The 72089-nt window shown below is 40.7% G+C and overlaps 2 protein-coding genes across 2 annotated transcripts; both read left to right on the forward strand.

Moving 5' to 3' along the window:
• The first annotated feature begins 29971 nt into the window (after window positions 1-29971).
• LOC141629032 (zinc finger BED domain-containing protein RICESLEEPER 2-like) lies at window positions 29972-31206 on the forward strand. The gene is made up of 3 exons (XM_074442107.1): window positions 29972-30166; window positions 30283-30528; window positions 30631-31206. Exons 1-3 carry the CDS (start codon window positions 29972-29974, stop codon window positions 31204-31206), a joined length of 1017 nt encoding a protein of 338 aa, XP_074298208.1.
• A 20237-nt stretch (window positions 31207-51443) lies between these two features.
• Window positions 51444-56919, forward strand: LOC141634047 (uncharacterized). The gene is made up of 7 exons (XM_074446362.1): window positions 51444-51698; window positions 51787-51906; window positions 53165-53279; window positions 53495-53610; window positions 54274-54462; window positions 54930-55072; window positions 56485-56919. The coding sequence occupies exons 1-7, from the start codon at window positions 51577-51579 to the stop codon at window positions 56661-56663; spliced, it is 984 nt and encodes a 327-aa protein (XP_074302463.1). The 5' UTR covers window positions 51444-51576; the 3' UTR covers window positions 56664-56919.
• Window positions 56920-72089: the final 15170 nt, after the last annotated feature.

Here is a 72089-nt window from a genome sequence, read left to right on the forward strand (position 1 = left end):
TTAGGAATAGTAAGAGAGTATGAGTTGGTATGTATAAATTATGACACAATAAATTATCATAATTTAGTTTATTAGTGAAATTATGATACAATGAACTTGCATAATTAAGTGTATTAGTGATGACTTTTCAGTTGCTCACTGAGTTTGTATAAATACCTTCTCATAGAGAAATAAGAAAACCAAGCAAATACAAAATCAATATTGTAACTCTCTAAAGTCAACACACATTTTATATCACTCATCCTTAATTCTCCATGTGTCATGTGAAATGTACATTGAAGACAAACATTCCATCTGCCTCCGCTTTTTTGTGCTTTGAAAATCAATGGTTCAATTTCATATAAATTTTGGATCTCAAAGGCACTACATTGCTACTAAAGTTTAAACTTTTTAGTTTGTTTGCATGTTGATTTCTCCTGATTGTTCATAGTTTTCATAGGATAAAGCTACAAATTTAAAAAATTAATATTTAAGTTCTGCGTAAAATAAAAAAAGTTCAACTTCATAGTTATGAAGTCAAATAACCAACTCTGGTTCCTTCCTTGCGAATCTCTAAATCACGTGATTAGTATTTGTAATCTGCTTATAAGGTGATTAATTTGCTTACACGTATTTTTTGTTGACATGCATGTAGTACGTATAGATTATATAATTGAACAAGCCAATATGGAAGATGTGGTGCATTCATTAAGTAGTTTGATTTATATTGTTAAGACAAATTCGTCCTATTTAAAGATTCTGACAGATTTGCAGTATGTGATTAGTCACAATATTGTTTGGTTTAAAACGTGATGTAGAATATTCGGTTGTTACCCTATAAAGTAATTAAATACAATGAAAAATGATTATGCATATGACTTGAGGCAACAAGTTACATCATCATGTTTAGAATGTTATGTAGATTATAACTCTAATACAACTCAAATTCAGAAGATAGTCCAACAAACTGAATTTAAGTTTGTATACTGTCATTAACATAAGAATTTCCACGTAAATAAAATTATGTGTTCCTTCTTTGTTTATGATATCATCACATTAAGTACATGTCGACTTACTAACAAAAAAGTACATTTTGACTTCGCAACCCACTTTGAACAAACATAGGCATGAATAAGTTTTAAGAAAGATTATACTTTGTATTAACTACACACTTCTCAAACTAAATTCTTCCCTATTTTAAATCTTACCACAACACGGATTATTTCACAACATGTGTCAACCATTTTATATTTTATCTTAAAATATTTTATTTATAATTGAAAAAAAATTGGTCTCCATTTTCCTACCCTTCATTAAATTTTCGTATTAGAACAAAGTTTTAAGAAGCGTCTTGATAAAACCCGTGCATTACACGGGTCAAAAAATTAGTTTAAAGATAAAAAATACAAGTACCAATATCCAATGAATACAATAACCTTTCATTTTTTTTCTGTCTTCATTCATTACCTTCTGACTTCAACTTTCAATACACTACTCCTTATTCCTTTGGGATTCCAGAATTCTCCTTCTTCGTCTTTAATTTTGCTTCTTTGTTTTCCTTTCAAAGTCTATATAAATTATGTGTCCCTTACTTCCTCTTTCACGTTTTCTATTCATTAATCAATTTAAAAAGATCACAAACTATATACCCTCAATACATTAGTCGTATTTGAGTAATTGTACACAAGCAGATCCTTATACACAAGCAATCTAGTCAATTTAAGGCTTCAATTTAAGGTATGATTTATAGTTCATAAAGCTTTTTCAGTGGCCTTTACAATCTTGCATGTTTAGATTAGTTTTATTTGAATTCTTAGCTGACAGAACTGTCGTGTACCTATCAAAAATAAACTAACTAAACTAACTATATAGCTAGGGAAGTCAGGTCGATCTCCTCAGGGAGGCAAGATATCTGTAAAAGTCCGTCTATTTGGTCACAAATGGGGGGTTGTTTAAATTGGTTTTCTAAACTAAAAGGTTTAAAGGAAAGAGAAGCAGACAAAAGAGCAGTAAAGGCAGAGAAATAAAATTAAACTATCAAATAAAGAAGGGACATGTCAGGATTTCGGTTCACTACGGTAGTCCAGTGACTCAACTGTAGACAACTTAGACAAATTAATGCGAGACGGATATGAAAAGGTCCTTCCGGTCCACTTTCTACCCTAAACTTACACTAACTTAACTTTCGTCCTCGTCAGGGTAGTCTACTGTTCATAGCAGGCCTATTTAGTCCAATCTTCTGATTCAGGATTAAATTTAGCCAGATTAAAAAGGGTGACTCAGAAGCGTGCACTCAACTAAGTCGGTAAAATACAGTTAAATTGCTATGGTGACACAATCTCGCAATTAATTAATCTAACTTATACACTACATCGTCACATTTCTACCTTAGATCCCCTAATCCCAACATGAAACAAGTTTAGCTACTCATATCGCTATTAATACTATCAAAACTAACAGCAGATAAATAGCCAGCATTCAACATATTTAAATGATAATTAAATTGCATAAAAGTGAATTAGGGCAAAGGAATAAATGAAGTAAAACAAGCAATTAAAGCAAATGAAATAAAGATTATTATTAAGAAAGGAGAAAGAGATTACAATCGTGAGAATCCGGCGTAAAGAACACACAAATCCGAGCGAGAAAACCCCGAAAGCAAAGTTACAGAGAAAAGGGAAAAAGCAACGTAATGTGTTTTTTGTGAAAGCTAAAACTGATAGATGATAAGATTAAAAGATAGCTAATGACCTAATAAAGTTGCGTTTAAATAGAAAATAAACTAAGTCCAAAAGCTAAAACAAGCTTACGAGCTAATTAAAGCCCACGCCAGACCAAACCACTCGATCGAGTAGAATAAATCCACTCGATTGAGCAAAACTCCATAAAATCTACTCGATCGAGTAGAATAGTTACTCGATCGAGTAACCTCTCTTTTCAGCACTTCTTGATCGAGTATAAAAGTGCTCGATCGATCAACCAATGACGTAAAAACCATTCGATCGAGTAATAAAACCACTCGATCGGATGTTCTTCCTTCAAATCAGCTTAGACTCGTGCTTGACTGCCTGGTAAACCGTGCCTTCACGCATCCCAATGCAGAAAACTTACTCCAGAAAATCCCGTCTCCTCAAAATGCATGCAAAAAGGACGAAAAATGGTACGATTCCACTACTTTCGCGTTCATTTCTACAAAACGGACAAAACGAACCAAAATAGCCAATTCGGGGCATAATACTATATAAACAGTACAAAAATGCATGGAAATACGTGCTAAAATAGGCTAAAAAGACTATACATTATGCACGTATCAAATCTCCCCAAACCGAACCTTTACTCGTCCTCGAGTAAACTAAAATGCAACTAATGGAACGGAAATGAAAACTCAGAACTAGCTTAACTTGTCTACTTGAACCAATTTAATGCAACAAAGATTAACAGTCATAGCTAAGCAGTCAATACGCAAACGAGTTATAAGCTGTTCAGAAATATAGCCAACCTATCGACCTTGCAAGACCAATAAAATCGGACTCTCTCGTGGTCACTCTTCTCTCATGAAGCAAAGGGTGAATATTACATGTAAAAGAGAGAAGGAAAGACAGTTACTCACCTAACTGCGACCTACATAGCATGCATACAACAAAAATGAAAGACAATTCAAGTACTAATGCACACACTCCAACCAATAATGTCCGTCACAGCCGAGGGCTTACAAATAATATGGGAATAGTGAGGTTCAGGGGAGAAAAGGCAAAACAAGTTATCGTAATGTGGAGGTAAAAGCGTCAAGCTAGTTCCTAACAGGACCATATAAAACCATCCGAATCTCAACTGACTGAAAAATAAAGCACAAGTGCCCTTCATTTGGCACACATCTCACTAATCTCATACACAATCTCCTCAAAAATATGGAATAAGAACGGAGGAGTTAGACGGTCACAAAATTTCCTTTTTTAATACCGTCTAAATGAATCAAATGATATAAATCAATTATTTTTCTCACTTTTTTTCTTTTTACGTGAAACATAACTTTTTTTTCATTTTTTTTTCTTTTTCTATTCTCTTTTCTTTTCACGTTTTCTTCTTCTTTTTTCTTTTTTCAATTCTTTTTTTTTTCTTTCTTTCTTTTTCTCCTTCCTCTATTTACACCAACTCCATACAAAAAGACACTGGCCAAACTGCAGATGGAAATCATACCACAAAAGACACACTAAACTAGCTTGACTAGGCAGGCTCAGTTTGGGATGTAGCTAATGGGTCAAAAAGGCAAGTTTTGGCTTAAGTGGAGCTAAATGGGTGAAAAATATAAGAAAAGGGGAAAATTTGCAAGCCCCTCCCTGCATGTGACACCAACCACAAACCCGAATATGTGCATTTGACAAGAAATTGAATGTCATAAAAGTGCAAAAATGATGAACATGTTATGCAAAGAGTACTACTCTCAATTCCTAATGAACTGGTCATGAATGTCACCAGTTATGAGCTCTAAACCTCAGAATTTATGGAGTAGTTTGCCAATTTATTAGGTCAAGTCTAAACAGTCAGCGATATTTGAACAGAAACTCGTAGACTATGCGTATGACAAAGCTAATAACTATCAAAAGAAGTGAAAGGCTCAAGTAAAAATGACAAGTTATAGTGCAATATCATCACGGAAATCTACCGTTCCGACTCAACCTATATGCAAAAATAAACGTGAAAATTTTTGAATTTTTGAAATTTTCTAAATTTTTTTTTATTTTTTTTATTTTTATGAAATAAATAAACAATGCAAGCTGAAATAAATAAACGTGAATGCAAAACAAATTCAAATGCAGACTCAAAAGGATGCAATACCCTCCCCAAACCAAAACGGACAACGCCCTCGTTGTCCTCCAAAGATACACCAAACAGAGATATATAGTGGGAACGGAATATACAACCAATAAAGAATGAAAAATAAAATAAAAAGGAGACAAAAATAAAAGAGTGAGATGTACATACAAAACACGAACATCCCCAAACTAGCCGTAAAACCGGGAAGTGAGTAAACCGAGCTACTCGTCAGCCTCCTCGTCATTTGCCGCGCACGTCCTCCACCTTCACTGTGAAGTCCGGGTCCACCTCCCGCTCTCTCCTCCTCCTCTGCTCAGCTCGAGCTCTCTCCGCTGCCACCGCCGGGTCCTCGTCCTCCTCCTCCTCCTACTCAAAAGACTCCGGGTACCCCTCAGCTGGGTACCGGTAAAAGGAAGGGTGTGGGGAACCCTCTGGGATCGGACGGTGTCGACTTAAGTGGTACTCATATAGAGGGAACAAAGTCAAAGCTAAGTCCCGCTCCATACGAGCCTGTCGCTCTGTAATCTCAACTAACAAACCATCACGACGCCCTTGGTCCATGACCGAGGACGCCTCAAAGGGTGGTGGAGGTATAAAATTAGCCGGTAGGACCGGCTGTGTCTGTGTCTGGTCGGCGGGTGCGGGAGTAGGAGTGGAGATAGGGATCGGGGTAGGTGTAGGAGTGGCCGTGGAAAGCTGGCCGCTCCCAGAAGGTGTGGACCCCTCTCCAGTCTCAAGTCTACGCTGCTTCTTAGCGGCGGGTAAAGTAGAAGGTGGTCGGAGTGAAAGGTGGTAGTCAGGCAGTGGTGGCAGTCGGGCGCCCCGTGCAACAGTAGGCAAAGGGGTTAGACGGGGGAGAGTGGCGCAAGGTAAGTCCACAGATAGGGAACCGTCTATCTTCCATGTCTGGAAGTCTGTGGTCAGCTAATGCTGAGAGTGCATGGCAGTCAGGCTCAAATACCTCTCTCCCGGGAGGTACGATAAGTCACGAGGCCAGACAGGGAAAAGGGAACGGGCAAGAATGGTGGCTGTTAGGCCCAAATTAGCCTGGTCTGACTGTAATTTAGCCTGATCCTGTTAGGCTGAATGGAGCAACCAAGGACCGGACAAATCCAACTACTATTTGGCAGACGAAGGGAACCACAAAATAAGCAAGCTACTAAACCCTAGAAGAAAAGCCTGATGGTAAGTGCAGAATAGCCTGGCGGGATACTTAAGCAGCGGTGGATCAACTTGAAGAGCAACAAGACGGTTATATAAAGATAAATGCTCACATCCTATTCTCAAGGAAGACCAAGTCTAACTATAAGACTACATCATTCCCATGAATCAAGACGTGCAAAAGGAGAAAAGCTAAAGATTAGTTAGAGAAGAACGAGTCAACCGGATTAATAGGGAATGTGCCCTATTAATCAGGTAACAGCTCCGACAATTGAGAAGAACGTTGAGATTGAATACAACGTTAATATTTGTAGAACTATAAATAGCATGATCTAGCATTTGTAAAGACATTCATTATTCATCAGTTACTTATAATTTATCTCTCACTATTTCCTGAATATTCAATTATATACACGAGTTTGTACTCAGCCTAGCAAAATAAGACAAGTAATATTCTTCATACTTAGTCCTTCCTTGTTATTTACTCATAATATTACTCCAAACATATAGAACTAGATACCCTAATTACTCTATAATCAAGCTGGATCCTTTCAGGGAAAATCCTGCTAAAACAATTGGGGCCCACCGTGGGACATCTAGTTCATTAATCAAAAAATTCCTTTTGCCATTCTTCATTTAATATTCACATACAAAAATGGTAGAATACACCCCAGAACAACAATTGGCGGCTGCCTTGGCTAAAATCAAAGAGTTGGAGACCATTCAAGAAAAGGCAGCCCAAGAAGTAAGCCGAAATCGAGATCAAGGAATCGAGTCTAACTCGAAGAAAAATTGGAAATTCAGGCTTCGGGCTCCAAGACCAGATTCGAACCAGGAACCCCATTCTCATCCATCATCAAAAACATTGACTTTTTCAAATTTGGAACTCCGGAGAAGGATACCCCATCCGGCACTCAAATCATTCCCAATGATGAAACAAACAAAACTGAAGCAGCAATAATGATGACTATGCTTCAGGAAATTCAAAAACTCCACAACAAAATAGAAAATATACCTGGAGTGCCAGACCCTTTAGCTGAAGTAGAAGTTGACAGCTTCGCTGATTCACCCTTTGCAGATGAAATTGCAAAAATTGATCTCCCCAAGAAATTTACCGTCCCATCCATGAGAACTTATGATGGAACGTCTGATTCACAAAATCACGTTGCCATATTCAAACAGAAGATGTTGGCCGCCTCAATACCCAGTGAACTCAGGCAGGTCTGCATGTGTAAAGGCTTTGGTACAACCCCGATGGAGCAAAGACATTACAATGGTTCATCAATCTCCCAAATAGAAGTATCAAGAATTTTGCAGAACTGGTCAATGCCTTCAATCAACAATTCGCAAGCAAGCAGAGAGACATGGCCAAGAGACCCAAAGAACTGTTGGGGTAAAGCAACTTCCCGAATAATCTCTCAAAGAATTCTGGCAAGATTTGTCAAAGAGAAGGTAGCCATTCCCAGGTGTGACGAAAAAGACGGTAGAAGCCTTGAGACAAGGAGTCCGCTTGTGGTGACATCTATGCGAGACTTAACCAAAAAGCTCGCCCAACCTTTGCCTTTGTTTAATCCATCGCCTTAGAACATGTCGATTGGAGGAAGATCTCAACTTCAGAACAAACTCGTCAGGAGGAAAGCAAGGCTATGGACACACTAACAGGAAAAGCTCCTACCAGAAAGGAGGCAACCCCAGATCAGCACCCTATTCTAGGCCTGAACGATCTCAAGTCAACATGGCACAAGAACACAAAGGTAACCTTTCTAGCCTACCAAATATTCCTGAATATAACTTCTCTATAAATACTGCAGGATTATTCAAACGCCTGGAAAGCTTGGGGGACACGGTCAGATGGCCCAAAAAATCCGACAACCCCAGGAAAGATCCAACGAGATGGTGTGACTTCCACCAGGACATCGGGCACACCAAAGAAGAATGCATCCAACTCAAGAAACAAGTGGCATACCTCCTAAAGAAAGGTTATCTGAAAGACTTAATCCATCAGCCAAAGAACAAAGATGAAGGACAAAACAAGAGAGATTCAGGGAACGGCAGAGATCCTCCTCCTCCTCCCCCCATCTATGAAGTCAAGTTCATAAATGGAGGATCGAAATCGTGGTCTAACCAGCTCGGTGCCAAGAGAGAATATCCGGGAGTCTAGACTTCAATCCCCTCTTAGATCTAAGTCATTACCTGCTATTACTTTTGATGACTCGGACTTGCGGGGAATATCGATCTACACCATGACATGACTTGGTAATTACCATGCAAATTGGCACGACTAAGGTATCAAGAATCCCGATAGACGGGGCGATTCAATCAATTTGGTGATGCTTGACGTCCTCAAAGCTATGAAGATAGATGAAGAGAAAATCATCAAAAAATCCAGCGTCCTGGTTGGGCTCAGCGGAGAAACAAAGAACACCCTGGGAGAAATTAGCCTGCCAACCTATGTGGAAGGCGTGGCTTCCTATGAAAGATTCGGGGTAATGGATTGCCTATCCTCATATAACGTAATCCTGGGCAGACCATGGATCCACAACGTCAAAGCAATCCCATCAACATACTATCAATGTGTGAAAATACCAACCGAATGGGGGATAACCACCATCAAGGGAGAACAAAGGACGGCTCAGGAATGCTACACCCAGGCTTTGAAACCCTCAAAGTCAGGTAAGTCCCTTGCATAGCAATTAAAGTCACCTGTCAAGAAAGAATATATTGCACAATCACAGATGGAAACGGGAGAGGTCATTCGGACCCTGCAATTCCACGACAGGAAGGTACTTGTAGGGTCAGATGCACCAGACTCGGTCAGACCCAATCTGGTCAGCTTTCTCAAAACTAAAATGTCTTGTTTTGCTTGGTCACATTTTAATATGACTGGTATAGATGCTGATATTATAACCCATAAGTTAAATATTGACAAATCCTTTAAGCCTGTACAACAAAAAAGAAGAAAATTTGCTGCAAAGAGGCATGAAATCATCAACCAAGAAGTTGACAAGCTATTGGACATGGGAATGATCAGGGAAGTAATGTACCCCGACTGGCTTGCATATGTAGTAGTCGTCCAAAAGAAAAACGGCAAATGGAGAGTCTGTGTAAACTACACCGACCTAAACAAGGCCTGCCCCAAAGATCCATTTCTCCTGCCACACATCGATGCAATAGTGGATGCCACTGCAGACCACGAGATGTTAACATTCATGGATGCCTCCAGTGGATTCAACCAAATAAAGATGCACCCTGCAGATCAGGAAAGTACGACTTTCATCACTTGAAAGAGGAATATCTTTGTTATCTTTGCTATGCCCTTTGGATTAAAAAATGCAGGTGCAACCTATCAAAGGTTAGTCAACATGATGTTCAAAGATCAAATAGGAGATACCATGGAAGTCTACATAGACGACATGGTAGTCAAGTCAAAAAAGACAGAAGACCACGTCAAAGACCTGGAAGTAGCCTTCCAAATACTGGAGAAATTCAATATGAAGCTCAATCCACAGAAATGCCATTTTAGAGTCTCAGCAGGTAAATTCTTGGGCTATATGGTGACAAAAAGAGGAATAGAAGCCAGCCCTGAACAGAACAAAGCCATCCTGGAGCTAGAACCACCAAAGACAGTCAAAGACATACAAAAGCTGACCGGAAGAATAGCAGCCCTGAGCAGGTTCATTTCAAGATCGTCAAAGAGGTACAAATCATTCTATAATCTGCTAAGGAAAAACAAAGACTTTCAATGGACCCCTGATCATCGGTGCGCCTTTGAAGACCGAAAACATATCTATCCTCTCCTCCCTTCTTTGGCAAAACCAGTCAAAGATGAACCCCTGACAGTATAATCGAGTCCACGAATCTTCTTTGTCGGTGCGGTCCTGGTCAAAGAAGTGGACGGACAACAACACCATGTCTATTACGTAAGTAAAAGTCTATCGGATGCGAGAGATCAGGTATGGCCTGCTTGAAAATACGTTTTAGCTTTAATTATGAGTTGCACAAAGTTAAGACCTTACTTTGAAAGCCACCCTATAATAGTCAGAACCAATCTTCCTATCAAGTCCGTACTTAGGAAACCGAATTATCCAGGACGAATGTGCAAATGGTCGACCCACTAAGCACATACAACATAACATTTGAACCAAGGACAGCAATTAAGTCACAAGCACTAGCAGACTTTGTGGCTGATTTTAGTCCATCCCTAGAACCCGACCTAATAAAAGAAGTAAATAGACTGACCAACGACCAAACAGACCTAGAATGGACTCTATTTGTCGATGGTGTAGCCAACATGAGGAGCACAGGCCTGGGGGTAGTACTAAAATCGCCACAGGGGGATAAGATAGTACAAGCTATAAGCTGTGCATTTGAAGCTACCAACAATGAGGCAGAATATGAAGCCCTAATAGCTGGATTAAAGGTATGTATTGACCTTGGCGTACAAAACCTAAAGGTTCGTACTGATTCCCTTCTCATTTCAAACCAAGTAAATGGAGTATATATTGCAAAAGACTCAAAAAAGATGCTTTATTTGGAAGTTGTCCAAAATTTAAAATCAAAATTCTGCAATTTTAATATTGACCAAATTCCTAGGGACTTGAATACCCAGACCGATGCCTTAGCCGGCCTAGGATCCAACTTCAGTCCCCTTGACTTTGATAAAATACCCATCGTACACTTATTAGAATCTGCAATAAACAAACAAGATGAAAGCTTCCCAATATATATTGCCAATTCATGGACGAAACCTTACTATGATTGGCTACAACAAGGAATCCTTCCCCTAAATAAGCAAGATGCTAGAGCACTCAAAATCAAAGATGCTTCATATACTATTATTAACAACGTGCTTTTTAAGAAATCGCAGGTAGGGCCATACCTCAGATGCCTGGAACCACAAGAACCTGAACAGATATTATCAGAAATCCATGGAGGATACTGTGGAAATCATAAAGGCGGAAGGAGCCTGGCAAGCAAGGTACTCAGAACAGGTTATTATTGGCCCACTTTGAGGGCCGATTGCCTGGAATTCAGCTCTAAATGCGAAGCTTGCCAGATTCATGGACCATATATCCATCAGCCATCTGAGGAACTACATTCCATATCCGCACCCTGGCCATTTATGAAGTGGGGCATGGATATATTAGGGAAACTACCTCAAGCACCCGGACAAAAAGTTTTTATGCTAGCAATGACTGACTACTTCTCCAAGTGGATAGAAGCTGATTCATACAGGCAAGTCAAAGAAAAGGATGTCATAGCATTCATCAAACACAACGTCATATGTAGATATGGCATCTCCTCTGAAATAGTATGGGACAATGGCACGCAATTCGTGGGAAAAAGAACAGCAGCCTTCTGTGCTCAATGGAACATCAACCTGGTAACCTCCACGCCAGGATATCCAAAAGCTAACGGCCAGGCAGAATCCAGTAACAAAGTAATAATCAGCTGCATAAAGAAGAAGCTAGAAAGAAGGAAAGGCAGATGGGCTGAAGAGCTCCCCTTGGTCCTCTGGGCTGACAGAACCACGCCTAAAACATCCACAGGCCAAACCCCTTACTCCTTGGTCTATGGATGTGAAACAGTAATCCCAGCTAAGGTCGACATTCCATCAGCCAAATGCAGCCTGAATACAATAACGAGCAATATACCTCTAATGAAAGACAACCTGGACTTGACGGAAGAGCTAAGAGATGCAGCCAGCATTAGATTGGCAGCATATCAGCAAAGAATTGCAAAAAGCTACAACAAGACTGTCAAAGCTAGAGTATTCGGGGCAGGAGACCTTGTTCTCAGAAAAGTTTTTCAAAACACAAAAGAGAAGAATGCCGACAAATTGGCCCCAACACGGGAAGGTCCCTACTGTTGACTCAATAGTCGGCCGGGGAGCTTATAGATTACAAACCCGGACGGCGAAATGATCCCAAGAGCTTAGAATATTGCACACTTAAAACTATTTCACATATAAAATATATCTCCCGATCCGGTATAATCTTCATCTTAACATTTCTTGCCCGACTCGATATGAAACTAAATGTATGATATTTGCCATTATATGAATAAATCCCTTATATAATTTCTTCCATTATGTGCCCAAGTACTTGTCAATATTCTCATATTTCCTTTTATCGAGTAAAATCTTTAATATTTGTTTTACATACTACACTTTACTTAAAACAAATTTTAAAGATTGGGGGCCACCCCACTGATATCCAACTGATACCCAACTTTCAGTTGCAAAAACAGGCCTTAAAATATTGAGCTCAATTTAATATACAAATCTGGAAAACCTTTTCCTGGCTTGTATAACATAGATGGGTCATAAGCCCTCCAGACAGGCAGGGGACATAAGCCCTCCAGACAGGCAATAACCACACCCATAACACAATGAACTGGCCAAATCCAGCGCAAAAAAACTGGCCCGATCCAGTCGAATAACTGGCCAGATCCAGTACACATCCAACACCACATATGTACCTTATCAAAACACAAAAAGAAACCAACAAAGACCAAATATTTATTCATCCAAAAAAAGCCAGTCTTACCACATACCTAATAATTATCCATTCCAGGAACATCTCCCCTGGATGGGCCAAAACATACCTAATAAATATTCATTTCAGGAACACCCCTGGACGGGCCAAAACAAAAAGGAAAAACACGAATCTAAACAGGCTTCGAACATGTAACCGACTCACAACCATCCATCATTTCCTGATCACCAGATTTCTCCTTGGAAGGAGGAGAATCCACTTTTTCTTCTTGACTCATATTTGCCAAATCAGGATACTGGGTGTCCAGAGCTGTCTCATCCCGATCCGGATCCCAATTAGCCCGGTCAGATTCCGGATCCCTCATAGCATCAACCCGGCCTTTCCCAAAGAAGTACTGGGCAGCATCAGGAAGCCGCACCTCCACTAGCTTCTTTTCAGCACCAAGCTCTTCATTTTTCCTTAGCTGATCCTGCATTGCCTGCTTCTCGGCAGCCAGCTCTTCCTTGGCAGTTTTCAGCTCTTCCCTTACAGCCTCTAACTCTTGCCTGACAACTTTCTTAGCGTTTTTCGCAGCCACCTCGCAAACCACAAAGAAGATCTTTGGATGCCTCTCTAGCTGACCCCAGCTGAGATTGAAGTACTACCTCATTACCCCTGGATGTTTGCAGCTCACGGTTAAGTTAATCTAATTTCTCTTCCAAGCCAAAAATCCTAGCCTGGGCATCCCTGAGCTGACAAGCAGTGACCAACCCAGCGTCCAATCCCTACAGAAAAATAAAAGAAAGTCAATCAGCCAAACACAAAGCAACACAAAGCAACACAAAGAACACATAAATATTGAAAAGTCCCTTTGCAACTAACCTCCTTAGCTTGGGAAACAAAGGCAGCAGCCTTTGTCACAAGGGAAGACAAGATAGAGACCACTTTAGTAGAAGATTCATTATCAGATAAAAGTTGGCCGCTCATACCAGCAGAAAAATCATTTATCTGCGCCCGGGCAGTATCCATATCGTCAATCCGAGCACACACACTTCTGATTGGCTGAGCCTGAATAGGCTCTTTCTCTCTCCCTTCTTCTTCAGGAATAACAGCTTCCCTCCTCCTTTTGTAAGCCTGAACGACCTCTGGTGATACTAGTCTGGGCGGTTCCTAGGGAGGCTTGACATCATAAACCAAAACATCAAGCGTCTTGTCACTCCCACTAGCCTCCTGGCTCTTGGACTGTTCAGCAATCCTAGCAACCCCAGCTTTCAAGTCTTTGGCAGTAAAGCTGGCCAACCTAGCAGAAGACCTGAATACTGAATATATAAAGAATATACATAAATATCAGAAGAGAAGCGATAAGAAGACAACAATCGACATAGAGACATATAGAAGACATACAGGAAAGAGCAGAGGAGCTAGGATTGCCTTTGGGTACTTTAACCACACTCAGCTTAGTCTTCATGTACTGGGGCAACAAATCCCTGCCCAGACTAGCAGACTAAGCCCTCTCTTCCTCAGGAATAGAAAGAAAAGCCTCTATCCTTGAAACAGCTTCCTCGTCAAGAGGGTCGAAGTTCCAATCAGGAGCTACAAATATTACCAAAAATGCACAAGTAAAACTTAAATATCCTAATTTCGTATAATATAAATTGAAAATTAAGAGTACAGGAAACCTACCACTCTTCAAAGGAGGATATCTCAAATAATCAAAGCCTGACCCCAGACTTTCAGTCCGGATAAACAGGAAAGTCTTCGCCCAGCTTTTATCATCTCCAGAGTCCAGGTTAGTGATTAATGGAGACATTTTCGACTTAATTCTCAAGTTGGAACGACCAGTAGAAGGATTTTTCATATGATATACTGCCTTTATATCATTAATAGTAATTACAAGTTTATGCTTGGCACATAAATTTTCAATATAGTGGATAAGTTTCCAAACCATTGGCATGATTTGGAAAGGTGATACTTCCATAGCACAAATAGTATCAATCATTAAAGGAGTAAAAGGTAACTTACAACCTGCCTTGAACGCCCATTCATAAATACAGAACCAACCAGGTGACACCCAATTAGCTCTGACTGGACAAGACTCGGGAATCCAAACCTCAGTCGAATCAGGAATTAATTTTTTCTCCCTTAAAACCCTATCATAGTTCGTTTTCAATAAGTTTTCTTCAGGGAAATAAGGATCCAGAGATTGAAGAGCAGAAAAAATAGAGTCTTGATATTTAAAAGCTATAGCACGAGCAGGAGGATCAATTTCAACCACCTCCTCCTCATGGACATCTTTAGGTTCAGGCTCAACAGTAGCTTTCTGGTAAGCAGGACGCTTTTTCGCTCCCATATCCTTTGTTGTTTTGTTTATCGTGATGAATTTTATTTAATGAGAAATTATAAGTCAGCAAACTAGAGTTCCTGGGAAATAAGGGAGAATTTTAGAGAAGATTTAGCAAGGAAAGTGGAAGAAATTTGGTGAAAGATAAACTCATCACAAATACCGTATTTATAGAAGAGGAGTAACGGTGCAAAAACCCTAGAAAACGCAAAAAGCGTCAAAGATAACATCATGCGGTTAGCCGTTGCAGTGTTTAACGGTCACTAGAAGTCTAAGAGTCCTTGAATAAATGTGATTCTTTTTATTGTTTAGCCCGGTAAATTGACATCTTACCCCTGGCCTGATCCAGCACGGGTAAAATGTCAAGGGGCAATTGTTAGGCCCAAATTAGCCTGGTCTGGCTGTAATTTAGCCTGATCCTGTTAGGCTGAATGGAGCAACCAAGGACCGGACAAATCCAACTACTATTTGGCAGACGAAGGGAACCACAAAATAAGCAAGCTACTAAACCCTAGAAGAAAAGCCTGATGGTAAGTGCAGAATAGCCTGGCAGGATACTTAAGCAGGCTGGATCAAGTTGAAGAGCAACAAGACGGTTATATAAAGATAAATGCTCACATCCTATTCTCAAGGAAGACCAAGTCTAACTATAAGACTACATCATTCCCATGAATCAAGACGTGAAAAAGGAGAAAAGCTAAAGATTAGTTAGAGAAGAACGAGTCAGCCAGATTAATAAAGAATGTGCCCCATTAATCAGGTAACAGCTCCGACAATTGAGAAGAACGTTGAGATTGAATACAACGTTAATATTTGTAGAACTATAAATAGCATGATCTAACATTTGTAAAGACATTCATTATTCATCAGTTACTTATAATTTATCTCTCACTATTTCCTGAATATTCAATTATATACACGAGTTTGTACTCAGCCTAGCAAAATAAGACGAGTAATATTCTTCATACTTAGTCCTTCCTTGTTATTTACTCATAATATTATTCCAAACATATAGAACTAGATACCCTAATTACTCTATAATCAAGACGGATCCTTTCAGGGAAAATCCTGCTAAAACAGTGGTCATGCCACCGCAGGCAATAGATCCCGTGACCTTGATCCCCTGGGCCTGGAAGTACTGGGCGGTCAGATAGGCGATGTTGAGGGTAAAAGGACCCTCGCAGTCAATGTTTAGGTAACCGCCTAAGATGGAGAGCTCCTTGTTGTTGATGTTGTTTGGCTCCTTTCGGCCAAAAATGGTGCTCCCCATCAGTCTAAGAAAGTAACGGACAGGGGGAAGGTGAACCTGTGCGAGCTTTCGCTCGGGAAAGGTGGTCTGGGCCAAGGTCCGCCAAAGCTGACGAATGACCCTCCTAGGGGCGATAGCGTCGCCCGTAGAGGAAAGTCCAAGTCTGCTACCAAACTCCTCCAAAGTCATCGAAAAAGTCCGATTGAACAACCGGAAAGACACAGAAGAACTAGTGGGGGCAGCGACGTGTGCCCCGGAGGAGAAGGTGAAGGAGCTGAGGATCTCAAGACTCAGCTCCAGAAAGGTACGGCCACTCATAGTAATGAGTCCGGCCATCCCCGTGCCTCGTAAAAGCTCACAAACTGACTCGTAGATGCCGAGTCTCTCAAGTGCCGGTTTATCTAAGAACCGGGTAGGTAAAAACTCACAGCCAACGAGGTTATAAAACCTCTTACGATGTACACCGTTAACGAAAATTACCTGCGGGTAATCAGGGTGGGAGTCGAGGGAGTTGTCCCCTCGGACAGTGACCGTGCCAGAAGGAGCAGCAGAAGTAGAGGTAGCAGAAGCTGGTGTAGCACGAGCACGTCCACGACCTAGACCCCGGCCTCTAGAACCCGAAGTAAAAGCCCGTGCAGTGACGGTGTGAGGAAATAGAGCCGCCCAAAAAGCAACTGCAACTGCTGGTGAGTCCGTCACAGGTGTGCTCACCGTGGCTGAAATAGAGGTTATGGCTGCTGTGACCACCACTGAGGAAGAAAGACTAGCAGCAGTGCTGGCAGTGGTGGTGGCTGTGACTGAAGTGGCAGCCGAAATAGGGCTAGCAGCAGTGCTAGCAGGTGTAAAAACTATACCGGCAGCAGAGACTAAGAACACAGAAGTGTTGGTCGGTGCGGAGACGGTAGTAATAGCAGGGACTACCGTCTCAGACAGAGACAAAGACGGACTGGCAGAAGAGCTCGACGAAGGCATCGAGCTAGAATCCATCCTGAATAAATAGGGCAGGGGAATTGATAAGAAAATAGCAGCTATACAGCATGAAAATTAGCATGAAATCGGCATGAAAATTCCCCTAACCAGTCGAAAGATTCGACCTTCAGCACATAAATTCCCAACTTTTCCTCAAAAATTCGAATAGGAGCATGTAAACAGCGATAGGGGATGGTAACAGATTATAGCAGCAAAAATTTACGCAACAATGTAGATAAATTGAGCAAATGACAGCAGTGAAACCGGGTGACAGTCGAAAACCAGGTTTCAGTCGAAAATTTCGACTGTAAAGACCCCTAAACGCAAAATTCGCGCAAAATTCGAATTAATCATGCAAAAATCAGTGAGGAGACGGGATTAAGCATTAAGTAAGCTAAATAGGGCAAACAAGCATAGTCATAGTCAAAAAACTCGACTAAACAAAGGATTTCGAACCCTAATCCTAATTCACCTCATAAAAATGCGAAATTAGTGAAATTAAAATGCAAAGAGGTGTAGGAGATACTTACTTGATGAAAATGAACCTACAAATTGCAATTAATCTTCAAACAACAAGCAAAAATGGCGATTTTTTGATCGAAAAACCGCAAACCCTAATCCCACTAATAAACCGTGTAAAACAGAACAGATCAAGGGGAAAACAGAGGGCTTTGAACGATTAATTAACAAAGAGCAAAATTTAGGTGACGGATTTGGCAAAAGGGCAAGAAATATGGAGGAATTTGGGGTGTTTTTGTCGCAAAATTGGAAGGGGTCGAAAGAAATTGGGGATAAATGAATTAGAAATGAAAAAGAGGGAAGTTAAAGAAACTCCCTGCGTGTAATTTACACTTTTACTCGATCGAGTGGTTTAGAACTACTCGATTGAGTCCTTCTTGAATCCATCTACTCGATCGAGTAGAATTTTACTCGATCGAGAACTCCCCATTTCTGCTTTACTCGATCGACTAAAATGGAATCACTCGATCGACCACATTTCACTCGATCGAGTACAAAAAGTACTCGATTGAGCTCTTTTCCTCGTGTAAGCTCTTGAATTCGCCATTCTTCCTTTGAATTTGCGTAAAATTCCCCAAACCTGCATAGAAACTCTCGCAAAAGATATCCCAAAATACCAAATATGTATAGTAACCGTCTATAGTCTCTAATCTACGCTAAAAATTGTCTACATTCTAATTGTCTAATTAAAAGCAATAAAGTTCAACGGAAAATTTAAAAATTGTATTTACAAGTTGGTACACGGGGCATTTCCCCTCTTACTTCCCAAGGCAATTCAGCAGCCCCTCGGAGGGCTCCTAACTGGAGGACGTTACATCAGCAATATTGATCGTCCTCTTCAGCTTCCATGAGATTGAACTTGATTCATTAGGAGGAGAATAGTTGACGTCCACATACGCGCGAACTTTTATCATCCTTACTCCTTTCTCACCGGCTTTAATATCATTGCTCCCACTTTGACTGACATTAATTGCACATTGCCCTTTGACAGCTCCTGCATTATTTTCATCTGTACATGCAGCAAGGAAAACAGACGAACTTTCCTCCTTTTTGCTGTCAACCTGAAGCGGAGGGGTCACAATAGCAGCACAATGTTCCAAATTTTCATTTGGAATGTCAATAATAGGGTCAATAGAAGAGAGGGCATTGCAAGGCTAAGCTTGCATGGGAGCCCTCCGGAACTTAGACTGATGGAATATCAGCTCCTCGTACCCAACCTGAAAAGTCAATGTCTTGCCCCCGACGTCTATTACTACACGGGCAGTAAACAAAAATGGTCTCCCTGAAATAATAGGGGTATGGGCATCTTCGGGGATGTCAAGTACAATAAAGTCAACGGGAATAAAGAACCTCCTGATCTTAACATGTATGTCTTCTATTACACCTAGTGGACGTGATATGCTACGGTCGGCCATCTGAACAGTCATGTTTGTGCAATTAAACTTTGTCAAACCAAGTCTCTTAGCCAGAGACAACGGTAAGACACTCACGCTAGCGCCAAGATCGCATAACGCGTTATCAATCAAATGGGTACCAATGTGACACGGAATCGAAAAACTACCCGGGTCCGACTGTTTGGGAGGTAACTTATTCTGAACTAGGGTCGTCCCTACCTCAGTCAAAGCTACCATCTCATGATTATGAATGTGCCTCTTACGCGATGAAATTTCTTTCATGAATTTAAGGTAAGAGCGTACCTGTGTCAGCAGTTCGGCGAATGACACAGTGACCTGCAAGCTTCTCAGGAGTTCGGCAAATTTGCCGAATTGTTGATTAGCTTTAGTACTCTGTAGACGCCTTGGGAAGGGAACCGTGATGGGTATCTCGAGTCCCTTGTTCCTCTCTTGTAACGTGTCAGCTGGATCAAGCTCCAAGTCCTTCGGACGCTTCTTTCCTCTCGAACGAGGTCTTTCAGGTGATTTCTCACTCAATCGAGCATTAGCAGGCTCTTGATCAAGCTGTTCCTTATCCATACTACTCGATCGACCAAAAATCCCATTCGATCGAGTAGTTTCTTCAACAAAGTCACTCGATCGAGCATAAATTTCACTCGATCGAGCAGTTCCTTTCTCCTGTTCACTCGATCGAGTAGAAATCCCACTCGATCGAGTATTTTCTTCAGCAATTTTACTCGATCGACCTCCAGAAACTAGTCGATCGAGTACTTTCTTAGCCGTCAGCTCCTTTTCTTCACCAGAACACTGTTCATCAGTAGTTATAACCTTCCTCGGGTCTTATTTCAATACTTCTGGTCCCTCATATAAATGACCGCTTCTCAAATTGATTAAATTTACCGTCTCATGTGGATTTTTGTCAGCTTGTGACGGTAAATTACCCGGTTTCCTTGCATATTGGTTCGCAGCTAACTGGGCAACTTGAGTTTTAAGTGCCTTGATGAATGCATCTTTCTGTTGATCACTCAGCTGCCACTGCTTTGTAAAAGATTGCAACATAGTCTTTAGCTCACCTATCTCACTCACCCCACCAGAAGATGATGCACCGTGATTGGGAGGAGGGAAGGAAGGAGGCTTCTGAAAGCCTTGTTGATTCTTATGTGGAGGAACATACGATTGCTGCTGGTGCGGAGGAGGGGTAGGATTGAGCACATTTTGACTTGTCCACCTCAGATTGGTATGGACTGCCCCTTGGTTGTTATAATAGGAACCCCCTTCTTGCCTATATTGTTGAAAGGCAAGGACCTGTTCCTTCTCTGTAAGACAGCCAATAGCAGTATGGCCGTCGTTGCTACCACACCTCTCACATGTGACGGTCTCCCCTCTAGTAAGCATATAGACCGTCAAAGGCTCCCCAGCAGAATGCAGCTCCAACTTATCAAACCTAGCATTCATGGCTTCCAGCTGAGCCACAACCTACTTATCGACTGCATGAACTGTTCTAATACCATCCCTCAGGTTTCCATACTCAGCACTGTGATTCGCCATCTCTTCAATAAGGGCCCATCCCTTATCATCGTCAGTATTCTCTTGGAATATCCCATTAGATGACGCATCAAGTATGGCTCTGTGATCATCGTACATCCCATTGTAGAACTGATTAGACAGAAACCACGGATCGAAACCATGGTGAGAAATAGACCTCACTAACTTCTTGAAACGGGACCATGCTTCATATAAAGTTTCATCAGGTGCCTGCTTGAAACTTGTGATCTTTGCCCTCAGCTGATTGGTGCGCTGTGGAGGGAAATATCTCTTGTAAAAAGCAAGAGCAAGAGTCTCCCAGTTGGTAACCCCTGCGGCTGTGCGGTCCAAATCAGTCAGCCACTCCCTGGCTGAGTCAGACAAAGAAAAAGGAAACAGAACCTCCTTAATCTTGTCTTGAGTTACCCCCTTTGTGGTGGGGATAGTAGAACAGTAGTCCGTAAAGACCTCCATGTGCTTCCTCGGGTCTTCACCTGCCACACCTCTATAGAGATTTCTCTCCACCAGATTGATATAGGAAGGACGGATGTCAAATGTATTCCCATCCTCAGTCTAGAGATTGAAACCCTTTGTAATTGATGATGCTTTAGGCTCCGATTGACTAGCAATGTTCGGCATCTTTACTGGTTGATCGGCCGAAATAGAAATGTCTTCTACTAAAGAGTGGTCTTCTGCGAAAAGAAAATGGTGAAGCTCTGGTTCGAAAGTACTCAAGTCTTCCTTTCGTGATTCTCTTTGCAGACGAAGTATATGCCTAAATAGTCTCTCTGGCTCAGAATCAGCTGCAACTAACTCAAACCTATCTGACCTGGGCATACACAACACTGAAAGAAAATAAATAAAAACTGCCTCAAGGAATAAAAATTCCCTGACACGGATAAAATAAACGAAGCAAAGACAGATAGGGCAATTGCCTCCCCGGCAACGGCGCCAAAATTTGACAGAGCTGTCGTGTACTTATCAAAAATAAACTAACTAAACTAACTATATAGCTAGGGAAGTCAGGTCGATCTCCTCAGGGAGGCAAGATATCTGTAAAAGTCCGTCTATTTGGTCACAAATTGGGGGTTGTTTAAATTGGTTTTCTAAACTAAAAGGTTTAAAGGAAAGAGAAGTAGAGAAAAGAGAAGTAAAGGCAGAGAAATAGAATTAAACAATCAAATAGAGAAGGGACATGTCAGGATTTCGTTTCACTACGGTAGTCCAGTGACTCAACTGTAAACAACTTAGACAAATTAATGCGAGACGGATATGGAAAGGTCCTTCCGGTCCACTTTCTACCCTAAACTTCCACTAAGTTAACTTCCGTCCTCGTCAGGGTAGTCTACTGTTTATAGCAGGCCTATTTAGTCCAATCTTCCGATCCAGGATTAAATTTAGCCAGATTAAAAAGGGTGACTCAGAAGCGTGCATTCAACTAAGTCGGTAAAATACAGTTAAATTGCTATGGTGACAGAATCTCACAATTAATTAATCTAACTTATTCACTACATCGTCACATTTCTACCTTAGATCCCCTAATCCCAACATAAAACAAGTTTAGCTACTCATATCGCTATTAATACTATCAAAACTAACAGCAGATAAATAGCCAACATTCAACATATTTAAATGATAATTAAATTGCATAAAAGTGAATTAGGGCAAAGGAATAAATGAAGTAAAACAAGCAATTAAAGCAAATGAAATAAAGATTATTATTAAGAAAGGAGAAAGAGATTACAATCGTGAGAATCCGGCGTAAAGAACACACAAATCCGAGCGAGAAAACCCCGAAAGCAAAGTTACAGAGAAAAGGGAAAAAGCAACGTAATGTGTTTTCTGTGAAAGCTAAAACTGATAGATGATAAGATTAAAAGATAGCTAATGACCTAATAAAGTTGCGTTTAAATAGAAAATAAACTAAGTCCAAAAGCTAAAACAAGTTTACGAGCTAATTAAAGCCCACGCCAAACCAAACCACTCGATCGAGTAGAATAAATCCACTCGATCGAGCAAAACTCAGGAAAATCTACATGATTGAGTAGAATAGTTACTCGATCGAGTAACCTCTCTTTTCAGCACTTCTTGATCGAGTATAAAAGTGCTCGATCGATCAACCAATGACGTAAAAACCATTCGATCGAGTAATAAAACCACTCGATCGGATGTTCTTCCTTCAAATCAGCTTAGACTCGTGCCCGACTGCCTCGTAAACCGTGCCTTCACGCATCCCAATGCAGAAAACTCACTCCAGAAAATCCGGTCTCCTCAAAATGCATGCAAAAAGGACGAAAAATGGTACGATTCCACTACTTTCGCGTTCATTTCTACAAAACGGACAAAACGAACCAAAGTAGCCAATTCGGGACATAATACTATATGAATAGTACAAAAATGTATGGAAATACGTGCTAAAATAGTCTAAAAAGACTATACATTATGCACGTATCATTAGCATTCACAATTCACTTATTATTTTATAATTATGAGTTTAACTACTTTAGATCTGAATTTCAATTATTCTATGTGAGAGTATTATTATTTTTTTTATTATGTAATTATAGTGTGAAGTATTTCCCCCTTTTCCGTTTCTAGTATAATTTTCCTCTTTCAAAATCATGTGTTTCATAAGTGTATTGTTTTGTCTCAGTGCTACTATGGCTGAAGGAACAACAACCAAACCCGTTGAGTTAGATGCTCCTCAAGAGAACACTACTCCAACAAATAATAAAGACAGGAAACTAAAGTCAAAAGTATGGAGAGAAATGACCAGAGAGGTATTGACGGTAAGTGAAGCCTGAGCAACTTGTATCTATTGTAAGCAAGTTTTCAATGCAAATAGTGGTAATGGTACATCTCATCTTAGTAGACACATAAAGAAATGCCCTTTACGATTTAATCACGAAATAAAAAACTTCTGTATTGTCGGCGCTCCTTCGAGCACTGATGTGCGTTCTATGTCCTTATTAAGTCCAAATGCTGATTTAGATGAGATTCGTAGAGCTATATGTGTTTATATTATTGCTGGTTCACATCCTTTTACTACTTGTGAGGAGGCTGAGTTTACATTTATGATGTCTGATACGTGCATTTTATATAGTCTTTTTAGCCTAATTCATGCACGTATTTTTATGCTTTTATCGTGGTTCTATGCTACGAAATGCCCCGAATATGCTACTTTGGTGTATTTTGTCTTATTTGCAGGAATTGACCATAAAGTAGTGAAATCAAGCCTTTTACCGCTCATTTAGCATGCATTTGGAGGAAGAGTGAATTTGGAGCGGGAATGAAGCTATTTTGAGATGCGCATTGGAGTAAGGAAGTTAGGCGAGCCAAGAGAGTGCTTCAATTTGCTAGTTCCTGATTGTAAGAGCCATATCTCGAGTTCTACAACAGATATTCAGGTGATTCCAATTGGAGATGAAAGTTTGTCCTTTTAGCTTTCCAATGCCACCGGAATCACCCTGTTTGACCAAGTAACGAAGAAATGGCAGCCGTTTGAAGTTCAGTGCGCGAAGCAGGAATTACGCGCTGAGAAGTGCTCGATCGAGAACTATTTCTATTCGATCGAGAGCCCATTTGCTCGATCGAGAGACACTTCTTCTCGATCGAGTGGTTTAGGATGAATAAGTACTCGATCGACTATTTGTCCTTTCGATCGACCAGTTCCTTTTATGCCTTTGCTCGATCGAGTGATTTAGTTACTCGATCGAGTGGACTTTGCTACGGGCTGGGCTTTTAAGCTCTAATTCCGTCATTAGGTTTAATCCTATTCCTATTTTCTTATAAATAGGAGTTAGGATGTCATTAGTTAGGATCGGGGGGATCAATATACGTTACTTTCTTCTGTCACTTTCCCTGTTACTTTTGTTCTTTCATTTCCGGATCATTTATATCAGTAATTTCTTCCCTCTTTTCTCTCTTTTTATTTAATGTTTATTATTCCCTCTCCCTCTTTATTTATTGTTCTTATTAATTTCATGTCTAGCTAAATCCCCTTAGTATGTTAGGATTAGGGAAGTCGTGGTAGCAATGTTTTAACTGACTTATATAGATTAGTCTTGCGATAGGAATTGTATTAGGCAATTTAATTGTTATCCGGTCGAATGAATGCATGCAGGAGACCATAAATCTAGTTAACCCCGACCTAGATCGAAAGATTGGAAGGGAAGGCTTGCTTAATTACAATAGGGTATTGCAGTGAGGGCGAAAGTTAAGTCGTTTTACGCTCTAGGGCGGTTTAAGGACCGAAAGGTGACGACCATAGCTCTTCTTATCAATAGTCTAATCGCCTTAGTATTCCCGATAGCATAAGATCTGATAGCTGCCACGGTGGACCGACTCTTAGCATACTCCCTTTTCTTACATTAATTTATCTTTTTATTTCCCTTGCTTTAATCTCTAGTTTAGTTAAATCAATCAAAACCCCCAATTGTGACATTTAGACAGATAAATAGACAAATAGATAGTACACCGCCTCCCTGTGGAGATCGACCCTACTTACCGACTTGTTAGTAGTAACTTAGGTATTTATTTTTGGTACGAAACGACAAAGTATCAAAATTTGGCGCCGTTGTCGGGGAGGCAATCTATTTATTTATTTGTTAAATTTTATCTGTTTTTAGCCTCAGGGGATTTTTCCTTGAGGCCGTTCCGATCTTTTTCCTTGAGTCTTTGTTTTGATAGGCCTTACGGTACTACCTAGACAGTTCTAGGTGAAAGACCGTCAAAGGGAAGGCTTGAGTACCTTTGACCCGTCACCGATGTCCCATTATATGGAGCAGTAGGTGATCCGCTGCGGGAGATGTGGTCCGCCGAGCACAATGCTGTTGTAGTTGTGCCGCCACAACCATCCTATCAATGGCCACCGCAACAAGACCCTCCTGAGATACAAGAAGAAGAGGTGCGGAGCTGAAATCCTTGATGGAGGCACTTGCATTCCAAGCGCAAGAATACTTCTCGCGAATTGATAAGCTCGAGTCTGCAGATTTGCTCGGTTAGCAAAGTGAGATAGAGATAGAAGAGATCGCGGAGTGGACATATTCAGTGGCGACGCTTGTATCACAAATGCAAGAGAGCAACAAAAATATGGACGCTCGATTCCATGAGCTCGAGTCGTAGTTGCTCGTTAGCGGTGAGATGCAAGAAGAAGAGGTATACCTTCTTTGAGAGCGGTTTTTCCCTGAAGAAACCGTGTTGCCCAATCCGAGGATGACTTCTATGATTCGGACGACGAGTTCCTATCATATTTCTTCGCCCCACGCGAAGATTTCAGCCCCATACGGGAGGAATCACTCGATCGAGTGACTTATATAGGTCGATCGAGTGATTTGCCAGGAGAAACATTTCGATCGAGTGAAATTGCTGCTCGATCGAGTGGCACGCAGAGGAAACCGCTCGATCGAATGATAATTCCTCTCGATCGAGTAGTCCGCCATTGGGAGCTTTGGTTCGTCATTTGGGCTTGATTTTGATGACGATTTTGACGATGATAACGGTTATGGTGAATCCCCCTTATTCAAAGCCGAGTTAGATGCGCTTGAGGCCGAGATTTCTGGGACGGGTTCCACCGAGGGTGACAAAAGGACGGTGAGTCGGTAATTACTCCTAGCACGGAAGAGGTAATGAATTCTTTTATCTATGATTCCGTCATTAAGAGTGATCAACCTGAGGTAGTAAACGGTAATTTCATTATTGTTTGTAATTTGCCTCGTCTTATTCATGCTTCCTTTTTCAAAGCTATACCCCCTCATATGTGGACACATAATTTAGCAATTTCTCACCATCCTTGTCATTATAAAATTGTTAATCTGAATTGGAGCCCTATATTATCGTCAATTGCTCCGCCGCTCCTTTATTTTGTGGATAAATTTAGGAGCGTCCATAGGAAATTTGTTAGACTTAAATGTTTACATATCTTTATTTCCTACTTTGCTATTCCACTTTGGTGCTACTTACTCTTCTCATGTAGCACATGCGCAGATTATTTTTGAAATTCTTTTGCGCGCTTTGAAATGTTTTGATTGTAGCGATTATAGTGGCTCGAAGAAAAAGAAGGTCGAGTGGGACTGTCGAAGCTAGCGCTACCGGGAGGCAACCCGGCGATTTTATTTTGCTTTTTATTTCAATTTGATTTGTAATAAATGGTTCTTATACCATAAAACTTTTCTCAAGTATGCTTGTCTTGTTAGTTTGCGGGCTGTTTTTATTGCGTTTTTGCAGGTATGCACTGGGGATTACTCGATCGAGTACTTTTTGTACTCGATCGAGAGCTTTTTCTGCTATATTTACTCGATCGAGTGAAACATTTACTCGATCGACCACTGCGAAAAAGAGAAACTACTCGATCGATTGCCTTTCTTCTCGATCGAGCAGTTTTGGATGCCCATTCATTCGATTGACTTGGATTAGCTTCCTGAGACGGTTTTCGGGCCCTTAGCAACCTCCCATTTCATGGTCGGTTTGGGGAGGTCCCCTTATTCGCGCATTTTGTGAGTTTTTTCGCTTTTACTCTCTTTCTCCTTGATTTGCATTTCTTTTCCATGATTTGGTACAATGGGGGCATTGTACGGTTTGGTTTGGGGAGGTTTTGCATCCATATACGTATCGCATTTTGTTTTCATTGCATTTCAATTATCACGTTTAATTTATGTTTGCATTGTTGTTTATTTCATAAAAATTTAAAATTCCATAAAAATTTGAAAAATTGTTAAAAAATTCAAAAAATTAAATTTTCACGTTTATTTTAGCATATAAGTTGAGTCGAACGGTAGATTTGATGATGAAATTGCACTATATTTGTCTTTTTGCTTAAGCCTTGCATTAAAACTGTTATCTTTTAGCTTTGTCTTTTGCATGTCTACGAGTTAATGTTAAATTTAGCTGAACATATAGACTTGACCCGAAATTTTGGCAACCTACTTATAATTTCTAAGATTTAGAGTCGTATAAACTGGTGTCATTTATGACCAGTTTCATGTAGGATTGTGAGTAGTGTACTCCTTGCATAACATGTAACATCAATTTGCACATATATGAAATTCAATTGCTTTTTGCCTACATACATTCGGGTTAGTGGTTGGTGTCACATGCGGGGAGGTGCTTACAATTTCCCTTTCTTTCATTTTTACCCATTTAACTCCACATTAGCCAAATTTGCTTGTTGACCTTTAGCTACATTCCAAATTTAGCCTGCCTTGTCAAGCTAGTTTAGATTGTTCTGCGGTATATTGTCTATTGTATCAAATGTTGGCGCGTATTCTGTTGATTCGGAGTTGGTAATTTATGAAGAAAAGGAGGATGATGAAAAAAGACGTGAAAAGAAAAAAAAAAGGACATGAAAAAAAAAAAAAGAATTCGAAAAGAAAAAGAAACCGAAAAAAAAAGGAATGAAAAAAAAGTAGAAAAGAAAGAAAAAGATGTTGTTTGGTTGACGGTTTCTGCTCCTATGTTCTATCTTATATCATTTGAGGAGTATGTTTGGTTTGGTTTGGTGAGATTTTATGCCAAATGAAGGGCATGTGCGTATTTCATAATCGAGTTGGAAATGGATGTTGATATATGGTTTGTCTAGGTACTAGCTTGATCACCTATACCTCCACATTCCCATAAATGTTTTGCCTTTTCTTACCCATTGCCTCACTTTACCATATTTTTGTAAGCCCTCTACTGTGTGGGACCTTGTTTGGTTGGAATGTGTGTACGGTAGTTAGAATTGTTTATCATATTAGGTGCATGCATGTTTATGTGGGTCGTAGTCTAGGTGAGCGACTATTTTTCTTCTTCTCTCTTACATTCATTTGCCTACCCTTTGCTTCATGAGAGAAGAGTGACCCGTGAGAGTCCATTGTTAAAGGTCTTGCAAGGTCGACGGTTCAGCTTTATTATAAACATCTTACAACTCGTTTGCATTTGACTATTTGCTATAGGTGTTAGTTTGCTTGCATTAAATTGGCTTAAGTGGGCATTTGTAGCTAGCTCTGAGTTATCTTTTTCCGTTCCTTTAGTTGCATTTTAGTTTACTCGGGGACTAGTAAAGGTTTGGTTTGGGGAGATTTGATACGTGCATTTTATATAGTCTTTTTAGCCTAATTCATGCACGTATTTTTATGCTTTTATCGTGGTTCTATGCTACGAAATGCCCCGAATATGCTACTTTGGTGTATTTTGTCTTATTTGCAGGAATTGACCATAAAGTAGTGAAATCAAGCCTTTTACCGCTCATTTAGCATGCATTTGGAGGAAGAGTGAATTTGGAGCGGGAATGAAGCTATTTTGAGATGCGCATTGGAGTAAGGAAGTTAGGCGAGCCAAGAGAGTGCTTCAATTTGCTAGTTTCTGATTGTAAGAGCCATATCTCGAGTTCTACAACAGATATTCAGGTGATTCTAATTGGAGATGAAAGTTTGTCCTTTTAGCTTTCCAATGCCACCGGAATCACCCTGTTTGACCAAGTAACGAAGAAATGGCAGCCGTTTGAAGTTCAGTGCGCGAAGCAGGAATTACATATTGAGAAGTGCTCGATCGAGAACTATTTCTATTCGATCGAGAGCCCATTTGCTCGATCGAGAGACACTTCTTCTCGATCGAGTGGTTTAGGATGAATAAGTACTCGATCGACTATTTGTCCTTTCGATCGACCAGTTCCTTTTATGCCTTTGCTCGATCGAGTGATTTAGTTACTCGATCGAGTGGACTTTTTGCTACTGGTGGGCTTTTAAGCTCTAATTCCGTCATTAGGTTTAATCCTATTCCTATTTTCTTATAAATAGGAGTTAGGATGTCATTAGTTAGGATCGGGGGGATCAATATACGTTACTTTTTCTTGTCACTTTCCCCTGTTACTTTTGTTCTTTCATTTTAGGATCATTTATATCGTAATTTCTTCCCTCTTTTCTCTCTTTTTATTTAATGTTTATTATTCCCTCTCCCTCTTTATTTATTGTTCTTATTAATTTCATGTCTAGCTAAATCCCCTTAGTATGTTAGGATTAGGGAAGTCGTGGTAGCAATGTTTTAACTGACTTATATAGATTAGTCTTGCGATAGGAATTGTATTAGGCAATTTAATTGTTATCCGGTCGAATGAATGCATGCAGGAGACCATAAATCTAGTTAACCCCGACCTAGATCGAAAGATTGGAAGGGAAGGCTTGCTTAATTACAATAGGGTATTGCAGTGAGGGCGAAAGTTAAGCTGTTTACGCTCTAGGGCGGTTTAAGGACCGAAAGGTGACGACCATAGCTCTTCTTATCAATAGTCTAATCGCCTTAGTATTCCTGATGCCATAAGTCTTGATAGCTGCCGCGGTGGACCGACTCCTAGCATACTCCCTTTTCTTCTGTTAATTTATCTTTTTTATTTCCCTTGCTTTAATCTCTAGTTTAGTTAAATCAATCAAAACCCCCAATTGTGACATTTAGACAGATAAATAGACAAATAGATAGTACACCGCCTCCCTGTGGAGATCGACCCTACTTACCGCTGACTTCTGTTAGTAGTAACTTAGGTATTTATTTTTGGTACGAAACGACAGTATCAATGTCTGTAATGTGCCCTGAATATACAAATGTGAGTAGACAGACACTAAAAAGAGATGCAATGAGATACTATAATGAAGAGAGGAGAGTAATTGAAGATGACTTGCAAAAGGCCCCTGGTCGTATATGTTTCACTACTGATAATTGGAGAAGTGATCATACGCATGATGAATATATGTGTATCACTACTCATTGGGTTGACAACGATTGGAAATTACAGAAAAGAATAATAATGTAACCCCCTCATTTGATGGCATTTCTCTTGCTGATGAGATTACGTTGTGTGTGGGTTAATGGAAAATTGCTCATAAGGTGTTTAGTTTTACTGTTGATAATGCAAGTTATAATGATTCCATGATTAATTCTCTTAGAGCACATTTTATGAGGAAGAATGTGTTGTTGTGTAATGGAGATTTTTTTCATATGCGATGTTTTGCTCATATTATTAACTTGGTTGTCCAAGTTGGTTTGAACTTGATTGATAGTGTAGTTGCCAAGATTAGAAGTGTGGTTAAGCATTTGAATTATTCAATCCCTAAAAGGAAAAAGTTTTATGAGGTTGCACATTCAACTTTTGGCCTGAGCACTACTAAAAAGTTGCGAGGAGATACTTGTATTCGATGGAATTCTACTTACTTAATGCTTGATCGTTACCTTTAGTATAGAGATGTATTGGATAACTTTGTGATTAAAGATAAGGATATCAAAGTGTTTAATATTTCTTCCGAAGAGTGGAAGAAAGTGAATGAGTTACACAAATTTTTGAAGGTATTTTATAATGTGACTAATTCATTTTCTGGGTCAAATACTCTTATTGTAAATGTTTATTTTCATGGAGTGTGGAAGATACATAAAAAGTTGAACGATGTTTATAATGGTCCTCCAAGTTTCTTGTCTACCATGGTTAGTGATATGCACGAAAAGTTCAATAAGTATTGGTCTGAGTACAATCTGGTTCTTTCATGTGCTGCGGTTTTGGATCCTCGTTTTAAATTAGAAAGGGTTGAATATTGTTATGAGAAGTTGTATGGAGAGTTTTATGCAAAAGAAATGATTGAGACAATAAAAAACACCATTTTTGAGCTATATGATGAGTACAAGGATGCTATTGGGGAATCTTCTCGTCCGGTTAGGAGTTCTTCTAAATATGATACTGTTCTCGGGGTTAATAGTGGAATAAAGGACGAGAGAGACTTTGCTGCTTTTTTAAGTAAAAAAGTGAAAGGTGGATGCTGATAAGTCATATCTTGAGCTTTATCTTGAGGAAAAAATTTGGATGTAAATGAAGATTTGAATGTTCTATCATACTGGAAAAAATAGTCCGAACGATTTCCTTGTCTCTCATACTTAGCTCGTGATATCTTAACGGTTTCGGTCTCTACGGTTCCTTTGGAATCAGCCTTCGACATGGGTAAGAAACTGATCAATTCATGGAGGATGATACGTGCATAATATATAGTCTTTTTAGCCTATTTCAGCACGTATTTCTATGCATTTTTTATACTGTTTTTATAGTATTTTGCCCCGAATTGGCTACTTTGGTTCGTTTTGTCCATTTTGTAGAAATGAACGCGAAAGTAGTAGAATCGTACCCTTTTTCGTCCTTTTTGCATGCATTTAGAGGAGACGGGATTTTCCAGAGTGAGATACTGTATTGGGAAGCGTCAAGGCACGGATTACAAGGCAGTCGGGCATGGACTTGAGCTGATTTGAAGACAAAGGACTCGATCGAGTAGTTTTACCATTCGATCGAGTGGTTTTTACGTCCCCAGTTGCTCGATCGAGTAGTTTTCTACTCGATCCAAAGTTGCTGAAAGTTGAGTTACTCGATCGAGTAACTATTCTACTCGATCGAGTAGATTGCGCTGAGGTTTGCTCGATCGAGTGGTTTTATTCCACTCGATCGAGTGGTTAATGCTGTTATGGGCTTTAAATTAGCCCGTGAGTGTTTTATTTCGTTAAACTTATTTACTTTTCAATTTAAGCACGCTTTACTAGGTCATTAGGACTATCTAGTTTTTATCTTAATCAATTTTACAGAGAACTTTACTACGTTGCTTTTTCCCTTTCACTGTAACCTTGTTCTTGGATTTACTTTGCTCGGATTTTGTGTTCTTTATGCCGGATTCGCACGATTGTAATTCCTTTCCCTTCTCTTAATAATAATTAATCGTTGTTTGCTTTAATCATTTGTTTTACTTCATTAATTCCTTGCCCTAATTTACTCTTTATGCAATTTAATTACAGTTTTAATATGTTGAATGCTGGTAATTTATCTGCTGTTAGTTTTGATGGTTTAATTAGGACATGAGTAGCTAAACCCCTTTCATGTTGGGATTAGGGGATCTGCGGTAGGAATGTGACGATGTAGTAAATGAAATAGATGAATTGATTGTGAGATTCTGTCACAATAGCAATTTAATTGTATCTATCGACTTAGTTAAGTGCACGCTTCTGAGTCATCTCTTTAATCTGGCTAAAATTAACCCTAGATCGAAAGATTGGACTAAATAGGCCTGCTATGAACAGTAGACTACCCTGACGAGAATGAAAGTTAAGTTAGTGGTATTTTAGGATAGAAAGTGGACCGAAAGGACCTTTCCACATCCGTCTTACATTAATTCGTCTGAGTCATTTACAGCAGAGTCACTGGACTACCATAGTGAACCGAATTCCTGACATGTCCCTCTTTATCTGATAGTTTAAACTTATTTCTTGCCTTTACTGCTCTTGCCTTCATTTCTCTTCCTTTAAACTTCGTAGTTTAGAAAATAATTCAAACAACCCCCCCCCCCCCCCCCATTTGTGACCAAATAGACGGACTACTACAGATATCTTGCCTCCATGAGGAGATCGACCTGACTTCCCTCGCTATATAGTTAGTTTAGTTAGTTTATTTTTGACAAGTACACGACAGACGTGTCAAATTTTGGCGCCGTTGCCGGGGAGGCAATTGCCCTATCTGTTTTTGTTTCGTTTATTTTATCCGTCTCAGGGAATTTTCATTCCTTGAGGCAGTTCTTATTCATTTTCTTTCGGTGTTGTTTATGCCGGTGTCGACGGACGGGTTTGATTTAGTTTCAAATTTGATTGAACTGAGAGAGATTATTCAGGCATAGACTCCGTCTGCAGAGAAAATCACGAAAGGAAGACTTGAGTACTTTCAAGCCAGAGCTACATCACTCTCTTTTCGAAGAAGACAGTCCGATTTCTACAATAAGGATGCCAAAGCTTTCTAGTCATTTGGTACCTAAAGCAACCTTGATCCCAAAAGGTTTCAATCTCCAGACTGAGGATGGGAACACTTTCGACATCCGTCCTTCTTACATCAATCTGGTGGAGAGAAATCTTTATAGAGGTGTGGCAGGTGAAGATCCGAGGAAGCACATGGAGATCTTTACAGATTACTGTTCTACTATCCCTGCCACTAAGGGGGTAACTCAAGACAAGATTAAGGAGGTTCTATTTCCTTTCTCTTTGACTGACTCGGCCAGGGAGTGGCTGACTGACTTGGACCGCACAGCTGCAAGAGTTACAGATTGGGAGTCTCTTGCTCTTGCCTTTTACAAGAGATATTTCCCTCCACAGCGCACCAATCTGCTGAGGGCCAAGATTACCAGTTTCAGGCAGGCTCCCGATGAGACTTTATATGAGGCATGGTCCCGATTCAAGAAATTGGTGAGGTCTATTCCTCACCACGGTTTTGACCCATGGTTTATAGCTAATCAGTTCTACAATGGGATGTATGATGACCACAGAGTCATACTTGATGCGTCATCTAGTGGGAGATTCCAGGAGAATACAGATGATGATAAGGGGTGGTCCCTTATTGAAGAGATGGCGAATCATAGTGCTGAGTATGGAAATCCGAGAGATAGTATTAGAACAGTTCATGCATTCGATAAGCAGGTTGTGGCTCAGCTAGAAGCCATGAATGCTAGATTTGACAAGTTGGAGTTACAAGCTGCTGGGGAGCCTCAGACAGTCCATGTTCTTACTAGAGGAGAGATCATTTCATGTGAGAGATGTGGGAGTAATGATGGCCACACTGTTGTTGGTTCTCTTGTGGAGAAGGAACAAGTCCTTGCCTTTCAACAATATAGGCAAGGAGGGGGTTCCTATTACAACAATCAAGGGGCAGTCCATCCTAATCTGAGGTGGACTAGCCAAAATGTGCTCAATCCTACTCCTCCTCTGCACCATCAGCAGCCGTATGTTCCTCCGCATAAGAATCAACAAGGCTTTCAAAAGCCTCTTTCCTTCACTCCTCCTAATCACGGTGCATCATCTTCCAGTGGGGTGAGTGAAATTGGTGAGCTAAAGTCTATGTTTCAGTCCTTTACAAAGCAGTGGCAGCTGAGTGATCAACAGAAAGATGCGTCCATTAAGGCACTTGAAACTCAAGTTGCCCAACTAGCCACGAATCAATCCTCAAGAAAGCAGGGTCAATTACCGACTCAAAATGAGAAAATCCACATGAGACGGTAAATTTCATCAATCTGAGAAGCGGTCGTTCATATGAGGGACCGGAAATGCAAAAATCAGACCCGAGGAAGGCTATAACTGATGGGGAACAGTGTTCTGGCAAAGAAAATAAGCTGACGGCTAAGAAAGTGCTCGATCGACTGGTTTGTGGTGGTCGATCGAGTAGATTTGGTGATGAAAGTGGTCGATCGAGTGAAAATTCCACTTGATCGAGTGAACAGGAAAGGCAGACTATTCGATCGAGTGAAAATTCCACTCGATCGAGTGATATTATTGAAGAAACCACTCGATCGAATGGGCAATTTGGTCGATCGAGTAGTTTAGATGACGGGAAGCTTAGTCGAGAGCTTGCTAGTGCTCGATTAAGCGAGAAATCACCAGAAAGACCTCGTTCGAGAGGTAAGAAGCATCCAAAGGATACAGAGCTTGCTCCGGGTGATACATTGGAAGAGAGAAACAAGGGACTTGAGATACCCATCACGGTTCCCTTCCCGAGGCGGCTGCAGAATACTAAAGCTAATCAACAATTCGGCAAATTTGTGGAACTCCTGAGAAGCTTAGAAGTCACTGTGTCGTTCACCGAGTTGCTGACAAAGGTACCCTCTTATCTTAAGTTTATGAAAGAAATTTTATCGCGTAAGAGGAATATTAGTGAAATGAGACAGTAGCTTTAACTGAGGTGGGGTCAGCCCTATTTCAAAATAAGTTACCTCCCAAACAGTCAGATCCGGGTAGTTTTTCAATTCTGTGTCATATCGGTACCCATTTGATTGATAACGCGCTATGCGATCTAGGCGCTAGCGTGAGTGTCTTACCGTTGTCTCTGGCTAAGAGATTTGGTTTGACAAAGCTGAGTGGCACCAACATGACTGTTCAGATGGCTGACCGTAGTATATCACGGCCACTAGGTGTAATAGAAGACATACCTGTTCAGATCGGGAGGTTCTTTATTCCCGTTGATTTCGTTGTCTTAGACATCCCCGAAGATGCACATACCCCTATTATTTTAGGGAGACCATTTTTGTCTACTGCCCGTGCAGTAATAGACGTCGGGGGTAAGACTTTGACCTTTCGGGTAGGGAATGAGGAGCCGATTTTCATCGTCTAAGCTCCAGGAGGGCTCCCATGCAAGCTCAGCCTTGCAATGCCCTCTCTTCTATTGATCCTATTATTGACACTCCAGATGAAAATTTGGAGTATTGTGCTGCTATTGTTACCCCTCCGCCTCAGATTGAGAGCAAAAAGGAGGAAAGTTCGTCTGTTTTCCTTGCTGCGGGTACAGATGAAAGCAATGAAGGAGCTGTCAAGGGACATTGTGCAATTGCTGTCCATCAAATTGGAAGTGAGGATGCTAAAGACGGTGATAGAGGAGCAAGGATGAGGAAAGTTCGTGCTTATGTGGATGTGACCTATTCCCCTCCTATTGTTTTAAACGATTCAAATTCGAGCTCATGGAAGTTGAAGAGGACAATCAATGTTGCTGAGATGACGTCCTCCAGTCAGGAGCCCTCTCTGGGGCAACTGAATTGCATTGGGAATTGAGCGGGGAAATGCCCCGTGTAACACCTTGTAAAAATAATTTTTAAATTTTCCGTTGAATTTCTTTTATTGCTTTTAATTAGGACAATTAGTTTTTAGACAGTTTTTAGCGTAGATTTAAGACAATAGACTGTTCTTATGCGTATTTGGTATTTTGGGAAATTTTTGCACGTGTTTTTATGCAGGTTTGGGGAATTTTTACGCATTTCAAAGGAAGAATGACGAAATTAAAGAGCTTACGCGAGAAAAGAGCTCGATCGAGTACTTTTTGTACTCGATCGAGTGAAAAAATGGTCGATCAAGTGCTTCTTTCCAGTCGATCGAGTTAAGCATAAATAGGGACTTCTCGACCGAGTAGAATTCTACTCGATCGAGTGAATGGGCCATCAAAGTGCTCGATCGAGTAGTTTAAAACCACTCGATCGAATAAATGGGGAAGGACACAAGGAGTTTTCTTCCTTAAACTCTTTTATTTGTTTCTAATTTCATTTTTCCCCTAATTTTCGTTCCTCTTCCCCTTTAATTGCGAAAAAAATCCCCCAAATCCCCATTTTCTTGCTCTAAATACCAAATCCGTCTCCTACAAATTGTTTCTTTCTACTTAATCCTTCAAAACCCCTTATTTCCCCCTTGATTCGTGCTCCTTTACACGGTTTTATAGCGGGTTAGGGTTTGCGGTTTTTAGATCGAAAAATCGCCTTTTCTTGCTTGTTCTTTGAAGATTAATTGAAATTTGTAGGTTGTTCTCGTCAAGTAAGTTATTCCTCTACCTTCATTGCATTTTAATTTAACTACTTTTGCATTTTTATGAGGTAAAATGAATTAGGGTTTCGAAATTGTTGGATTTGTCGAATTTTTCGACTTTAATCGTCTTTGTTGCCCTTACTTGTCTTACTTGATGATCAATCCCCATTCCTCACTGTTGTTGCTTGTTTAAATTCGAATTTTACACGATTTTTGCGATATGAGTTCAGGACAGTCGAAATTTTCTATTGTCATTATGGTTCTTGTTGCTGTAATTAGCCTAGTTAACTTCATTATGCTTAGTTGTCGCTGTTGTTGCTTGCTATTCCGTCTTATCGCTATTTACATGCTGTAATTCGAAATTTTTGAGGGATATTGGGAATTTTAAGGACTGAAGTCGAATTTTTGACTGTTTGGGGATTCACATGCTGTTACTCTGCTGGTTTTTCGTGTTGTTTTAGCCACTGTTAGCCGCTGTTTTCTTATCATACCCCCTGCCCTATGTTTACAGGATGGAGTCTAGCTCACTACCTTCTACTAGCACCACTTCTAGCCCATCCTTGAGTGAGACAGTGGCCTCTGCTGCTGCCACCGTCTCTACTTTAGTTAGTACCGCAGCCCCAGTGTTCTTGGTTTCAGTTGCAGGTACGGTTTTCACTCCAGCTAGCTCTGCTGCTAGCTTAGTTTCGGCTGCCACTTCCTCTACGGCCACCACCACTGCTAGTCTTTCTTCGTCAGTGGTGGCCACAGCAGCCACTACTCCTACTCCGGCCCATTTGTTTTCACACCGTGGTGGACTCGCTTTCTGAACAGAATCGCCTTTAGAGCGACTCACGGTTCCTCACACCGTCACCGCACGGGCTTCTACTTTGAGTTCCAGAGGCCGGGGCCGAGGTCGTAGACAGTCTCGTTCTACGCCAGCTCCAGCCACCTCTACTTCCGCTGCTACTTCTACTTCTGCTGCTCCTTCTACTTCAGGCACGGTCACAGTTCGAGGGGACACTTCCCTCGACCCTCACCCAGACTATCTGCAGGTACATTTTGTTAACGCTTTACATCGTAAGAAGTTTTATAACCTGCTAGGCTGCTTGTTTGTACCTTCCCGATTTTTAGAGAAATCGGCACTTGTGAGACTCGGCATTTACGAGTCGGTTTGTGATTTACTACGGGGCACGGGGATGGCCGGACTCATCACTATGAGCGGCCGCACCTTTCTGGAGCTGAGCCTCGAGTTTCTCAGCTCCTTTACCTTCTCCTCCGGGGCACACGATGCTGACCCCACTAGTTCTTCAGTGTCCTTCCGGTTGTTTAACCGGACTTTTTCGATGACTTTAGAGGAGTTTGGTAGGAGACTTGGCCTCTCCTCTACGGGTGAGACTGCACCCCCTAGGAGGGTCTTTCGTCAGCTTTGGCGGACCCTAGCTCAGACCACTATTGCGGAGCGAAAGCTCCAACAGGTCCACCTTCCCCCTGTCCGCTGTTTTCTTAGATTGATGGGGAGCACTATTTTCGGCCGAAAGGAGCCGAACAACATCACAAACACCGAGCCCTCCATCCTGGGCGGTTACCTAAACATTGACTACGAGGGTCCTTTCACCCTCAACATAGCTTACTTGACTGCCCAGTACCTTCAGAGCCAGGGGCTGAAGGAGACGGGAACTATTGCTTGCGGTGGCATAGCCACCATTCTTGCCCGTTCCTTCTTCCCCGTTTGGCCTCGTGACTTGCAGTACCTCGAGGGAGAGAGGCTACTGAGTCTGGATGCCATGCTTTCTCAGCATTGGCTTACTCCAGACTACCAGACATGGAAGATAGACGGCTTCATGACTGTAGACTTACCTTGTGACACTCTCCCCCGTCTAGACCCCTTGCCTACTGTTGCTAGGGGTGCCCGACTTCCACCACTGCCTGACTTTCACCTTCCACGCCGACCACCTCCCGCTGCACCCACCGCCAAGAATCGGCATTTTGAGACCGGAGAGGGGTCCACACCTTCAGGGAGTGCTCAGCCTTCCACGGCTGCTCCCATTTCGACCCCTGCTCCTACTACTACTCCCACTCCCACTGACCAGACACAGGCTCAGCCGGTCCTACCGGCTACTTTCGTACCACCTCCACCCTTTGTGGCGTCCGCGGTCATGGACCAAGGGCGCCGTGACAGTTTGTTGCTTGAGATTGCAGAGCGACAGGCTCGTATGGAGAGGGACATCGCTTTAGCCTTGCACCCTCTGTACGAGTACCACTTGAGGCGACACCGTCCGATCCCAGAGGGTTGGCCACACCCTTCCTTCTATAGGTACCCACCTGAGGGGTACCCGGAGTCCGAGGAGGAGGAGGACGAGGACCCAGAGTTGGCAGTGGAGAGAGCTCGAGCTGAGGAGCGGAGGAGGAGAGAAGAGGAGCAGGATCCGGAGTACACGGTGGTGGACGACGACGACGACGCTGATGGGTAGCTACTGGTCTACTCACTTCCCCAATTTTCTAGCTGGTTTGGGGAAGTTCGCGTTTTGTATATATCTCTTACTCTTTTCTTTTTGTCTCCTTTTATTTTTTGTTTTTATTTTCTTATTGGTTGTATATTCCCATTCCCCTGTATATATCTGCTGGTGTATGCTGGAGGACAACGAGGGCGTTGTCCGTTTTGGTTTGGGGAGGGTATTGCATCCTTTTGAGTCTGCATTTGCATTTGTTTTGCATTCACGTTTATTTTTCAGATTTGCATTGTTGTTTATTTCATTAAAAATCAAAAATTCAAAAAAAATTAGAAAAATTTCAAAATCCCAAAATTTCACGTTTATTTTTGCATATAGGTTGAGTCGGAACGGTAGATTTCCGTGATGATAATGCACTATAACTTGTCATTTTACTTGAGCCTTGCACTTTTATTGATAGTTATTAGCTTTGTCATACGCATAGTCTACGAGTTTCTGTTCAAATATAGCTGACTGTTTAGACTTGACCTGATAAATTGGCAAACTACTTGATAAATTCTGAGTTTTAGAGCCATAACTGGTGACATTCATGACCAGTTCATTAGGAATTGAGAGTAGTACTCCTTGCATAGCATGTTCATCTCTTTTGCACATTTATGACATTCAATTTCTTGTCAAATGCACATATTCGGGTTTGTGGTTGGTGTCACATGCAGGGAGGTGCTTGCAAATTTCCCTTTTCTTATATTTTTCACCCATTTAGCTCCACATTAGCCAAAACTTGCCTTTTTGACCCATTAGCTACATTCCAAATTAAGCCTGCCTAGTCAAGCTAGTTTAGTATGTTCTTTTGTGGTATGATTTTCCGTCTGCAGTTTGGCCCGTATCTCTTTTGTATGGAGTTGGTGTAAGTATAGAAGAAGGAGGAAGAAGAAAAGAAGGAATTGAAAAAAAAATTGAAAAAGAAAAAAAGAAACAGGAAAACGTGGAAAAGAAAAAATGAAAAAAAAAAAGAGAAAAAAAAAAGCTGGAACGTGAGAAAGAAAGGAAAAAAAGAAAGTTTGAAAAAGAAGTTGTTTTGTTTCAGTTAGTTCATTCAGACGGTATTAAAAAAGGGAAGTTTGTGACCGTCTGACTCCTCCATTCTTATTCTATATTTTTGAGGAGATTGTGTTTGAGTTTAGTGAGTTGTGTGCCAAATGAAGGGCACTTGTACTTAGTTTTTCAGTCAGTTGAGTTTCGGATGGTTTATTATGGTCCTGTTAGAAACTAGCTTGACGCTTTTACCTCCACATTACCATAACTTGTTTTGCCTTTTCTCACCTGAACCTCACTATTCCCATATTATTTGTAAGCCCTCGGCTGTGACGGACATTATTGGTTGGAGTGTGTGCATTAGTACTTGAATTGTCTTTCATTTTTGTTGCATGCATGCTATGTAGGTCGCAGTTAGGTGAGTGATTGTCTTTCCTTATCTCTTTTACATATAACATTCACCCTTTGCTTCATGAGAGAAGAGTGACCACGAGAGAGTCCGACTTTGTTGGTCTTGCAAGGTCGATAGGTTGGCTATATTTCTAAACAGCTTATAACTCGTTTGCGTATTGAATGCTTAGCTATAACTGTTAGTTTTTGTTGCATTAAATTGGTTCAAGTAGACAAGTTAAGCTAGCTCTGAGTTTTCATTTTCGTTCCATTAGTTGCATTTTAGTTTACTCGAGGACGAGTAAAGGTTCGGTTTGGGGAGATTTGATACGTGCATAATATATAGTCTTTTTAGCCTATTTCAGCACGTATTTCTATGAATTTTTTATACTGTTTTTATAGTATTTTGCCCCGAATTGGCTACTTTGGTTCGTTTTGTCCATTTTGTAGAAATGAACGCGAAAGTAGTAGAATCGTACCCTTTTTCGTCCTTTTTGCATGCATTTAGAGGAGACGGAATTTTCCAGAGTGAGATACTGTATTGGGAAGCGTCAAGGCACGGATTACGAGGCAGTCGGGCATGGACTTGAGCTGATTTGAAGACAAAGGACTCGATCGAGTAGTTTTACCACTCGGTCGAGTGGTTTTTACGTCCCCAGTTGCTCGATCGAGTAGTTTTCTACTCGATCCAAAGTTGCTGAAAGTTGAGTTACTCGATCGAGTAACTATTCTACTCGATCGAGTAGATTGCGCTGAGGTTTGCTCGATCGAGTGGTTTTATTCCACTCGATCGAGTGGTTAATGCTGTTATGGGCTTTAAATTAGCCCGTGAGTGTTTTATTTCGTTTAACTTATTTACTTTTCTATTTAAGCACGCTTTACTAGGTCATTAGGACTATCTAGTTTTTATCTTAATCAGTTTTACAGAGAACTTTACTACGTTGCTTTTTCCCTTTCACTGTAACCTTGTTCTTGGATTTACTTTGCTCGGATTTTGTGTTCTTTACGCCGGATTCGCACGATTGTAATTCCTTTCCCTTCTCTTAATAATAATTAATCGTTGTTTGCTTTAATCATTTGTTTTACTTCATTAATTCCTTGCCCTAATTTACTCTTTATGCAATTTAATTACAGTTTTAATATGTTGAATGCTGGTAATTTATCTGCTGTTAGTTTTGATGGTTTAATTAGCGACATGAGTAGCTAAACCCCTTTAATGTTGGGATTAGGGGATCTGCGGTAGGAATGTGACGATGTAGTAAATGAAATAGATGAATTGATTGTGAGATTCTGTCACAATAGCAATTTAATTGTATCTATCGACTTAGTTGAGTGCACGCTTCTGAGTCATCTCTTTAATCTGGCTAAATTAACCCTAGATCGAAAGATTGGACTAAATAGGCCTGCTATGAACAGTAGACTACCCTGACGAGAATGAAAGTTAAGTTAGTGGTATTTTAGGATAGAAAGTGGACCGAAATGACCTTTCCACATCCGTCTTACATTAATTCGTCTGAGTCATTTACAGCTGAGTCACTGGACTACCGTAGTGAACCGAATTCCCGACATGTCCCTCTTTATCTGATAGTTTAAACTTATTTCTTGCCTTTACTGCTCTTGCCTTTATTTCTCTTCCTTTAAACTTCATAGTTTAGAAAACAATTCAAACACCCCCCCCCCCATTTGTGACCAAATAGACGGACTACTACAGATATCTTGCCTCCCTGAGGAGATCGACCTGACTTCCCTAACTATATAGTTAGTTTATTTTTGACAGGTACACGACAGACGTGTCAGAGGAGTTCTCTTTCATCACAGACTATTGAAGCACTTGCTTGTCATCAGGATTGGATAAGAGCTAAAGGATTTTTACCTGGTAATATTTCTCTCACTTGCATTAATTTTTACTGTTGTTTTACCACTTTTATAACAATCAATTCAAAAATGGTTCAATTGCCTACAAGTTATTCTTCGTTTTTTGGTTGTGGTGGGGAACATGTTCCCGTTGAGGATGAAAATGACGAAGAAAACGATGATGAAACTAACCCAGCTACTCAGCTATATACACGATTCTGATTCAGTTCATGTCCCTGTATATTTTTCTTCATTGCATACTAATTAAGGGGTGTTTGGTTCACGCGTGGGTATGAGTTTGGAATCGGGAATCATACCTGGGTGGTATCGGGTTGGAACTTGATACCTCATACCTTGTGTTTGGTTCAATTTTGAGGGTATAGGGTTAGAAATCAATCAAAGCTAAAAACTCTTCAAAATACAATATTTTTAATAATAATTTTTATACTATTAAATCATGTAGAGAAAATTTAATTAAATAAATATATAAAATAATTTTTTTTACAATTATTTTTATCACTTTTTAATATTTGGAATTTGATACCATGGGTATCAATCTCATACCCACTCCCCTCCATGGGTATGAGAAACCCATACCTCATGGGTTTGAGGTATGGGTATGAAACCTTCAATTTTGTCAAACAAACACATGGTATAGGTTTGGTTCATTCCAAACTCATACCTCATACTTATATTGGGTGAACCAAACACCCCCTAACAAGTACTCATTTCATTCATATACCGACTAAGTTGCCAATTGTTATACGCATGCCATAAATTCAACATGTAGAAGCCCTCAAGATTCCAAAATTTCAATGAAAATCAAACAATAAGTTGCTCACATGCTGGCATGCTGCTTTATTTCATTTTCTTTCTATTTAACTTGCACTGTTGTAGTTAGCTTTGATTTTTGCTTAGTTTTTATTCTAGTTTGGAACTTAATATTCTGATGGTCAAGTTAGTGTCCTTCTATTTTGTGTATTGATGTTAAAAACTAAGAACTTAATTCATTATCGGCTTTACAATTTTATCACGTTGTCTTCAGTTAGTTACTTAATTTGTCACAAGTTAATTGAAATAGATGAGCTCGGCAGCCCGTGGGCTGCCCAAATTTAACAGTTGGGCGGGTAAGGGCAAGGAGAAGTGGCCCGTTATTTCGGCCCAGCCTAACCGCTATAGTCTTAAAGGGCATATTTCTCCCTTTCGGCCCAGCCCATGTCCGGCCCCAGCCCGCATTTGGACAGCTCTAATTGCAAGTGCAGAATGACATTTCACCTAGAAATTGTCATTTTTACTATAATAAAGGATGCAATGAAGTTGAGAAATTTATGATAAATAAGGATAGTCTTAGACTTTTCCATGACAGATTTGGTCATTCTTGTTTAGAGAAGCTAGGCCATATATCAAGATTGAATGTAACTGGTTCTAAGGATTCCTTTTGTGAAACATGTATATTGTCCAAACATCATGCTCTACCTTTTAATAGAAGTACTTCTTGTGCTTCAAAATGTTTTGAGCTTATTCATTTGGATCTTTAGGGTCCATACAAAATTGCAAGTTTAAATTGTGATAAATCCTTTTTGACAATTGTTGATGATTGTTCAAGATGCACTTGGACATAGTTGTTGCAAAATAAGTATCAGGTTCATGGACTTATTAAAGACTTTCTGAATATGATTAACACTCAATTTGGGGCTTTTGTCATGGTTATTAAGACTGATCATGGCACTGAGTTTGTCCAGCATACTTGTGGTACAATGTTTAGGGATAAGGGTATGAAAGGAAGCATAGGCACCTTGTTGAAACATCAAGGTCTTTGAGATTTCATGCACATTTACTGTAACACCCTCTTCTTACCCGACCAAGGTAATTAGGAAATGTTACCGTCTCGGTTTCCCGAGACAGTGAAATCGGAATTACAATTAAGAAACTTCATTAAACAAATAACATGTTGAGTGATTACATAAATGTAAACAAATGAATAAATTTAACTATATAAATTACAAGTCGACTACCATTTATGTCATCTATGCTATGTTACTCGACTCCGAGTCCAAGGCGAGACCCAAATCCTGATCAAGTCAACAAGCAAAACCTGTACTTAACCTGCTCCCCATATGATCGGAAATATCATATGGATCAACACAGATCACCACGGAAATAGGTGACAATTACAAAGACACACAAACATCAGTTTCAATAAATAAATAAAGTGTGACACAACTCAAAGTGTGAGTATGCAACATGACTATGATATGAATGATATGCTATCAAACAACCACCACCACGGTACCGGGACACGCCCAGACATACCGACAACCACACTGGTACCGGGACACGGCCAGACATACCAATAACCAGAAACAGGTACCAGGACATGCCCAGACGTACCGGATCCGGAAGCCAACCGGATCCCATATAGACGTCGTGTCTCAACCACACGAGTCCCTCCGTAACTGAAACCATTAATGTGCACATCCCTCTTGGAGTGGGAAGCTCCAAGAGGTGCCTCAAGTGTAAGAAGGTCTCCCAACCGTCTTACGTTTCCTCAATAACCAAGTAACACCACCAATGATCTCCAACACAACACAACAATGGCCATAAATGGAAAATGCAACACAACACCAATTATATGACTCATATCATGAACTCAATCTCAACATATCCTGGATAAAACTTCCTCAAATACCAAACATGTTATCCCAATCGACTCATACATAAAAATGATGATACAAGACACACAAATATGCACATAAAAATATTGAAACCGAGTAGGATAAACCTACATTTTAGCATTATTCTTCATGAGTTACCCGAATCCCATACGATTCCGTCTCGCAAGACCGCCTTAATCCTATACAAATCATGTAATACCATCACAAATACATCCTATTCCATTATATAATACAAACCCCTTATTATTACCCACTAATTACCCATATTACATATACTAATTAATAACTAATTAACCCAAGTGAAAACCCCCAGAATTTAGGGTTAAGCCTTAAACAAGGATGAGTGGAAATCGACTTATAAGTGTGGATGGTGAAGAACAAGGGGAGAGATTCCTTAAAGCAAGCTTGGATCCATGGTGGAAGAGGTTTATGGGAGGTTTTAGAGAGAAGGGAGAGGATTTGGAGTGAGAAGGAAGAAGATAGAATGAATGAGGACAAGGGGATAATATTTCCTTATCCCTTGTTCTGATTCAGCGCCACTCGATTGGTTGACGAGTCCACTCGGTCGAGTGTCACTCACTCGATCGAGTGCCGAGTCCACTCGGTTGAGTGCAACGCAGTTCTCAGCAATAACCAGTTTTCGTAAAACAGTCATATCTCACTCGTTTCTTGATCATTTTGGGCGTGTGACCTACCGTTGGAATAGTAAGAGAACAATCTATCACCTCCCATGGATAGTGACACTTACATATTATGAGAGAGGTGCTATCTATGTTCAGCTTGTGACGGATAGTGCCCGTCTTCAATGAGAATTTGTTAAATTTAAATAAGGGGTAGTATGGAAAATCCCCCTACTACTAAGAGAATAAAAATTTTCTTAGTTTTTCCTCCAAAAAGCATCTAGCTAAATAAGGTAATAAATAAAATTTTCTTTCATTAAATTATTATCTTTTCAATGAATATATTCTTATAAATAAACTCTAATTTTTTAAATAAATTCATAATTATGATTTTTTTCATTAAAATAAAATAAAATTTATATTACACTATAAAGTTTAAGCTGCTAAATTTTTCAGTAATGCAATAATTATTACTGTAGAGAATAACTTGACACATGCTTACTATTAGCTTCGTGACAAAAAACATTCACTAAAAAAAATTCACAACTTAAATAAATTTTTTTATTAGTTTTCCATTTCATTTTTTTTGTTTCATATCAAAATACAATTGAGTAAACTGATAAATATTAATGAGGTGCAAATTTTAAAAGTATATAAATCCTCCTATATACTAAGATAATAAAACTTCTCTAAAGTTTCCCTCCAAAGTGCTTAAACTTATGTATGGAAACAAATTAGATTTTCATTTATTAAACTAATTTTCTTTTTTTTTTTGGTGGAAATGTAAGTAATATTAAGAACTTCCCAAAAGGGAAAACGCACCAATTACAAACCTACCAGTTTAAGATCAACCGCACAAACAGGATTAACTAAGCATATACAACTATTACATTAATCCTCTCACATGACACCACTCCCTATCATATTGCGACACTTGATAATACTGATATTTCATAATAGCCAATCTACCGTCTTCTTGTACAGCTTGAACAATAAGTTTAGGATGGATAACCCGCTGCTCTACACGACAGACATTTCGAGCATGCCAAATGTGATAATGCGTGGCTACTACCAAGGAACATAAAACCTTCCTGAGAAACCCAGAACACTGTCTGATCTTCAGCATCTGTTCAGCATACACAAAACCATTGCCTTGCACACCAAGCCAAGATTGCATTCTATCATAGCACATACATGTATAGCCGCAATACACGAATAAATGTTCTTGATTCTCATCTTGCAAACCACACAAATAACAAGTCTTCTGATCCGTGATACCCATTCTGTTTAGCTTTGTCCAAAGTAAGAAGTCGCCCATCTTTGAATGAGCCAGGCATTAAAGATATGCTTTGGAATGTTTAGCCTACTCCAAACAACATTGAACCAAGGAACTTTAGGACACCTATCCTGCCTCAACCATTCATAACCATCCTCAATGGTATAATAACCATCATTATTACGCCACTTTGTCCATTACTATAACCGGTGCAAACTTATCCCTCACCATACACACTTGTCTCCAGGCCCATGAACTATTAGAACCGGTGATACTCAAACCAGTCCCGTCCCTTAAGATAGACCTTATCTATCCATTTAATCCACAATAGATCCTTCTTAGAAGCTATCCACCATACTAGCTTCCCAACAGCTGCAACATTCCAGACCCTACTGTCTATGACACCCAGACCACCCTCAGTAATAGGGAGACAAACAATCTTCCAAGAAATTAGAGGTGCCTTTGAGTACTTATCAGACCCCTCCCACAGAAAGTTCCTACACAATGCTTGTATCCTATCCATCACACCTAAAGGAAGTACAAAGATTTGCGCCCAATAGTTATGCAAGGTGGCGAGCAGGACTTGACCAAAATTAGCCTACCAAAGATAGGATATTTTCCTCTTATTCCAACCCTTAATTCTATTAACCATCTTTTCCACCAAGAAGGAGCAATCAATTTTAGAAAGCTTCCTATGAGAAATGTGAACCCCAAGATATTTAAAAGGTAGCTTACCCTTGGTAAACCCCTGTCCTACTCGAATTGCTTCCTCTATCTCGGGAGGAACACCATTGAACACAATATCGGTCTTATCGGTGTTGATATGGAGGCCACTAGCTTGAGAAAAACAGTCAAATGTCTCAACCAAGGTACAAACTGACTTCAAGTTCCCCTTACAAAATAATAACAGGTCATCCGCAAACATTAAATGGGAGAGTTTAAGCCCCTTGCAAAGAGGGTGAAAGGAGAAATTTGGACCATTGCAAACTACCATAAGCATCCTGCTCAAGTACTCCATGCATAAGGTAAAAATCAAAGGGGACAAGGGATCACCTTGCCTTAACCCTCGTCCACCTTTGAAAAAGCCATAAGTATTACCATTAAGAGCAATAGTATAGGTGGTAGTAGTTATACATTGCATCACCAAGTTGATAAAATGAGGAGGAAAGTTAAGAGCCCTCAACATCTGAAGCACAAAATTCCACTCAATGGAATCATATGCCTTCCTCAAGTCAACCTTAAGCATACATCTAGGAGATGCACTAGCTCTCTTGTACAGTCTAATCAAATCTGATCGATGAGAATGTTACCCATAATACTTCGCCTTTGATAAATGCGGCTGAACAGGTTGATGAGCGGAAGAACATGTCCCAATCTCACACAAAGTAACTTAGAAATAACCTTATACAAGGTATTACAACACGCAATTGGTCTAAATTCTTTGACTGAAGAAGGGTGCTGGACCTTTGGAATCAGTACCAGATTTGTACTATTCAGTTGCTTCAGTAATTTGCCCTCCTGGAAAAAATTAATGATAGCCTCACTAATATAATTTCCCATAACATCCCATCCTGCTTTGAAAAAACAACTTGAGTAACCATCAGGCCCCGGGCTTTTATCATCAGGAATGCCAAAAATGATTCTCTTAATCTCCTCTTTAGTAGGAATGCTATTAATAGCTCTCCAATCATCATCATGGACACATCTACCCATTCTCACAATATTTTGGTAAAAAACTGCAGTAGTTCCCGAGTCCCCAGCCAGTTCCTTATAGTAATTCTCAAATGCTTGCGAGAATACCCTCAAAGTGCGTTCACAAGTGACCACCATGAATATCATGAATCTGTACCACCTTATTCTCAGAATCGTCTCTGTCGATAGCTTTATGAAAAATTGCAGTATTATCATCACCATTCTCGAGCCCGGATACACTTTGCTTTTTGTCTCGTGAATGCAACTTTGGCTTTGTTCAAAGATCACGGTAGCTATTTCGATATTATACTCTTAATCCATTAAGGATTTATTAGTGGCATCGACTTGGAGCTTCTTTTGGGAGTCTAAAAGGATCTCATGAGCAATAGCAGTGTTCTTCTCAACATCAGAAAATAAGTCATGATTCAAAGCTTTAAGAGGGGACTTCATCAGCTTCAATTTCTTAACCACCCTATACATCAGAGAACCATGTATATGATGATTCCATCCCTCCTTTACTATATTCTTAAATTCAGAAACCCCAGTCCACATATTATAAAACTTGAATGGCCTCTTCTTCTTCAATTGGACATCATTGCATTGAATAAAACATGAGCAATGATCATAGTCTCCTTCAGGAGCAAAATAAGCATAATGATCAGGCCAGTTAGTAACCCACTCATCATTCACTAACACCCTGTCAATCCTCGAAAACCCTAGTTGAACTAGGTCGTTTGTTATTCAAGTAAAAAAAAGAGCCAACACTCTTTAAATCTCGAAGACCACGATTATCAATAGCGGTGAAAAGGAGCTGTCAAAGCATCCTTAATGTGCAAACCAATTTTTTCATCACCCTAAGAACATTGTTGAAATCTCCTAAAACAATCCATGGGTCGAGAATGATCAACCTGATAAGATCATTCCATAATGGAACCCTCTCTTCAATCTTGTTAAAACCATACACATAGGTAGCAAAGAACTGTCTACTAGTAAGAATATCTGTAACTTTTATATGAATCAACTGAGAAGTCATCTCCAGCACAGTAACATTGAACCTATCCACTTTCCATAATATCCATATTCTACCTCCATCATGGCATTGATGGTTAGTACAGTAACTCCACCCTCCACAAAAACTAGCCACAACCTTATTTAGAGAACCAGGTCTCACCCTAGTCTCAAGGAGCCCAAATAGGTCCACATTAGCATTATGTAGACACCATTTAATATCATTTTGTTTAGTCAAACTATTTAGGCCCCTGACATTCCACACACCAATTCTATCCATGAGAGGCAGAAGCCTCTCCCCCTCCTCCTTTATCAACCAGTTGGGAAGTGTTAGCCATCTCCTTATTAAAGTTGACAACGAAAGCACCATCCTTAACCCCAGGTAGCCTAGACTCATGCCTAGTGATCCTAGTCAAGATCCTGGCAGGTGTTAGGACAGCACTTTGCGAATTGTTCACAGGTGTATTAGTAGGAGTTATCATAGCCCCATTACCATTACCCTGCACCCTGTTAACCACTCCAGCTAATCCAGGCTGTGCTCCCACAACACCCTTCTGAGGCAAATTTGGAAACTCTGTTGTGGACACAGTTGATACCACAGGCTCCCTTCTCTTCCAAACCTGTTTTGGTTGCCCTTGTGTTCCATATTGTCCAGGTCTTTTAACCCAACCTGAGCCCTTCCTACATTGTCTTTTAAAATAATCTATACATAAAAACTGTATCTCCTATTATTAACTTCGTGCCGAAAAAAGAATTTTTTTTTTAAAATAATTTGATGTAGTTAAAATATTTTCATAAAAAACACAATTCATGGAATTATTCAATTCTTTTGATTAATTTTAATATTAGTTATTTTTCATAAATATTTGTGAAATATAAATCTAAAATCTATAACTAATACACTAAAAATTAAAAGGCCTATATTTACCGCGTATTTGCGCGGGATCTACACTAATATCCCATTAATCAATTAAAATCGGTTTATAGACTTTTGAGCGAAACGGTCAACTAGGAATTTGTAGCATTTTCGTTTACTCTTTCAGGACGGAGTACTAGGGATGGAGTGGGTCGGGGACCCGACCCAGACCCTGAGGGTCGGACCCTAACGGGTCGGGTATGGGTCTCATTTTTTCAGACCCAATGGGTATGGGTCGGGTATGGGTCTTAAGAAAAATATTGCGGCGGGTGGGTGGGTCTAAGTTATGAGACCCATACCCGACCCTTAGACCCTTTATTAAAAAAAAATCAAAATTACAACTTTTCCGAATTTATACCTAGAGATTGTCAGAAACCCAACTAAAGTCTATTTTCTTCCCTCATCCCATAAAGTGATAAAACCCAACCAAACTCTTTCCGACAATACCACCACTCCACCACCGACACAAGAAAACCACCACCACAAAGATTGATACGCGATCGACCAACACCTCTCTAATATTTCTATGACCGACAACCACCATTAACTGGCAGATTAATAAACTCATAATGTTAAAGTAGTATGAATTTTTTTTTAATATTATAGACCCCATAGTTGTTAATCTTGTTATTAAAGCCAAATTCGGGACCATGCAGGTAGGACCAGACTCTACCCTTACCGTAGGGTCCGGGTAGGGTCCTCAAATTTTAGACTCATGGCCCAGGTGGATCTGGCCCAAAGGAAAAATCTCGGGTCGGATCCGGATCTAGGCGGACCCCACCCAGACCTTACCCATTGCCATCCCTACGGAGTACTCTTCATTCTTCAACCGAAATTGATGGCGTATCTTTTATTCCGTACACTCTACTCATGATCTTAGCATAAGATCCATCAGATAGATTGCTTTGCTTAAATTAAATTAAAAGCTCGAAAAGAGAAGATGTGGATAGAGGTGGTGTGCGGCCTTTTCCTTTACAAAGTACTCCGTCGCTTTTTCTACGACGACGCCGTTTTTGATGTTGACACCTCCGATTTCAACGCCATCTTCTCCGTCGCCTCTAGGTTAGGCTTTCTTCTTTCTCCTATGTCAGTAATTTAGTACTAAAATTGAAGGATTATTAATTAATTTAGTAAAATTGAACAATGGCAGACTTGAGAAATTGTATGGAGGAAAGGCGTTTGTTGGACTTCGTATTCCTGATCCTGACTCCGATTCTACTTCCGCCTCCGCTTCTCGCGTTAATTGCGATTTGGTTCTGCTCACCAGAGAGTACGTTTTACATACTCCCTCCCTCCGTCTCAATCATTTGTTTCCGAATAAAAAAGTAAACAAATGATTAGGACGGAGGGAGTTTTTCTTACTGATTGTTTATTTTTGAGAATCTAGTGCTTGTTCTATGTGATATTCTCTCAATTCATTTGGATTCACTGCGTGTCTACCTCGTGCACATATATTTAATCATCGAAATGGAACTGTAGAGGATTTTAAACATGAATGATGAACTTGTCGGTCTCAAGTTTAAACCGTTGTAGGAGCAATTTAGCTTGAGGTTGTGCCTTGTTGAGTGAGTTGGAATCTGACCGCAATTGACCAGTTGTGTACAACTATTGTTGAGGATGATGAAAATTAACCTAGATATAGTTTATTAGCAAAAGATGACCTCTTGCGACGGTCACCATCGTGTAGAACATTGAATTATATCAACAGTCGCGTAAGTTGTGTTCAAAAGTATGCCAAGGTGTAAGTTTGTTGTTAATGATAGAAGTAGTAGTCTAAAAAAGAGAACATTGATCTGTTTCAATGTTTCTATCTATATATATTGAGTTTATACTAAAAATGTGGCATGTAGCAAATAGCATCATGTTATTACTTTTGTCCATCCTTTTCTATGTCTATAAAAATGCAATTGAAAAACTAATAACATAAGCATTGCGTTAATAAATGTGCTGGGAATGGGAATCGTGGCATGGTCATGGTTAATTGGTTAGAGAAGATGACCTACAGGTGAACCTCTTTATTTCTTACATGTTAACCTCTTTAAGGTCCAAAATTGGGAAATATTGCACAAATTATATCTGGAAAACACAAAATTTGTTTGTAAAATGGGTGCACCTTGTATTTATAAGGTGCACATCTTGGCCTTGCTCTTTGAATTTGTCACTTCAGTGCGCCTCATGCCTTTTAGAAATGTGACACCTGCCACAGGAGTCTGGTTGGCAGTGGCCAACGTGTTGTTAGGGCTGGCGGTGGCGAGTGTGTTGGTGTGTGGTGGTTGGGAGGGGATGAGAGGGTCTAGCCGAGTTACTTTTGAGATTGAATCTTGGTTATTGATAGGGTTTTAAACTAAGGGCTAAGATCTGTTCTCTCAGTTTGCACCGAGTTGGGGATTCTCACAAAATCCTAAATTTCTCTTTTTGACTAACAAGGTTAATTTTCGAAACAAAAATGTTATGTCTCTTTTCCAATTGATTATACTCTCATTAAAATCAATTGCTTGATTGAGAAATCGCGTGATTTGATGTGGCAGGGAGGCGGTGTTGATTAGTGTGAAAAACATGGCAGGGTTTGTATCTGTAAATTCCGACGGAAGTTGGATGTGTAGGAGTGAACACAAACGCAGGGAGGAGCTTTATCCTGATCCTGTATGCCTTTCTATTGCCAACATTTCTTTTATTGCTCCTTCCATCTTTTTCACTAGTTACAAGCTTTCAGTTGAATGTTCTACTTCTGAAGCTACCCTGAAACTTGACTGTCGTGTTTCTTTGTTGTATTTTTAGCCGATACTTTTTGTTTCCAATATTTCTACCCCGCTATGCTTGTGCTTTGCCTTTCTATGACGCTTCTTTTATCTGTGCAGGTTGCTGAAGCTAACAGGCAGGCCTCTGTCCTGGAAGCATACATTGAGCAAAGGGGAGTTTCCCTTCCACAAGGATTTTTGTCTTACAAAGTAATTACTTCCAATCCCAAATTCCGGTATGTTACTCGCCCTCACTCTCTATCAATAGCTTGAAATACTTTATGTGCATCAAACTGATAAGGAGTTAAGGACAAGCCTTCTGCTATGTCATTGGTCTTGCAGAACATTTTTCTAATATTTGTCCATACATAAGGATGATTTTTGGATAGCGAGAATAACCTTATGTGCCGTGGGAATAGGTATATAGTGACCTCAAGGAACAAATTGATTTATAAATAAATCAACAGTTGAAAGTGGGTGAATGTTTAAATGTTGGTCATATTGAGCTAGTAAATTTGTAATCCAATTCTGTGGTTCAGGGAGTAAACTTTAGAATCTAATCTCTAGGAACCATGCATTAACTTCAGGTGGTTGCTTTATATACATGCTGGGGTATATATTTTATGTGTATGATTTTCACTTTCACTCCTGAAGATTCATTTTGGTGTACCCAGCAGTCCCAGCCTTACCCATGTATTAACAACACAAATAGACAGTTATTCCATTTTAATAAATTTATTTAGTAAATTCACGATGGTTTGAACATTTCATGCATAGTAGTTTGGTTTTTAGAATGCTATACAATATATCAATTTATCGCATTACAGTCTTAGTATACAGCTATACGCAGATGGTTATAATGGCACATGAGCTTCTAAGAGACTTCGTTTTCTGTGCAGAACACTAAACCCTGAACGTTTTCAGCCGGAGGTCATACGACATGATCAATGGGTTCACCTGAAAAAGGAATCGAAAAGTGTGTTTTCAGGATGGTTTAAAGGGGCTTTACGTTCTGCAAAGAAAGAAGTGCAAGAATCTACACTTCAGCAGCTTCAGTTTGTTCTTAGTACGGCTCCAATGTGGGATAGGTATGTTTTCTTGTGTTTTTTGATAAGTACGGGCTTCCTGCTAATAGCTTTATTTCTTTACTATTTAGGATAATTTAAAGCACGGAATAGTGTGACTTGCATTGACGTCAGAATTATACTTTGGGTGTAAAAAGAGCTAGTATCAACCAGAAACTCTATGTTCCGTAGCCTTCCAATAAGATGGAAAGAGTACCATCTATTTATTTTATATAGAAAATTTGTGTATGGTGTAGTATTCCCTTCCATTGAATTTTATGAATTTTTTTAAGGAGTTTGGTATCATTCTGCGGCAATGGTTCAATATAGACGTATGGTTGATGTTGGTTTACAAGATTCCTTTGTTTTAAATATTTTACGCACACCAAGTTTAACTGGTATCATCTATAGTAACAAAGTGATGCATTTTCTTCAATTTTCTTTTGATGTTTGAGACATACAATCACACTGAGAGTTTAATTTTTGCACAGGTTGGAGCTTAAAGGCAGTAAATATGTTTTAGGACAATTTCTGGAGTTCAAAGGCAAGCATGAAGATGTTCAAGCATTAAAAGTTATTAAGAGGTCAAAAGTTGGTCGGATGAATGTGCAGAAAACGTCTATGTTTGGCTTAGGTAACTTTTCTATTCTTTTTTTTGCTCTTTGACACATTGATTTTAACGAATGTTGTTTTAATAGCTATTGTTATGTGTTCGTAACTACCTGAAACTGAGACTTTGGTGGTCATATATTGGTTGGGACATATAAGGCATGAACATTGCATGATATCACAAAGATCACTGTAGTTCCAAGAGAGGATATTTAAGGAAAATAAGAATACGAAGTTGCGAAAATGAACACTGGAAAGTGATCTCTAAAAAAAAAGTTGATGTTATTCTGTGGGGGAAGTTAGCTATGGAATGAATTTCCCTACAGCATGGCCAGGGCTGCATGATGTTAGTTTGTATCTAGTGTGATGAAATCATGGATTTTCCAAGTTTAACTCTTCACAGAAGTGGTTAAACTTATCGCTAGCTATACCACCCTGTCTCTCAATTATTACTACCTCAGGTGGGGTCATCAAATAAGGTGTCAAACCTTCGTCGGGGGCATATGGGGGTCCTGATTACTAGGACCACATAGAACTTCCATCTAATCCTGACAAGGCAACCATAAGCTATTAGCACTTAGTGTTGAAAGAGGGGAAATGCCGACCTTCAGCACCATCCTGTGCGATCAAATGAGTACGAAGAGATCAAGCAAATAACTTCCCCTTTACAACCTCCAAAGAGAATCAATGTTCAGTTGGTGGGCAATGAAAGTAACCATTCCGCCCATAGCTAGCTTCCCTCGATCATGGACTTCCTGTTTAAGCCAAATTTTAAGAAATATGAGCACCAATCAGGCACTCCCGCACTCTGGCGCCAACAACCTCTATATATCAACTTAAACCCCTTTTGTCAACAAAGTTCTCACATTATGGGGTAAACCCAACACATTAAGTGCGAGGATGTCAAAGAACTTTGTAGCTTGGATGTCTTGATTAGGCTCAACAAATTTTTTCCAATTTTCCTTATGGTCCACGGTCAAACTAATACACCCTAGACAAGTTATCCCCCACTAGTTCCTTTAGGAGTCATGTCAAAGCACACTTACAACTAAAAACCCATTCAAAGTTGACACGGACATGAACCCGACAATACTTGATGTACTTGTCTAGGGTTCAACTCCTACTTTCCCTTTACTACTGTTTTAGAGTATTTGGTGGTTATAAATTGTTAATTTGATAGCTATCGACAAGTCTCACCAAGAAGAATGAGTTTTTATGCCCACTATAGGCTGATGTCCTCCCGCCTGCAGCCTTCTGAGAGTTCTGTCGTAAGAGGAAAGGTAAAATAGGGCAAAACAGTAATTTGGGGAATTCATGCATGCTTGCTTTCTTGAGGTGGAATTTCAGAGTTGCCTTACATTGAATATGGAGGCGTATGTTTTGTTTGAGTCAGTCCATGTTATTGCCGTGTGTCATCCATTTTACTTGTGAGTGCAGCTCCCACAACGGTTCAAGTTCTGTACTCTTTTCGTGATTATAGAAATGGAGGGTCAAGTTCTGAGTGGAAGGAGATGACTGTCAGGTCGAGTACCGAGATACTGTTTCAACCCCAAAATTCCAAGAAAGTTTGCAAATTCAAGCTGTCCACAGTTTCTTCTATGTCATTGAGTGCCTGAGGTGTGAGGATGCAGCTGGCCTTTGGTTACATTTGACACTGGTGTCAACTAACATCGATTTTGACCTCAAATATATTATTCTTGTGAAGTAATGGGATTCATTTTGAGATGACAAGAATACGGTCAGTGTAAAATTGAACAAATACTCTCTCCAGTCTCCATCCAATGTATATTGTTCTAAATTGATACTCTATAAATCGGCAAATTGACAAATTGCTGAGCTGAGATGTGAGCTTGTTATATTTCAGTCTGCAAATCGACAAATTGTTTACAATCGCAAATAACAGTCACATCTCTTTCCTTTGGCGACTTCAGGCATCCTTATTCAACCACTTATACACGATCATTGTACTCCCCGACTAGCATCACCTTCTCTCATCCTAACCTCAGCCACCATCTTCCCTTATCGTCCATTCCTCCAACCCATCCATCTGCATTCATCCGCTCATCTATAACTGCCACTATTGCCAAGCACTGCAGTACGAACAGTACACCATCATCATTACAGCACATTTGGAACCACCTACGAGACTATGAACACCGCCATTAGCGATGTAAAAAGAGTAAGAGGTTTGAACATGTGGAGTTTTTAGATAGAGGTAGATTAATATGTAGAGTATTAAAATTGGATGTTTTGAATTGTAATATTGTAAGCGACTAAGCGTGGTTGGCTATGAAATCTGCACCCTTATTGCGGTCCAACTCCAATGGGGCTTTTGATTAGTAGTATTAAAATTCGCGTTTGTCTCTTTCAAGACGGATTATTTTGGTCTTTTTCTAAAAGATGGAATTTTGAGATCATCTTAGAGCGTGTTTGGCCTAACTTGTAAAAAATGAGTTTTTGTTTTTCAAACTTAATTTTTCAAAATTATTTTTCAAAAGCAGAAGCAACAAATTGATGCTTCTATTTTTATGGGCAAAATGATGGTTTTTTGGCTTTTGAGAAATTCTGTTTTAGCTTTTAAATAATGATGTATTTGGCCAAAAAAGTGTTTTTAAGTCTAAAAACACTTTTAAAAACCAGGCCAAATGATAGTAATGTTTTGTGTCAGTCTAAGAGGGTTATTTTATCGCCCTCGTGTCTTTTAATATGGGTCTTTTAGTATGCTTTTCCTAGCATTTGGCAATTGGGTATGATGTGGTAACTTGTGCACTTTACCTCGGTTGGACACTCGATCTTAATGCACGGAACCCGAGAGGCAATAGAACACCTTTCAAAGGTCAAGACAAGGCACGAGAGGATCATTTGTAACCCGAAAACCAGTTGGGAGAAGTAGAAATGAAGATTAGAATAAATGAAGGCATTTGAAGAGGTCTAGCTCTTGGAAAATAGAAGTCCAAAAATGCGAGCCTGTGCGCAGCCTGCGCAAACAGGGTGCGCATGTAATACTCCGTATTTATAAGTCTTGGGGTACTCTATCGAGTAGCCCTTACTCTGTCGAGTAAGGGTAAGTTGCGAAATAAAATAGTTTCTGACCTGTTGGGTACTCGATCGAGTAGCTGGGGTACTCGATCGAGTAAGGGGGTACTCGATCGAGTACCTTGGGTACTCGATCGAGTGTCCGGTTTTACGGGATTTTTCTCGGGTTTTGTTAATTATGCGATTAAGGTATTTAAACATATCCGTCATTGTTTTAAATCACTTTTACAAAACCTAAAACCCTGTTTAAGAGAGAAAGCAACCACTTCATCTTCCTAATCGCATTCTTAGCAATTCCCGGAGTTCAGACGGTCGGTTCTTGTCGTTTTTCGTGTCGTTGGATTCCTTGCGTCGAGGGTAAGCTTTTAATATAGTTTTTATAATGTTTTGTTAAGATTGGTTAAACCCTAATTTAGGGATTGGGGGTTTTGTGTGTAGTATGTGATGTGTAGTCTTTATGTGTTATGTGTTAGGAGGAGGATTCGTAGAGGAGGCGTTTTGATACAGCTGTAGATACCGTCTGCTTGTTGTGCTTTCCAGGTAGGATTTTCTACTCGGTATTAGTCCCATAATGGGATATTGGTGATGTGTTGTATTTGGTTGTTTGATATAATGATTGTATTGTGTTTGTGGTTGTGATTCTTTGTTGATGGTTCTCGAGATGCGTTCTCGGTGAATGGGGTCACTTGCGGGAGTGACTTCACGCCCTAGTTTCGCCCTTCGTGGAACCCGCCACGGAAGGGGATGTGCACATTAATGGGACGGGGTTATCGCTCGTATGATGAGCGGGGCTTAGGTGGGAAGCAGGCTGCGGTCCCCCATCGCGGTAGTCCGGTGGACGGATCAAGATTGAGATGATGGGAGTTGGTGGTGTTGTGTGTGTGTGTGATTCAATTTGTCTGTTTGCCTTATTATTGTTATCTATATTGATTGTGTGATTAGTACCCGACCGGTGTTGTTTTGTAAACTGCGGTGATCCATTCGGGGATGGTGAGCGAGATATTGGCGGTATTGAGATGAGTCTTGGGATAGCTGGGATGCCACGACGTGATGATAGGAGTCTTCATTTGTAGCCTTAGTTTATTTACATTTCGATTAGAACAGTCATTTGAGAATATTGTATCGTACTTTGGTTTGGTTTTGAGGATTGTATCTATTCATTAAACTATTTATAATAAACGTTGTTTCTGTTTTGTCTATTTGATTATCATACCTCGGGCGACCGAGATGGTGATGTCTTCATACCGAGTGGTCTGGTAAGGCACTTGGAGTATGGGGTGTTACAAATGGTATCAGAGCGACGATCCTGAAACCTGTAACCAATGAACTTAATGAACATAGGGAGTCAATTAAAATGAACCCGGGGTAAAAGTTGTAGGAGCTAGTGCAAAGGCTTGGGAGACGTCCTAAAGTCGCGGGGGTCGCCCTACAACTTTGAACCGGTCACATGGGGAAAGTGATTGTCGAATCATATGTGTGCTTGGTTAACTTGTTAACAATGTGATGAAGTGTGTGATTGTTGGATGTTGAAGGAGAAGTTGAGAATGTGAAAGAAAAGTAATATATGTGTAGACTTGATGTTGGAATAACATGTTGGATGTTTACAATGTGGCTTTAATAGCATGATGAATTGATCTTGTTGATAGTAGAATAGATGCGTAGCATATTTATTATGATGTAATATGGTTTTATAAAGTTTAGCATGTTAGTATATGACGTAACATGCGGGTAGCTCTTACGAGTTAGTGTTACTCGATCGAGTGAGACCGACTCGATCAGTGGGTTTTGGCGATTTTGAGTCCGAATCGAGTTTTGGGGCACTCGATCGAGTAACTAGGGGTACTCGATCGAGTAGAGGGTCACTCGATCGAGTAGCCTAGATACTCGATCGAGTAGGTAAGAGATCAGAAGGTCTGTTTGGTTCGGGAGTTTGGGTACTCGATCGAGTACGTGGGGCACTCGATCGAGTAGCCGTTACTCGATCGAGTGTGTTTGGGAACTCGATCGAGTAGGTTCTGGAGGTCGCGTCTTCGTGTTTTGAAGTTTAGTACGTATGTTCATATCTACCCCTTCTTTTCTTATATATGTATAGTTTCAAGATGCCGCCAAGAGCGCTTTGTATCGCGAGAGCCGAGCTTATGACCACGGATGACATCGTTAAGATGTTAGAGCACCAGGATGCTCTTACTGAGACCTTGAAGAGAGTGAATGAGGACAAGGATAAGAGTAAGGAGAAGGAGGTTGATCATTCTAAAATCAGCCTCTATATTGCGAGGTTTAACCCGAAAGAATACAAGGGAGTTGGGAGCCTAATCGCTTGATAGTTGAGAGAGATGGAGAACATCTTAGACTTGGTTCACCGTCCGATGAGATGAGAGTGGAACAGTGCGTTCTATCCGAGGGAGGCAACGGGCAAGTGGTAGGATTCGGTGAAGGTGAGTGCTAAGGAGATATATACCAACCAAGGCTTACCTGCTATACCTTGGGAGGAGTTTCGTAGGGTGGTGAGGAAGGAGTTCGTGCGGAGCATGTGAGGAGTAAGTTGAGGGAAGAGTTTGATAAGTTTAAGATGATCACGAGATGTCCGTGAGCGAGTACTACGAGGACGGTTCAATGAGAAGTCCAGGTATCCGAGGATATGGGTTTGAGTGAGGAGAACCCGGCATTGAGGTTTGAGAGAGGGTTGACTACCACGATTATGGATAAGTTACCTGTGGGAATCCTTACCGATGTTAAGGAAGCTTATGAGAGGGCTGGAAGAGCGGAGAGGCTGGTGGAGATGGCTCAGGAGAGGTCTGGTGGTGAGAAGAGGAAGTCTGAGAGCGAGGGTGGTGGCCAATCTAATTACAAGAGAGGCAACCACAATCGCCCTAAGAGGTTTTCCGGGTCGAGTTGATCGAGGCTTCCTTTGGGCGTGGCCGTGGGAGTGTGAGTAATAGTTGGGAGTGACCTGCTATGGTTGTGGTGGTGTAGGCCACAAGAGACATGAGTGCACGAGTGCACGGGATCTTTCGAGAGACACGCATGAGCCGCGAGCAAATGACCGGTGGATCATGGCCAAACCGGGAAGTCGAGTTACCAGTGGAGGCAACCGCAACGGCGGTAATTCTTATCGAAAAACCGACGAACAACAACAACAATCAAGGGTCGGGTGCTAAGCGACCACATCGCCCAAGATCTTGTCCAGGGAGGTGGGCAGAAGACCAGTGGCAAGTTGTTCATGATGGAGAAGAAAGCAGCTGAGGAAGATGCGCATGTTATCACCGGTACATTCCTTGTTAATGGTGTTCCTACCTTTGTTTTGTTTGATTCGGGGGCTTCTCAGTCGTTTGTGTCTTCGAGTCATGTTAAACAGTTGGGTTTGAGAGTATACGAGTCTGTCAGTGAGCAAGTTTTCATACCTTCGGGTGAGTCTGTATCGTGTGGGAGGTTGTTTAGAGATATATCTTTGATAGTTGGGCAAGTCGATTTCCCTGTAGACTTGCTAGAGTTTCCTTTTAACGGTTTTGAGATGATAGTTGGGATGGATTGGTTAGGAAAGTATAAAGCTAAGATAGACTGTCATCAAAAGAAAGTGTCCTTAAGAGGTCCAAAGGGTGTTAGTGTGTCTTACCGTGGGTTTCTAGTCAAACCCAAAGTTAAGTTGATTGCATCTGTCACCTTGAAGTCTTATACGAGGAAGGGTGTCCTTTGATCTGTGCCATGTGAGAGATGACCGGATAGAGATTCCATAGCAGTTGATGAGATACCAGTGGTGGGAGAGTTTGCGAGATGTTTTTCAGAGGAGATTAGGGGTTGCCACCGAAGAGGGAGATAGATTTCACCGTCGAGTTGAAGCCAGGGACCGGGCCAATCTCTAAGGCACCGTACCGTATGGGTCCTAAAGAGATGAAGGAGCTAAGAAAGCAGTTGGATGATTTGATAGAGAAGGGATACATTAGACCAAGTGTATCGCCTTGGGGAGCACCGGTTCTTTTCGTGAAGAAGAAGGATGGAACTTTGAGGTTATGCATAGATTACGGGAGCCGAAACAGTGTGACGATAAAGAACAAGTATCCTTTGCCAAGGATAGATGACTGTTTGATCAGTTGAGTAGCGCAATGGTCTTTTCTAAGATTGATTTGAGGTTGGGGTACCACCAGGTGAAGATTAGAGAGGTGGACATACCAAAGACGGCTTTTACGTCAAGGTATGGCCATTATGAGTATGTGGTGATGCCGTTTGGGTTGTCTAATGCGCCGGCGGTGTTTATGGATTTGATGAATAGAATCTTCAGACAGTTCTTGGACCGATTTGTGGTGGTGTTTATCGATGACATCTTAGTCTACTCTAAGACTAAGGAGGAGCATGAGGAGCATCCGAGGATCGTGTTGCAGACTTTGAGGGATCATGAGTTGTATGCTAAGCTGTCCAAGTGTGAGTTAGAGAAAGTTGCTTTCAGGGCATGTAATCTCTAAAGATGGGGTAGTTTGTGGATCCGGCGAAGATTGAGGCGGTGACAAAGTGGGAAGCACCGAAGAATGTTGTTGAGGTTAGGAGTTTCTTGGGTTTAGTTGGATACTACAGACGGTTCGTGAAAGATTTCTCCAAGATAGCTAGACCGATGACGGCGTTGATGAGGAAAGAGAACAGTTTTCGTTGGGATGAGAGTTGTGAGACGGCGTTCCAAACATTAAAGGAGCGTTTGACCACCCTCTGTCCTAGCATTACTGAAGGAGCGAGAATTTTGAGGTTTATACGAGATGCCTCGAAGAATGGGTCGGGATGTGTGCTAATGCGAGAATGGTAAAGTGATTGCCTATGCTTCTAGGCGTTGAAGCCTTATGAGGAGAACTACCCTACTCATGATCTGGAGTTGGGTGCAGTAGTGTTTGCTCTCAAGATTTGGAGGCATTACCTTTATGGAGCAATCTTTAAGGTATTTTCTGATCACAAGAGTCTTAAGTACATCTTCACGCAGAAGGAGTTGAACATGAGACAGAGGAGGTGGATGGAGCTGATTGGTGATTACGACATGGAGATTATCTACCATGAAGGGAAGGCCAATGTTGTTGCTGATGCTTTGAGTAGAAAGAGTGTACATTCCTTGTGTACGGCTCTATCTTTGATGAGGCCGAGGATGAGGTAGCGAGTTTTGGGATACATATGATGCGAAAGGAGATGCCATGGGTGATATGACAAGACATCCGGAGTTTTATGATGAGATTCGGGATAAGCGAGGCTTTGGATCCTAAGATAGTGGAGTGGAGAGTCGGAGTAGAGAAAGGGACAGTGTCCGGTTTTCTATTCATACGAGATGGTAGTTTGAGGTTTGATGGTAGGTGGTGTGTTCCTAATGATGAGGAGTTGAAAAAGACGATCATGACAGAGGCTCATTGCACACCATATTGGTTCATCCGGTGGAGACAAGTTATAGAAGGATTTGAAGAAAACGTTTTGGTGGCCTGGGATGAAGAAAGAGACAGCTGAGTTTGTGTCCCGTTGTTTGACATGCCAGAGAGTTAAAGGGGAACAGAGAAGACCACAAGGTAAGATTCAGTCTTTAGAGGTGCCTGAGTGGAAGTGGGAATCCATTTCCATGGATTTCATTGTGGGTTTGCCAAAGAGTCAACAAGGTAACAACATGATTTGGGTGATAGTGGATCGTCGACCAAGTCATCTCACTTTGTTCCAATGAAAGATACATGGACTAAGGCACAATTGGCTATGGCCTATCGAAAGAACGTGCTTAAGTTACATGGAGTCCCTAAGGACATAGTGTCCGACAGAGATGCGAGGTTTATATCAAGGTTTTGGAAGGAGTTGCAGGAATCGTTGGGAATAACTTTGAAGATGAGTACTGACATTTCATCCTGCGACAGCAGAGACGGGGCAGATCGAGAGAACAATCAAGACTCTTGAGGATATGTTGCGAGCTTGTGTGATGGATTTTGGTGGTAGTTGGGAGCAGAGGTTGGACTTGATAGAGTTTTCTTACAACAACAGCTATCACACCAATATTGGTATGGCACCATTTGAGGCTTTGTATGGGAGGAGATGTAGGAGTCCAATCTGTTGGGACGATAGTCTTTGAGGCATGGTTTTAGGACCAGAGATGGTGCATGAGATGGTAGAACAGATTAAGATGATCAGGGAACGGATGAGAGCGACCCAGATCGACAAAAGAGTTATGCGAGATCTACATCGTCGGGACATAGAGTTTCAAGTTGGGGACAAGGTTCTTCAGAAAGTGTCTCCGATGCGTGGGGTTATGAGATTTGGGAAGAAAGGCAAGCTAAGTCAGAAGTTTATAGGGCCTTATGAGATCTTAGAGCGAGTTGGGGAAGTTGCTTATTATCGTGCGGCTTTACCAGTGCGTAGAGAGAGTGCATAATGTGTTTCATGTATCGCAGTGCGGAAGTATGTGAGTGACCCGTCACATGTGTTAGAGGCGGAGAGCTTAGAGCTAGATGAGTCCTTATCATATCTTGAGGTGCCTAAGCGGATTCTAGACCGAAAGGTTAGAAAGACTAGGTGTGGTGAGACAGTTTTGCTTAAGATCCTTTGGTCTAATCACGAGACTGAGGAAGCTACATGGGAGGCAGAGGATATCATGAAAGAGCGTTACCCTTTCCTTTTTTATCAGGTATGTATGGTTACGGGGACGTAAACTTGTTTCTTTTAGGGGGGTAGGAGATGATCGCGAGAGTTTTTAAGAGTTTTATACACCTTTTATATGTTGTGTCGGTATGTTTGTCGGGATAAGTTGGGTTAGTATCATGCTTTATGTCCCAGGTTCTTTGAGTCGGGAAGCTTATGGGAGTACCTTTGTTTAGTAGTGGTTTGAACCGGGGGACGAAGTTCCTTTTTAAGGAGGGAAGACCGTAATACTCCGTATTTATAAGTCTTGGGATACTCTATCGAGTAGCCCTTACTCTGTCGAGTAAGGGCAAGTTGCGAAAATAAAATAGTTTCGACTGTTGGGTACTCGATCGAGTAGGTGGGGTACTCGATCGAGTACCTTGGGTACTCGATCGAGTGTCGGGTTTTTACGGGATTTTTCTCGGGTTTTGTTAATTATGCGATTAAGGTATTTAAACATATCCGTCATTGTTTTAAATCACTTTTACAAAACCTAAAACCCTGTTTAAGAGAGAAAGCAACCACTTCATCTTCCTAATCGCATTCTTAGCAATTCCGGAGTTGAGGACGGTCGGTTCTTGTCGTTTTTCGTGTCGTTGGATTCCTTGCGTCGAGGGTAAGCTTTTAATATAGTTTTTATAATGTTTTGTTAAGATTGGTTAAACCCTAATTTAGGGATTGGGGGTTTGTGTGTAGTATGTGATGTGTAGTCTTTATGTGTTATGTGTTAGGAGGAGGATTCGTAGAGGAGGCGTTTTGATACAATTTGTAGATACCGTCGCTTGTTGTGCTTTCGGGTAGGATTTCTACTCGTATTAGTCCCATAATGGGATATTGGTGATGTGTTGTATTTGGTTGTTTGATATGATGATTGTATTGTGTTTGTGGTTGTGATTCTTTGTTGATGGTTCTCGAAATGCGTTCTCGGTGAGTGGGGTCACTTGCGGGAGTGACTTCACGCCTGTTTCGCCCTTCGTGGAACCCGCCACGGAAGGGGATGTGCACATTAATGGGACGGGGTTATCGCTCGTATGATGAGCGGGGCTTAGGTGGGAACGGCTGCGGTCCCCCAGCTGGTGGGGTCCAAGTGGGAGTCAAGTATTGAGATGATGGGAGTTGGTGGTGTTGTGTGTGTGTGATTCATTTGTCTGTTTGCCTTATTATTGTTATCTATATTGATTGTGTGATTAATCGACCCGGTGTTGTTTTGTAAACTGCGGTGATCCATTCGGGGATGGTGAGCAGATATTGAGCAGGTATTGAGATGAGTCTTGGGATAGTGGGATGCCACGACGTGATGATAGGAGTCTTCCATTTGTAGCCTTAGTTTATTTACATTTCAGTTAGAACAGTCATTTGAGAATATTGTATCGTACTTTGGTTTGGTTTTGAGGATTGTATCTATTCATTAAACTATTTATAATAAACGTTGTTTCTGTTTTGTCTATTTGATTATCATACCTCGGGCGACCGAGATGGTGATGTCTTCATACCTGAGTGGTCCTGGTAAGGCACTTGGAGTATGGGGGTGTTACAGCGCAGGTGCGCACGATTGCGTAGGCTGCGCAGCTCTGCTATATGGGTTTTCTAATCTCCTCTTTGGGCTTCTTAATTGGAGATCTTTCTAGGTTTTCGTGAAGCCTTATATATACCCGAGAGTTTGAAGACCTAAAGGATTCACCTACCATCCTATCATCTCATCTAATCTCATATTTAGGGTTCTAATCTTGTAATAATTTAGAAGACAATTTTCATTCAAAGTTGTAATCTTTGCTTAGTTGTTGGGTTTATGAAGACTATGGAAGGCTAAATCCTTCCCTACTTGGTGTAATCCATTGCAAGCTTTCATCTTTATCATTGTATTGACTCCTTAATCTCTACTCTTTCATTTATTTCAATTTCTAAGTTTTAATGCCATGATGAATGTTTTGTTGTGAGAAGTAATTACTCTTGCCTCTTTAATGTTCATCTATTGCTTGTTTATTGCAAAGTTCCTTGCTTTTGTGATAACTTGTTGAAGCATCTCATAATTATTGATATCTTGGTTTAAAGTATCAACCTTTGTGAGTAGAAATTGATTATATCATTGGATTTGTTGGCTTAGACATATCTTTGTGATATCCCATTTACTTTCCTCTTGGTTTGCTCTTCATGCTCTTGACTACAATTCCTACATGGTTTAATGTTAGAATTTGTAGTTTAAGTAGGATTATCATTGTTGGCTTAGATAGTGGTAATCATTTGCTTGAGGATTGTTGTTGGGTAAATGAAATTGGAGAGAAAAGAGTCTTGCTTTGAGAAAAGTTGAAACTTGTAGGATTATACCAAGTTCTCACCTCTTATAATTGTTACTTGCATACCAAGTGTTTGTTACCTTGTTTCATAGGAAAAATCACATCTCTTTCATTTTGTTACATGTTTTCTCCATGCCAATTCTCCATATATGTCTCTCTTTTGTTGTTCATTGTTAATACCCATAGTTTGTGCATAGTTTTGTGCTTTGTTCATTTTCATTAGTCTAAATTCAAGTTTTTAGTCTTAAATCCCTTCTCTTGGGTTCGACCCTTACTTCCCTTTACTACTATTCTTAATTGCATAATGTAGAGTTGAGTTTGGTTTATAAATTGTTAATTTGATAGGTTAATTCTAGCATTTAACGACCTAGTCTCTTTCTCTATCAAATTTTGGCGCCGTTGCCGGGGAATGGCAACATAGCTAAAAGCTTGATTGTTAATTGCATGTTAGTTATTTTTCTTCTCTTTGTTTTTGAAAGTAAGTGGAAGTTCTAACTTGTGTGTGTAGTGCAAAGGTTTATGTATAGTTCTCCACACAACGGTGAATCAACCCCCGTTGAAGAGGACTCTTTTGGTGCATATTCGTGGTTATTTACCAATCCTTGGTACCAAAGAGCACAAAGGGAACATCGAGTAGAAGAAGCAATTTCGGAAGATCCTATTGAAGTAAATCCGATTGAAGTAGAGTACCCCTCTATGGCGAATGACACGAGAACTATCCGGGAGATAAGAGCAAGGAATTATGATGAGCAACCCTTGTGTATCACCTACCCCCCTTTAGGAACCAATGCAAATTTCGAACTCAAAGGCTTCTTTATTCATAATTTGCCTAAGTTTCACGGCCATGCGGGAAACGACCCAAACCGTCACCTTTCGGAATTTCACATGATGTGTGAAGGTGCCATTCCGAATGGGGTGACGGAGGATCAATTCAAACTACGGGCCTTCCCATTTTCTTTGTTGGATTCGGCCAAAGATTGGCTCTTTTATCTTGCTACGGGATCTATAAGAACTTGGAAGGAAATGAAGGCGGCCTTCCTTGAAAAATTTTACAACGAGTCACGCCACAACCGTGCAAAGAAGGCCATTACCACCATAGAACAAGACCCCAATGGTGAAACCATGTATGAGTATTGGGAGAGGTTTAAGAAGTTGGTGGCTCAATGCCCATACCACGGGTTGAGTGATGATGATCTCCTTGTGAACTTTTATGAAGGGTTAGGCCAAGATGATCAAAGAATGGTCAATTCCGCTACCGGAGGAGGTTTAGAGAATTTTTCCATAGTGGATGCCAAGGAAATCATTGAGAGACTTGCCTCAACTACAAGGAATTATGGTAGAAGCCAAAGGGGAAGTAGGAATACATCTTCAATGGGAACCTCCTCCTCATCTACTCAAAATCTTGAGCAAAGTGTGAATGACTTAACTCACCTAGTGAAGAATATGATTGTGAACAATCCAAACAAAAATGGAGGTCAAATGAATCAAGTGGAATGCAACTATTGCCAAGGTCCTCATTTGGAGGAAGCTTGCCCCATTATGATTGAAGAAGGAATTGGAGTGGAAAATGTAAGTGCAATGGGCCATGGGAATTACAATGCTAGGAATCCTTCCGGGGGAGGATATTACAACTATGATCCTAGTGGCAACACTTACAATGTTGGGAGTAGAGACAACCCTTGACTTGGTTGGGGTGGTGACACCTCAAAGAGCTTTGTGAATGGCCAATTCAACCACTTGAGGGACCAAAACTCCCGACAAGGTCAAGGCTCAAATTCTCAAGGAAATAGGAATGGGAATTTCAACAACCAAGGTAGAAACCAAAACCAAGGTCAATCATCCCAATTTGGCAATCAAGGTAACAACACCAATTCTCAAAAGGAACCAAGTGTTCAAGACTTGCTTAAAAACATTTTGCAAGAGCAAGTCAAAACAAACAAGAGGTTTGACAAGATTGAAGCCGACAAGGGTGTTAGTGATGCCAAGGTTGCCAACCTTGAGGTCCAACTTGGACAAATTGCTCAAGAACTTGCCAAGCAAAACCAAAGGAATTCCACTTCTATCCCCTCCACTACAAATCCCCCTAGAGAGAATGCTAGTGCTATGACATTGAGGAAGGGGAGAACTTTAGAATCCCCTCCCAAGAAGAATAGAAGGGGCAAGTCACAAGAAAGGGTTATTGAAATTGAAGAGCAAATTGAAGAAGAGCTTGTGGTTGAACAAGAGAAAGGGTCATCTTTAAAAGCTAATGAGGAAAAAGAAAAGAGTCATTTGAGCATTGACAAAGGAAAGGAAAGAAGCACCAACACAAAGGATCAATTCAAAGAGATTGAAAAGGAATATGAACCGGAGGTACCATTTCCAAGTGCCCTCACAAATCCCAAGAAGTTTGATAAAGACTCCGATCTTTATGAAACTTTTAGGAAATGTGAGGTCAACATCCCTCTTTTTACTATCATCAAAACCGTTCCTAGGTATGCAAAGTTTCTCAAAGAACTTTGCACCCCTAAACGGAAGCCAAGGAAAGGAGTTGAAAGAGTCACGGTTAGTAGACATGTCTCGGCAATTTTCAAACAAAATCTTCCCAAAAAGTGCGATGATTCGGGCATGCTAACTATATCGTGCTCAATTGGAGGCAAAGCTTTTGCTAGAGCTATGCTAGACTCGGGGTCCTCTATTAATGTCATGCCTTATTCCATTTATGAGACCTTATAATTGCCTCCCTTGTCTAAGACCAATGTTGTGATCCAATTAGCGGATCGCTCTACAATTCACCCCAAAGGCCTTGTAGAAGATGTGTTGGTAGAGGTTGATAAATTCATATTTCCGGCCGATTTTTATGTTTTGGACATGGACCGGACTCTAAGGCTACACCCCTCTTGTTAGGGAGGCCTTTTATGAGAACCTCCAAAACCAAGCTTGACATGTATGATGGAACTTTGACCATGGAATTTGAAGGTAAAGTTTTGAAGTATAATGTGTATGAGACGATGAAAAAGATCGATGATTTGAGTTTTTGCTACTTTCTTGATAAAATTGAACCTTTGGCAAATCGAGTTTACCAATTGAGTCATAGGGACCCACTTGAGCTGGCCCTCACTAACAATGTCGAGAAGGAAGGGTTGCGGTTTTTGTTGTCTCATGATGTGCAGGAAAATATAGAGGCATTGGAAAGGGAAGAACCACTAGAAGAATCAAAAGAAGAAAAAAGAAATGAAAGAAATTGAGGAGGAAATGTCGAGCATAGGTGCAGCCTGCGCAAGCCCCATGCGCAGCCTGCGCATTCCTGCGCAGACCCCCAGCGCAGCCTGCGCAATTCTCAGCTCCACTAAGTCTTGTTTTTCTTCCTATTCTTATGACTACCCATCCAAATTCCTTCCCCTAGAAGCCTCCCTTGAAAGACCACTTCCCTCCATCATAAAGCCACCCACTCCAAATCTAAAACCACTCCCCGACCATTTGAAGTACGTCTTTCTTGGGGAAAACAACACTTTACCCCTCATAATTTCAAACCAACTTGAGGGTGATCAAGAAAGGAGATTGGTGGATGTTTTGCACAAGTACAAGGAAGCTTTTGGGTGGAGCATTACGGATCTAAAAGGGATAAGCCCAAGCGTTTGCATGCACAAGATCCGTTTGGAAGGGGAAGCAAAGCCGGTTCGACAACCACAAAGAAGATTAAACCCACCAATGATGGAGGTGGTAAAGGAAGAGATCATCAAACTACTCCAAATGGGAATCATCTACCCCATTAGCGACTCTCAATGGGTAAGTCTCACTCAATGTGTACCTAAAAAGGGTAGTGTGACGGTAATCGAAAGCAAGGAAGGATCTTTAATTCCCACCCGGATTCAAACCGGGTGGATAGTTTGCATCGATTACCGCCGCCTAAATGCCGTGACTTTCAAAGATCATTTTCCTCTACCCTTTCTAGACCAAATGCTAGAGAGGCTAGGGGGAAAGGAATTTTATTGTTTCTTGGACGGATATTCCGGATACTTTCAAATTCCCATACGTCCGGAGGATCAATCCAAGACAACATTCACATGCCCTTTCGGAACATATGCATACCGAAGGATGCCCTTCGGTTTATGTAATGCTCCGGGTACATTTCAACGTTGCATGGTGAGTCTTTTCTCGGATCTTGTAGAAAGAGTCTTAGAGGTCTTCATGGACGAATTCACCGTCCATGGAGATAATTTTGAAGCTTGCTTGGACCACCTAACTATGGTCCTATCACGATGCACGGAGTCACCTTGTTTTTAATTCCGAAAAATGTCACTTTATGGTTAAAAGCGGCATCGTGTTAGGTCACATAGTCTCAAAGAGAGGGATTGAGGTGGATGTGGCTAAGGTGGAAGTGATAAAAACCTTGCCATATCCTACTAATACTCGGGAGATAAGGTCGTTCCTAGGACACGCGGGCTTCTACCGTCGATTTATTAAGGACTTCTCTAAGATTGCTTACCCCTTGTGCAAGCTTTTGCACAAGGATGTGGAGTTTGTTTTTGATGATGCGTGTAGGTTGGCATTCGATTCTTTGAAGGAAAAGCTTGTGACGGCCCCGATAATTCAAGCTCCAAGATGGGACCTCCCTTTTGAAATCATGACCGATGCTAGTGGCTATGCCCTTGGCGCGGTTTTAGGCCAAAGGGACGGGAAGGTTGCTCATGTGATACAATATGCTTCTTCACTTTTGAATTATGCTCAACGGAACTACACTACCACGGAGAAGGAATTCTTGGCGGTGGTGTATGCTATTGAAAAGTTTCGGGCTTATCTTTTGGGTGCCAAGGTTATCATTTATACCGATCACAAGTCTATAAGACAACTAGTAGACAAGAAAGACACCAAAGCAAGGCTAATGAGATGGGTTCTTTTGTTGAGTGAGTTTGATATTGAGATCAAGGACAAGCAAGGGAGTGCTAATGTGGTGGCCGACCATTTGAGTCGGATTCACATCAATGAGGACCTAGTGAAGACCATGGGAGTAGTGGACGGTAGCTTACCACTTGAATCTCTATATTCTATGAAGGTTGTTGAGCCTTGGTATTCTAACCTTGTCAACTATATGGTAACAAAGAAATTTCC

Source organism: Silene latifolia, chromosome Y (assembly GCF_048544455.1).
Source record: "Silene latifolia isolate original U9 population chromosome Y, ASM4854445v1, whole genome shotgun sequence".
NCBI classification, from domain to species: domain Eukaryota; kingdom Viridiplantae; phylum Streptophyta; class Magnoliopsida; order Caryophyllales; family Caryophyllaceae; genus Silene; species Silene latifolia.

Coding starts and splice junctions, on each gene's coding strand:
- LOC141629032 (XM_074442107.1), top strand. CDS start 29,972: ATGTCTGTAATGTGCCCTGAATATACAAATGTGAGTAGACAGACACTA. Junction 30,167..30,282: donor TGTGTATCACTACTCATTGG/GTTGACAACGAT, acceptor ATTGCTCATAAG/GTGTTTAGTTTTACTGTTGA. Junction 30,529..30,630: donor AAAGGAAAAAGTTTTATGAG/GTTGCACATTCA, acceptor CGTTACCTTTAG/TATAGAGATGTATTGGATAA.
- LOC141634047 (XM_074446362.1), top strand. CDS start 51,577: ATGTGGATAGAGGTGGTGTGCGGCCTTTTCCTTTACAAAGTACTCCGT. Junction 51,699..51,786: donor ATCTTCTCCGTCGCCTCTAG/GTTAGGCTTTCT, acceptor GAACAATGGCAG/ACTTGAGAAATTGTATGGAG. Junction 53,280..53,494: donor AGGAGCTTTATCCTGATCCT/GTATGCCTTTCT, acceptor TTATCTGTGCAG/GTTGCTGAAGCTAACAGGCA.